Raw genomic sequence first — 72,089 nt, 5'->3', positions numbered from 1 at the left:
TATTAAATTGATAAATCATCTTCTGCTTACTCAGCACCCAGAAAGATGCGCAAGAAAAACCTTTCATAAAACAAAGGAACACAGAAGCAAACCTCACACAATAACATTTCATTGAAGAAGGTAGTGTACAACATAAACATCTATCGTTTTATGACACTCTCAGGCAGCTTAGGTGCATGTGCTAAATGCCAACCAGAAAGTTAAAATGCAAGTTGGGACATACTGTATAATCTAACCCACTATTTCACAACTTTAGCAACTTTAAGTGGGACTTCAATTCTCAGAATTCTCCAGCCAGCCATGAAGTCCACCTACTTAAAATTGCTAAGGTTAAGAAGCCCTGGCCTAAACCTATAAATAAGCAAGAGGGATTTTCTTCCATTATGTATAATGTCACACCCCTTTCAATGACATGCCTCAGACTGTCTATGGAGATTCTCAGCCATCCAGATCATAGTTATTCCAAAGGTGCTTTCTCATCCAAAAAGTTTCTGGGATAAGAAGCGAAACTTCTTCAAAGAAAAAAAAGAAAGTCCAGTTGCCTCTTGAAAAAGCACCTTTGGGACTGTATGCTACCAAATAATCAACGCCTTTGCTCTGGCTTTTGCCTGGCTTCGGGAATTGAGAAAAGAACAGAACAGAATTATAGAGTTGGAAGACCTTGGAGGTCTTCTCGTCCAACCCTATGCTCAAGCAGGAAACAATTTTAAGCACATTTATAAGCGAGCACGCTTCTGGGAATTAATTGTGTCTTCTTCCAGTTTGCAAGGTACGGGTGCAATAATTCTAGGGATTTTTTAAAAAAAATGCCGAATAAAATCCTTCAGATGACCCGGGACGTATTTCCTCACGTTGCATTTCTTTATTTAAAAAGCTCCACACACCTCGCCGCAGCGTGTGAGCCACTTTTTCCTGCTAAGAGGAGCGCGGGAGGATGGGCGCAAGTGAAGGAGGCGAAGGGAGCGGCCTCCTTCTGCGCCAGTGCAGCGAAACCAGGCCTCTTGGCTGCCATGGCGACTGGTTTGTGACTGCTTCGGCCTTAAGTAGGCCGGCCTCCACCTTAAGGCTCTCAATTCCCGGCTACGCTAGTTGGCAGCGTTCGTGACTTGATCCGTCCCTCGCCGCTGAAGGGATCGTGGCTATGGCCTCACGCAGCGCTGGGACACTCCTCACTCAAAACAACGCGGTCTATGTGCCGCCGGGGCTCATGCCTGGGTGGGTGACCGGCAAATGTCTTTAGTGAGGTGGGGACGGCGGGGGGATTTGAGGCGTCGGTCAGCGAGAGATTGAAGGCGGGTGAAGGCTGAGGCGCTGGGAACAAAAGATGAGGAACGATTTGTGACCGAACTGTCCTGTCAGCAAAAGACGGTGACATTCTATATACCTTCTCGGAACACCTACGTTAATGGATGAAATTTTATTTGTAAAAAGCTGCTTCCTTGCCTGGAAAAAAGGATGTTTCGTGTGTTAGAAAGCATTTAAACCAAAAGGCTTTTAGGTGGGTGGGAGGGGATAAACTGGTAGAACTGTTGGTATACAGTGAAGGCTATTGCTATGCACATTGATTTGTGCTTTAGATTGTAAGCCGCCCTGAGTCTTCGGAGAAGGGCGGGATATAAATGGGATTACAAAAAAAATATTCGATGCCTCACTTCTGACCCTCCCCCGTGCTTATTATTATGATAATGCCCAGTCTGATAACTATAGTCCCATCCTTTATTTATCTACACCTTTGTATATTACAAATGAATCTCCCAGTCCTTAATCCATTATTTTCAAATGTTTTTTTGTGTGACACTGTTAAAGTGTTCCTATTTTATTGCTGAGCAACTCATTCTTCTAAGGAGAGCTTCTTGATGTCTACCATGCAGGAAAATAGGAACTCAGAATAGTATTGATATGTCTTTAAAATGCAAATTGCATTGTGTATGATGCTAAGAAGTGTTTCTTTGAAAGAAAGAATATGATAAATTTCAGGTAATCAAGACTATTGTAGAAGAGATTATGGTTATTCCCCTTATACCTCTTCTACCTTCACTCAGCTACTATTTAAGTGATATAAATGCTGTCATTACTGTTATATTAATATAGCGATTGTTAGATGGTTCAAAAAGATGCTATAAATCACTAGTGGAGATCTTGCTTATATATAGCTTATAAAAAGAATGGTATAAATATGAGTCTTATATGTGTAATTAATTTCCTCTACTTTGAAAAATTGCTTAGAAAAAAATCATGCAATTAGCTTATTAAATGCACTGTTGAGATGGAGGTCACTTACTAGAAAGCATCAATATGAGAAAGATGCAAACTGGTCGTTAATAATGTGTTGCATAGCAACAGTCATTTAGGAATAATGTTAAATTAGATTGTTTTTCCTTGTTCACAGGCTTAGTGAGGGCTGTAAATTGGGCAGAATAGCATCCTTGCATCTTTTTAAATATGGAACTTATGAAGTAGTTGTTGAAAAACTCATTCAGACACTGAATATTGAGAGGGGTGGGAAGAAGAAAGTTAGAAAGACTGGAATTTTAAACTATAATTTCTGATTAGGAATATTTTTCTTAAGCAATTAGAACTTGATTTTTCAGTAGTGATTCAAGTAAAATATACAGGTTCCAATAGAAAGGTCTACATAGAGGAAAACTTACATGAGGCATAGAAATAATATATGGCACTAGTCTAAGCAAACCAAGAAACCATCAACTGCTTTAAAACTGCTTTTAACTTTTGTAAAAATAGATGTAATAATTTTGTTTTTATGCAAATTATAGTGTTTGCAAATGCTGCAAATAATGAGTGTTATCAAGGTGAATAAATTAATGAATGTATAATTTGATTTCCCCTTTTTCTCTAGGTACCGTGGCCATGTCCCTAATGTAGCCTTTTCCTTTGGTGACACCTATGGAAATACCACCATGAAATATTTTCAAGACTTCCGAAGTGCTGCAATGGAAACCAGCTATAGTCCCTATAGCAAAGGAGGCCAATTCCCAACCCTTTTCTCCCGTGACCCATCTCTTGTGATTGGGGAAAGGGCAAGAGGCTGGGATCGATGGCTACATACTCCTAATTACTCTCGTTTCAATTTGGATATGAACCGCTCAGAAGAACTGCAAGAGTTCTACAAGGTAAAGCTGCTTTTCAAGACATACCGTCTCCCTCATGGTCAATTACACATAATTTGAAATTGTGAATTCAAAATGTCATGTAGATGATCTACATTAAACTAATTAGGGATATTTCATTATTGTCTAAAAGTAAACACTTGGTTTAAGAGGGGGAAAGGAATGTTTGTAAAATGACATGGGATGTGTAATTCATGAATATGACATTTATGCATTTTATGTGTGCATAAAATGATAAATGGGATCTTACGCACTTGCATACATAGAAACACTGTTCAGATAATTTGCCAGTTACATTCAAAATCTGCAAAACCAAAGTTAGCTAAATGAAGGATTTGCTAAATCGGTTTAGACAATCAGCGGAACCAGGTACTAACTTTATTCTGGGTAGTATAATTTCTTTTTATTCGATGTAGGTACCCTCATGTATGTCTAGAGGCTAGTATATTATGCATATATGAATGCTTTCCATTTTTAAAAACAAAACACACACAAATAGTCTGGTGATACTTGTATTAATCCTAGATGTAACTTGAATGCTCTTTGTGTTCTAATAGTCTTATATTTCAGTTTATGCCTGTTCTTCAGCATTTTAAGATTTATGGAAAAAGATCTATTACGATACAAATAACTTTTAAGTTGCCTCTTAGGTCTGTTAGAATAAAGATTGGCTCCTTTATATTTTGAAAATAGAAAATCCAATTGTATATAATAAAAAATGGAATTGACCACTATTTACTTTGTCCAGTTCCAGCCCTCCCTTGACAGATCTTTTTAAGAGTACAGGTTTCAGTGACAGAACATCAACAAATGATATATTCTGCAGTTGGAGAGGGGATAAAGGGCATCCTTGCCTTGTGCTGTTTGAACCCATCACTGCTTGAAAATGGCAACAATGAATCGTTGGATTTTATTAATAAAAAACCTCTGGGATTTTGAGTGGAAAAGTAATAGAATGGGGAGAGGAAGTCCTTTCCCTGCAAGCTTTTCTCTCTTTTCTTACAAATCATTGCTTCCAAACTTGCTGCATTCCCTTGTGGGAACATTCACAGGGATGGCAAGTGGGAGGGGGCAAATGGTGAAGTAGCATTGCACCAACCTGATGCAAACATTTTCTATATATGTACTGTGATGTTGCACACACAGTTTATGGCAGATTGCTGCTTTCATCATTTTGGCAAAATGGTGGATCCTGTGAATGCTTTTGTTTATCCATATGAAAAATATATATTTGTAGAAAATAGAAGTGACCGAAAAAGTCATTCATTTTCAGTTATTTTTTAAGGTTAATAGAATTTTACAGGTATTTGTGTTCATTAATGCTAAGGCAGGATTTTTAACTGATTGTTTTGAACATATGCTGCACACATAGTGCAAAAGCATATAGAACTGTAGGGAGGTAATTAGTACATTAAATTAAAATCAAATTAAGTGCATAAAGACATGCATGTTGATGGAAAATTGGCATAAAATGTTACAAGAAAAATGTGTTAATGGAAAGGAGTACATTGGGAAAAGTGCACAAAGAAGAAGAACAGTTTGTACAGAAATAGACAACTCTGGCAAATGCACATAGATTTTTGTGTGGATTTGGAGACACTGAATGCACAGACACTGCAAATAGAAACCAATGCAAGTACATCTGGAAAAATGAGAAACTGAATTGAGTACAATTAGCAGCATCACCAATCCCTATTAAGTTTTAGCCTCACAACAATCATGTAAAGAGGATAATTCAGTTCCTTGCTCAAGTGATAGGCATCATGGTTGAATAGAGTTCTAAGTGCTAGATTCCCTTGTGTCGATTCAGCACACCAACCCTTACATAACAGTAATGTGGATGATTTGGAAATCAAGTAAACACATAAAGTAAATATTCTCAAAAGAACTCAGGTCTGTGTACTGATGCTCCTGACCCAATTTATTTTTAATTTGTAGCTTACTCAGATGCATCGTGAACATTACAGAGATAAGACAGGGACATTGCACATGGTACCATACTTTGTGCTGCCTATGAAGGAAAGAGACAAGTATCCTCATCCTCTTGATCTGTGAGTCTAGTGGGGAAAAAACAATGGTGTGGAAGGGAAGAAATCAGGTATTATATTGAGATTGTTTATGGAAGTGTTATAGAAACTCATCAATTTCCTTATTGTAGAAGATTTATGAAGAGATTGGACAAGCACGGCATGGTATGGAGTCTCCTACTTGAGCAGAGGGTTGGACTAGAAGACCTCCAAGGTCTCTTTCAACTCTGCTATTCTGTTATAGGCTCTCAGTACTCAACTTATGACCACAGTTGGAACCAACATTTCTTTTGCTAAGCAAGATGATTGTTAAGTGAGTCATGACCAATTTAATGACCTTGTTTTGCCACACTTGTTAAGTGAATCACTGTGATTGTTAAGTTGAATCACACAGTTGTTAAGCAAATCTGGCTTCCTCCATTGACGTCACTGGTTGGAAGTTGGCTAAGAAGGTTGCAAATGGTTATCTTATGACTCCTGCATGCTGCAGCCATCAGAAATGCGTGTCTGTTGCCAAGTAACCAGATTTTGTTCACATTACCATGGGATTGCTGCTGTAAATGTGAGGAATGATAGTAAATCACTTTTTTCAGTGCCGTTGTAACTTCAAATGATTGCTTCTAAGCCAAGGACTATCTGTAACAAGTCTGAGTCTAAAATAATCTGAGGTGACTTGGATCATGTCAGTAAATCCCTTCTAAGACCCTCACTGTCATCTAAAATCCATCTAAAGTCATGAGATTCATTAACAAAAGCAACAATTTCTTTGCGTTTAAGGAGTGTGTTTATGCATAAGATAGACAGCACTTTATATTTTTCCTGCTGTTTTTGTTCTGCCATTCATCATGGAAAGAAACACATCAAAGAGTCAGTAATGTATCTAAAGACATTAATTATCATTCCAACAGAATGTTTTTTAGTCTTTGTTCAAATGAAAAATACATTTCTTTTTTGTTTATTCCACTCTTCTTAGTTCTTTAAAAAGATAATCTCAAATGTGTTAATTCAACCCTGGAATTTTCTTTTTTCCAAGAAAAGATTCTCTTATCTCCTGTCCTGCTCTTCAGACTAGTCATTAAAGTCAGAAAATATTGTACAGCTTAATTGCAGTCTAAATCTTTGTAAAGGAGAAAAAACTTGTTATTGGCAATGATGAACAAAGTTATTGTGACAGAAAACACTGCAGTCCTATGTTCTCTTATATAGAATTGTACAGTGAGATTCTAACAGAAAGCAGATTTAGTTGAAATGTTCATTTATTGCTAGTCCATGTGTGATATGCCATACACTAAATAATAATAACAGAAAGCAGAAAGTACAATAGAGCTATCTTTAGCATTAGAAGGTGCCTTATACTAGTTATTGGTTCACCTCATTTCCCATAGTTAGCTATTGTGATTGGCAATAAGTTCTCCAAAACCTAAAGGAGACAAATATATTTTCCAGATTTGTTACTTAAGTTCTGATTGAATCTGGGACCTTCACTGTATAAAGCACATAGAGTAATATTGAACTATGATTTATGCCCTTAGTATTATGCATCACTTGTTACCGTAATTTTCTGCTTTTTATCATTTTGGTTCACTGACCTGTATTCTGTATTCCTAATCATTGAAGTAACATAACATTCTACCATAGTAATAAACTAGAGAACAGATGTTAGAAGGGGAAGGAAATCCAGCATTTTACCAGATTATTAAAAAGATATTAGTAGAAATCTACCCATCTGATTTGGAAAACATTACCCTCTTTTGCTTGGAAGAGAGCTTGTCAACTACTCCAAGTCAATACACCATTTAATCCTTACTTATTCCTATTATCATAAGTAGATCAATCATATTGTGGGAGGGGATTGAAGATAGAAATTACAACAATTTAAGGATGAAAAACATTTGCAAGGAAGAACAGAAGAATTCAGAAACCTGGCCATCTGCTATTTCTCCCTTGTAAATGTTACTCATATCAGTGTAAGAAAAGAAAAAACATCCAGCTGGTTTATTTCCTCATAATCTGTTTTGCCCTGAAATCTCAAGAAAGAGTTAGAGGGAGGGGAGGGAATTGGGTCTCCTATTTATTTACAGTATATTGTAGCATCTAATAAAAATAAAATATAAACTTAAAGCTTTTGTTTAACGACTATTCAAAGTTACAACAGCACTGGAAAAAATAATGACTGAACCTCACACTTATGACTGCTGTAGTATCCCATGTCGCATGAACCAAATTTGGTGCATGGCACTGGACATGTATTTACAACTGTTGCAGCATCCCAGGGTCATGCGATCACCATTTGCAAGCTTCCCAGCTAACGTCTGACAAGTAAAAACAATGGGAGAAGACAGATTTGCTTAATGACTATGTGATTCACTTAACAACACCAGGGATTTGCTTAACAGCCATGGCAAAAAAGATCGTAAAACTGGGCATGACTCAACACTTGCTTGGTAATGGAAATTCTGGTCCCAATTGTGATTGTAAGTCGAGGAATGTTGTATTTGCTTTGATCCTGTATATATTGGGAAGATACTTTCTTGAATGAATGCCCCACTATGGTCGCTTAAAGGCATTTTCTTGGATCTATTTCTTTTCTAGTATTTGCAAAATACCCACCCCCGCTCCCTTAAAAACAAGTTTCTCTTAAAATATGCAATAAGTATTGTTGTAAAATGCAATTATATATTGAACCATGTACATATATGCATATGTATTGCTTGTAAATTCTGTATTTTATTTTAATTCAATTATTTAAATTTACTATGAATGTATCTTCTCATTTGTTCTGTTTACCTCTCTGCAATCTGTTTTGGGGCGTTTGTTAGGGCTGCAACAACTAAGCTCAGATGAACTAAGATTTCTGGCCTATGATATGCAAAACATATTATTGGTATGTTTTATGGCATGAGTCCAAGGTACCTGAGGAATTGCCTTACATTGATGGGACTAACCTGCCCCACTCGTTTCAGGGGAAAGGGTCCTGTTGGCCAAAGAATTTTGGCTGGCATGATCCAGGAAAAGATCCTTTTCTGCTGTGGCCCCAGCTCTGTGGAATATTCTCTCATCAGAGGTGAGATCCATCCCCAAACTTTTGGCCTTCTGGAAGAGCCTAAAAACTTAGCTCTGCTGCTTGGCTTGGGGCCCAGATAGGGACCTGTTGGAGGTGGCCAACAACGTAGAGAAGAATCTCACTCCCAGGCTGCCCATCGTCTTGGTTCTTAACTTTTAATTTTTTAATACCAATTTTGTTTTTAGCGCTTTTTAACTTTTTATTATATTGTAACCCTCCCAGAGTTGGTGTATTAGTAAGATGGGCAGCATAAAAATTTAATAAATAAAAATGAATAAATGCGGGAGATGGGCATTTTTAAAATTTGATAAACATTTTGAATTTGAAACTTGTATTCTGATCATATAGTGTTCAAATGATGTTACAACTATTCTGGTTCAATGATGTTATAATTATAGGTAGTTCTCAAATAGTAACTACCTCATTTAGTAACCACTCACAGTGATAACCGTGATGAAAAAGTAATTTATGATGAATCCGCGCATTTAAAACCTCCACAGGTCAGTAAAGCAAAGGAAAGCTGAAGTATGATTATAAGCATAGTCATGATTTCATTTAGTGACCATTCTGCTTAGCAACCAAGGTACTGGTACCAACAGTGGTTGCTAAACCATTACCTGTATTCTGGAAGTGTTCCAAGCTCAGACCAAACCTTTCTCAGCTCAGAACAAAAGGGATTTTAAGTTTGAATATTTTTGCATGCCTCTAGTTATGTATACTTTGTTACAGATAGTCCTTGGTTTATGCCACATTTATTCAGCAACCACTCAAAATTATGGTGGCACTGAAAACAATGGACACGTGATTGGTTTCCAGAGTTCCCATTGCAGTACCCCTGTGGTCATGTGATTGCAATCAGGGCATAAGGATGTCTGGCTTGCAAATACAATGTTGTAGAGAGGCCTGATCACCATTTGCAATCTTCGCTGCTAGCTTCCCACAAGTAAAGTCAATAGGGAAGCTGGCAGAGAAGGTCACAAATCACTCTGGTAAGTTCTTTGGCCCACACTATCTGTGTGCAGCCTTTGCTGGGCTTCCATGCCCTCCCCATCCACCCTCAATTCATGCACGGTCTGCACTGGCTCTCCCAGGGCCTTCCCCAGCCTCTCCCACCTCTTATGGTACCCTGTACTCTTTGCCTGAGAACTGCTTCTCACTTAATGACCTGCACATTTTGGGATTAAAGTGTAACCTAGATTGTAGTCATGTGACATTATGCTTTATTATCACATTGCTTGGTGACTAGCAAACCCCCGGTCCAAATTGTCATTGTAACCCAGGGACTACCTATAATGAAATTCTCTGCTTTTATAATTGAACATACAGTACCTTTCTCTGTGTAACTGATCTTGATCCAAGTCTAAAAATATAAATATTCCTTGAATTAATGTCCATGGTTTCCCAGTCAGTATGGTATTAGGCCATACTGTGTTGTTTTGATGAAGGTCCTTAATTGCAACTGAGTTCTTATTTCCATTTGTCAGTATTGCTTTGTGACAAATGGGTTTATGATGGTGTTATGTTCTTAAAAATCATGTAAGTAAAGTTGTATGTAACCTGAGAACTGATTCATGTTATTTAAAAGAATTACAAAAATGTTTGTAAAATATCTTTGTTCTCTTTGTATTGCTTGTTTCTTCAAATTTCCTTGAATAAAATTTATCATGCTTTATCTGTTACATTTCAATTTCCAATATATAATTTCCTAGGAGAATTACCCAGGAATGTGGAATGCACAGTAATTATATATCACCTATGCAGTGTCCCATCTTCTGCATAATTGGTGAAACTTTCTAACTTCAGTGTTCATCACCAATGTTCCTTCCAGATAGTACTTACATTCGAAGATTGGGTGAACATATGTTAAATGGATAGTGTATTAACCTTTGCTTTCCAATTATATACAGTACAATATTACTTTATTTGACTTGCTTGATTTCACACCATTTATGCAATGTAAAGAATGAATTTAAAGAGCAAATTCTAGTGATGCATAATGCCATCTGAATATTACAAAGAAAGCCTTAAGTTTTTAAATGTAAACATTTGCTGTCAACTCAAGTCTGCAACTTTGTCATTCACTTTAATTGTCTTTGGGATTTTATAAGCTACACAGAGTTTAAGGGAATGGGGGCTATAACAAATAATTAATTGAATTAATAAAATCAATATCTGTTCCCACAATACACTTAATTGGTCAAAGAGCGGGCTAATGTACAGCAGAAACATGAAATGAATCAGTTGACCAGTTTCATATATCTAGTCTTCCAAAAAAAGTACTGGAAGGAATAAAAGATTTGTATTACAGAATTGTCAAAGCATGTCTCCCAAACACTGATTAGCTGCATGCCTACTGATGTCTGGCTGGCCAATAAGGGGTAATTGTAATTGCTAGGACTGTATTTGTGCAAGGGCTCTAGGTATACTTGACAGATCTTGGAGAAAGTTTGAATCATTATTAAGGTTTACCTAGATCAGGGGTGTCAAACTGCCGGCCCGCAGGCCAGACGCGTCATCCGGAAGCTGCACCCACCCCATTGTCAGCAATGGCAAAACCGTCCTGATACATTGCGTGACGTCACGTGACGTCGCAGGTTTGATACGTCTGGCCTAGATTATTGGTTAAGCATATTGTAGGTCACTTCTTATGTTCCAATTCCTTCATTTGTCTGTCAGGCATTTGGTTGTCTGTATTATAAAGTGCCTGATTTGCACTTCCTACATTATTGATTTTTTTATATGTTAGGTGAAAAAAAGAGTACTTGGTTGAGAGACTAATTATTTATATAGGCTACAGATGGCAGCTAAGAGAGAAAGAAAATATAAACTCTTTAATAGCAATAGCACCCAGGCTTATGTACCATTTCATAGTGCTTTACAGCACTCTCTAAGCAGTTTACAGAGTCAGCATATTGCCCCCAACAATTTGGGTTCTCATTTTACTGAGCTTGGAAGGATGGAAGGCTGAGTCAATCTTGAGCTGGTTGGAATCGAACTTCTGGCAGTAGGCGGTCAACCTGCATTCAAACCACTGCGTCACCTGGGCTCCTTTAATGCATTATAGTGATCATCCAGAATTTTGAAGGCCGGATCTCATAGCCCTAAGGCCTAAGCTGGGTATCTGCAGTTTTATAATGGTGAGAGTATCTTGAACTGATATAAGATAGTATACATAAATAGGAAATTCAGCAAACTTAATATTTCTGAGTTTTAATGTTTTACCATACTGCTATAAAAACCAGAAACCTGCTGAAAACATATTAGTGACTCTCCTCTAGATTTTCGCTGCTGCAAAATGACATCATGGTGTGTGTATAGGAAAAGTTCGTCCACTTCAGCAGACTGATTTCTGCTTTTAATACACCTCCCTAGTTTGTATCTTTCTAAATAATGACTCCAGCATTGCCTGTTGGCCTGTCATTCCAAAGCAATCTGTTTTGTTATTCCTCTCCAAGGCACACAAGCATTAATCACGATTGATCAATCCCCTGGAGCACTTTTCTAGGGCATGTTGATCTGCCACAGATTGTACTTACTTTTATGGCTTTGTGTGTTGGCAGGAAATAAGATGTATTTTTGTCCTCCATGCTTTTACAGAGGGTAGCATTTCTGTTCCTGCTGTAACTAATACTTGGTGGTGTCGTGGGACTGTAGTTCTATTGCTTTGGGATGACAGGATGGTGAAACAAGATTGCAGACCAGATGCTGGAAACCTTCAGAAGCCCTACACAACAGACGAGGATAATTCAGTTACTAAATTAAAGTAACTGGGTGGGTAGAAAAATAGAATTAAATTGCTTACCTTAAAATATTGGGTTGTTCAGTGCCATCTTTGAGTAATAGACAGAAAATTCATTATTTCACTCAGTTTTTAATTCATGTATTTGCTATTACAGAGTGTAATAACGTGGATAATTTAAAGAGGCAATAAAAATTATGGTGAGGAGAAGATTCTATTACAGTTCTTCACCCTGATAACTAGGCTAGTAGTTACCGATCTGTGGTCTGTGATGCCTGAGGGTATAGCAAGTGGCACAGGCTTTCAGCACAAAGTTTTCTTTTAAAAAATTGCCAAGTTCTGTGAAAGTTTTAATAGGCTTGTTGAAAACATCAGGAAATTTTGAGTTATCTTGCAAGTTTTATTTTTTATTTCTTTTTATTTACTTTTAGGATTTTATATGTGTCACCTGGGATAGTCACTTATGCCAGGAGTCCTCAGCCTTGGCAATTTTAAGACTTGTGGATTTTCTCCCAGAATTCCTCAGCCATCTTTGCTGGCTGAGGAATTCTGGGAGTTGAATTCCACAAGTCTTAAAGTTGCCAAGGTTGAGGACCCCTGACTTATGCTATGATACCAACAGGTTCCACATTGCTAATTCTGGCTTGCATGGTCCATCAACGTTTGCAGTTAAGATGTTACGAAAAGGTTGGGTCTTCTGTTCTAGGCACCATCAGGTTTCAGACTTTACATGCTACTGAACACCATTAAGTGAAGCATTGCCCATCATGCTTGGAAGTCCTTTGATTGGCCACTGGAAAAATAGATAGCTTGCTGATCTAGTAAAACTTTTCTTATGAACCTAGGGACAGGGAATGGGGTCACAGTTGGTAGGATGTTGAATTTTGCATATGATTTTAGAAAAAAAGATTTACCTTGACTTGGACAAATGGCAGTTATATACCTTATCTATTCATCTATGGCAATTCAATCATCCAGGTCATGGTTGTCCCAAAGATGCTTTTCCAAAAGCCAACTGGACTTTCTTGGTTTTTTTCATTGAAAATGTTTTGCTTCTCATCCAAGATGTTTCTCAGTTCTTTAGTTCTTTAGTTCAGCTCTTCAGAGAACTGAAGAAGCTGCTTGGATGAAAAGTAAAAAGTTTTCAAGGAAAAAAACCAAGAAGTCCAGTTGCCTTTTAGAAAAGCATCTTTGGGACCTTATTCTGATGGCTGACATCATGCCAGTTGAATAAGTAGAACATTTTGCTTTACCACTGAGATATCTGCCCCAAACCTTGTCTGAGTTGTTGGATGATGCTCAGCTATGCCCAGTTTAACTTTCCTTGACATTATTTGCAACTGGGAGTTTGCCCACAGTTATCAAAGTTGGGGCTCTCTTACAACAAATCGAAATTTCTTTTTTTCAATTATTTCTTCTAGAGTGCTTTTTGAATTCATTTGTAAAAATCTTCTACAGCTACTTGACTAGGCTTTTGCATAGAGGTATAACTTTGAGAATCATGTGGTTCTTCATTTTACATTTTTATAATGTATTTAATATACTCGAAGAAATAGAAAGAGAGCATAAATCAAACTCTTCACTTTCTCATACTTCATGAGTGCCCTCTGCTGGTACAATGTGGTAGTTCCTGTTATCCAGTTGAAAAATGAAAGCCAATTGAACAGTTTATGAGGTAAGTGAAAATAGACATCCGTGCACACTAACATGTCCCTAATGGACTCATATTCTGTGTTAATATGAATTGTACCCTAAGGATAAGAAGCTCTAAGTTAAATCTACAGATGAGACCATATAGAATAAGCAAAGGATAACCAACTGTATCTTTAAGATTCTTAACATTTAGGGACATAATTAAGTGTTAAGGCATGAGCTTTAAATGCAGTTTTCTTAGTTTTATTCAGAAATATCCAGTTAGTAGTATGATCCCTAAATGTGTGTCATAGTGGGTGTTACCAGAATATAAATAACATTTACCAGAAGATAATCTGGTAAGTACCATTTACTAGAAGGTAATGGCAAGGATATTCCCTGCCAATGCCTTATTTTCCAGGAATACTCTCCCTACAAATTTTAGCTTTTTTTTTTTGCTTAGGTATACATGGTCTAGGGCTAGGCCATAGCACATGTCAGTTTTATTTTCTAAGAATACTGATGGGACCCAGTACTATTCTAGGAAATAAAATATTATGCTGTAGGCTAGCATTTTATAGCAGGTTTATTACTTTTTTTAATGAAACAATTCCCCATAGTCTGACCTTGTGTGAGTTATACACAGATGGAGTCAGTTGGGGGAATGCAGCTAATTGAATCTGAAAAGAAAGAACAAAGAGCACCAAATTACACTTCTAATTACATTTAAATGAACTTACATTTAATGTGTTTTGACTACTACTAATGTCAAAAATCTGAGGGTTCGTATCACTTTCTTTATATAAAGTATTGTAGGAGCTTCTGTAAATTGTAAGATACGATAGAGACACTTGAAAATATATGTTCACTTGCACTGAAATATATCATTAAACATGCATGTGATAGGCAGAATAGAATCCAAACAAGTTCCCTAACTAATAAAAACATTTATCATGAATAATCAGTGAAGAAATGTGATCTTTATATTTCTTATTAAAAACAAGTACATTAATGTTAGTGTCTTTAGAGTTTCGCCTCTAATTTGGAGTTCCTATTTTCAAAAATATTACTGAGGAATGGAATACGTTATCTTGCTAACTCTGTTTTACACTCACCCATTCACTGGATGGAATGACACAATGGATGGAATACTTAGCTGATTTAAAGTATAACTCTCTGGTATATTTTAAAACAAACTGTCATACTATATAATCTTGCTATTTTGAGTATTTCATCCACTTAGAAAAGTGATTGTGTATCTTATTATTACATAACTGAAGTAAAATATTTTTCCTATTTTACATTCACAGTATCTAATTAAAAAACTTCAAAAATCTGTTTATATTTGTTGTCTTTTCTTTCACAGATGCCTGCATCTTTTTCTTCATTTTCACTTTTTTCTTTTTCTTAACCAGGAATTTTCATATATGAAACAGATCAGATATATTTGAAATTTTGAAATGGAAAATGAGGGATGTGTGTAGTATAATTCTATTTCCTTTCAAATTTTATCTCTGAATCAGCATTATTCATCTCTGAAGCAAGTTCATAAAAATGTATTTATTTATGTCTCTTGGACTGCAAGGCAATCAAACCGGTCAGTCCTAGAAGAGATCAACCATGACTGCTCTTTAGAAGGCCAGATCTTGAAATTGAAACTCAAATACTTTGGCCACCTAATGAGAAGGAAGGACTCACTGGAGTAGAGCCTAATGCTGGGAAAGGTTGAGGGCAATAGAAGAAGGGGACGACAGAGACTGAGGTGGCTGGATGGAGTCACTGAAGCAGTAGGCGTGAGCTTAAATGGACTCCAGAAGATGGTAGAGGGCAGGAAGTCCTGGAGGAACGTTGTCCATGGGGCCGCGATGGGTCGGACATGACTTTGCAGCTAACAACAACAATGTCTCATATAGTCAGCAGAATATACATATAGTGAGAGTTTAAAAGAATCTAAAAGAAGGAATAGAAGCATTAGATGGGTGCAGGGGAACATAAAAGGTGGAAATCCACATCAAATTACAAGGCAATCTGATATGGCAAGCTAGATGTTCTTTAAATCTAGTTTATAAAGTAGAATCACAAGGTCAGTTAATTAACCAATGAATTTTAAGCATTGCTGAAGAACCGGACAATAGTTGTAAGCAGGGTTGATATTTGAAAACAACAGGGGAGTCTAAAGTTGTCCTGCATGCCCTGGCCATTTATGTAGTAATGGTGAGATGGCGGTAGTACCACTTTCTTAATAGTGCAGGCATTGGAGAAGCACGTGCTCTGTTGTTGCTCCATGTCCGGAGTCACCAGACATTGTCTCTCCAAGTAAGGAATCTTCTGGTATTGGCCTTTGAGGATAGCTGAGGGGGGAGGGCATCACATTGTGGCAGAGTTTCTTTGTTTAGGTACTTTTGAGTATAATCCTGCATTGTGCTGCTTTACCAGCAGAGATGAAAGCATAAAGATAACAGGTTTTCATCAACTCTTTTGATCCATAAATAAATCCATAAAAATAATTAAATGTGTCAAATTGGACCAATTAAATAGATTAAATTGTTCCATCTTTTCTTCAGCCTAATAGACCAATTATAAATAACATGTTGACCATGTTCACATTAGGGGATTGTTGTGTAGTAGAAACACACATGCACACAAAACAGTTGACCAACCACAGAAGGTTAGTTCCAAACAGGCTCAGCCTTGCAAGGATTAAAGTAATTTATCCAAGCAGGCATGTTGTAGTAACATCTGTTAGGCATATGGTGTTAGCCTACAATGTTGGGTTGAAAATATATTAACCATAATGCTATGTCTTTAAGAAGTTAATTGGCCAATGGGTGTGTAAGTGTTCTCATGGCCATAAGAGGAAGCTAGGAACGTAGCTTCTCTCTCTCTCTGAATTCACTGATCTCTACTGTTACTGTTTTTGCTCTGCTGTTGGTTTACTACTGTTGTAACCTAAACTGTGTATTGACCTCTGGACCGGTAAGAAGACTTTGTAGTTTGGATTACTCTTTGGACTGTTGCTATTGTTTATGACCTGGACTGTTTATTTTTGACTGTGCATTTTTGTCTTTACACCACCTCAAAGTAAAATACTTTTTGCTTTTAGAACTCAGTGTATTTCTTGTGTGACTTTTTACTGCTCTCAGTACCCTTCCTTGTCTGTGCAACTCTTTGGTAGCACAAGGAGATCCTGCACAGCAAATTCCTTAACACTGGTTATGGGCCCAGGCCTGTACTGAGAGTAAGTACACACAGTATTCCTAGCTGAGTTTGTATTTGGTGTAAAATGGCACAGGAACTGTTGTCAGGCATCTCCTGGATAACCCGGTTGGATGGGACAAACTATGTTTCCTGGTCCACAAAATGCTGCTTGCTTTTGCGCAAGGAAGGACTATGGGCTGTTGTAAATAACCCACCAGATACTACTGCTTGGGATCCAGATGACGAAGAGGATGTAAAGAAGTTAGACAACTTTAAACGAAGCAACGAGAAAGCTCTTTGCATTATTGGACTAACACTGAATGACCAGCAGCTTGTCCATATTCGTGGTGAGGAGTCTGCTGCTAGGTGTTGGGGCGTTTTGCGAAGGCTTTATGTTCGTGACAGTGTGGGTGCACATATACACCTTACACGTAAGCTGTTTAGGGCTCGTCTGCAGAAGAATGGAGATATGCTGACCCATTTAAATTACATGAAGGCAACTTTTCAAGAGCTTCATGAAAAGGAGCTGATTTTTTCAGAGTTGCATCAGGTCTACATTATTCTGTCATCTTTGGATGAGAGTTATGATGGGTATGTTTCTTCTTTGGAAGTCCTGACCAGAGAGGAACTGACATTGACTAACATTACTGGGAGACTGCTGGAAGAGTCCAGAAGAAGGCGTGACAGAGACCAGCTGAGAGAGACACAGCTACAAGAGGAGCAGCTATTTACCACTGCTTACAACGTCAAGAAATGTTATTCTTGTGGGGCTAAAGGGCATATAGCCAAATTCTGTAGAAAGGGTAAAAAACAGAATGTAAATAGCAGTGGGAAGGCTAAGAAGGGCATTGGTTTGGCTGTTTCAGGTGAACCAACGTCCAGAAATAATGAATTGTGGGTTGTTGATAGTGGGGCTTCACAATGCATTACCAAAGAGAAAAAGAGGTTTATTAATATGAAAAACAGCAACCAATATGTTTCACTGGCAAACGGTTGGAGGATGAAGGCCTCTGGTGAAGGTAATTCCTATTGTCCATGCATTGATGAACAGTTACCTATGTTATATATACCTAAACTAAGATTCAACCTGTTATCTGTAAGGGAATTGGTTAAAGTTGGGTTTGTGGTAACATTCAGAGGGGAGCAATGCACTATTGAGAGGAATGGAACCTGTGTAACTGCAAATTTGAAAAATGGTTTATTCGTTCTCACAAGTAACCAGGTTAGTACAGTTAAAGCTAACTCAATATGTGAGAACAAGAAGCCACATGATGAATGTATACATTTATTGCATAGGCGGTTAGGGCATGTAAACTTTAACTCACTACGTAAAACAGTGGAATTAGTAGAGGGAGTTAAACTGAAGCCATGTAGTAAGTATTTGAATTGCAATGCCTGTAATCAGGAAAAGAGTAAGGCAAGTCCGGCAAACAGGGTAAACAGCTTCAAAACAACTGTACCTTTGGAAGTTGTGTTTGCTGAGTTAATTGGACCCATGAAACCAAGTTTAGGAGGGTCATGCTATATGTTAAGTATATTGGACCACTACTCTAGATATGGTTTTTGTTATCTGCTTAAGTCAAAGGCAGATACTTTCCAACAATTTGCAAACTGGCTGAAGTTCGTGGAGAGAAAAACAAAGAGAAAGGTTCAGTGCATAATTACTGATAATGGTACTGAATTTACAAATAAGCATTTTGTTGATATGCTACAATCAGCTGGCATTGAGCATAAACGTTCAGCCCCTTATAGGCCACAACATAATGCATTTGTTGAGAGACGTGTGCAAACGTTACAAGCCATGATGAGAACGATGTTAAGAGATTCAGGCTTAACAGATAGACTGTGGGGGGAGGCAGCAAAATGTGCAAACCATGTTCTGAATATAGTTGTTAATACTTCTACTGGTAAAATACCATATACTATATGGCATGGTAGAAGACCAAACCTTGATTACCTGCACACGTTTGGCACCCCAGCTTGGGTCCACATTCCTGCACAACTCAGGAGTAAAGGCCAACATAGGGCTAGGCAATTATACTTCGTAGGTTACGAAGCTAACCACAGATCCTATCGTTTCTGGGAACGAGGCACAACTAATGTATATAACAGTGCGAGTGCAAAATTCCTTGAGCACGTTGGTTGGGATAGGTTAGAGCAAGAAACTGTTAATACTGATCCTCTAGTGTTTGAGGACTCCCATGATAACGTAACTAGTAATGATAATACATCTCCTGTAAATATAAAAGATGAAGAAGAGATAGGGGAGATAATAAATGAATCAGAGGAAGGAAAGGAGTCAGAAATTCAAAGCCCTGTAATTCCTTGGCGTTCAACGCGTATCAGACATCCACCTGATCGCTATGAAGCTAGTATAGTATGTCAAGTTAATGTAGAGCCATCTAACTATGATGAGATCAGGATGTATCCTGAAAAGGAATAGGCATCATGGAAAGCTGCGATAAAGATGGCTAATAATGCTGCAGTAAGAACAAGATCTAAACATACTGATCTTCGTTATTTAAATGTCAGACAATGTGTCAAAGATAAATTAATACAGTTAGAGTATTGTCCATCTGATGTAAATATTGCAGACCATTTTACGAAGGTACAAAGTGCTGTGAAACACAATGCTAATTGTGAAAGAATGTGCATAAGATTGTAAGAGTTATATATTATTCTACCCAAAGGGGAGAATGTTAGGCATATGGTGTTAGCCTACAATGTTGGGTTGAAAATATATTAACCATAATGCTATGTCTTTAAGAAGTTAATTGGCCAATGGGTGTGTAAGTGTTCTCATGGCCATAAGAGGAAGCTAGGAACGTAGCTTCTCTCTCTCTCTGAATTCACTGATCTCTACTGTTACTGTTTTTGCTCTGCTGTTGGTTTACTACTGTTGTAACCTAAACTGTGTATTGACCTCTGGACCGGTAAGAAGACTTTGTAGTTTGGATTACTCTTTGGACTGTTGCTATTGTTTATGACCTGGACTGTTTATTTTTGACTGTGCATTTTTGTCTTTACACCACCTCAAAGTAAAATACTTTTTGCTTTTAGAACTCAGTGTATTTCTTGTGTGACTTTTTACTGCTCTCAGTACCCTTCCTTGTCTGTGCAACTCTTTGGTAGCACAAGGAGATCCTGCACAGCAAATTCCTTAACAACATCTAAACCAAAGCAATTGATTTTGCATACCTAGTTCTCTAAGAAAAACATCTGGAGAGAAAGGACAGCTGAAAACCTATGTTCTCCATTATCAAAGCCATTGCATATGGAACACATTTCCTGAGTAGTGATCGCCATGTGTATTTTATTGTTGGCTAGTGTGGAAGGAGACAGTTTTGATGATTGATTGATTGATAGATAGAAAATTACACACATATACATATACACATACATACATATATACGAAAAAATGGCAAAGTAGAAGGTGCAGAAAAGAAAGAAAAAAGGAACAGCTGTCTAGTGTACTTATGGGTGATCTCAAGACCTCTTCTGGAGAGGAACTGTAGAAGTGGTGCTCTACTCACTGGCTCTTCATTCTGCAATGGGTGTCAGTCTACTTTTTTGTGGAGCCATCTTCAGTCTGCCATTTCTTCCTCTAGAACAGTGATTCCCAACCTTTTCTATACCCCACACTCCTAGAATGCTTCTGATATATTCTTGCACCCATTACAAAAGTTCAAAATAATGGCAACAAATTGTGCATATACACTATAATTTTGAAAACCTAAGTTTTCGCACCCCTTGGAATATCATCTTGCACCCCAGGGGGTGTATATGCTCTAGAAGTCTGGAAGAATATGATTTCTTAAGGCCTTGCCAGTATACCTGTGGTGCAAGGTCTCATACTTCCTAGACTAAGTAATTGGGATATATATATATATATATATATATATATATATATATATATATATATATATATATATATATATATATATATATATATATATATATATAAAAGACTCAGGGCGGCTTACAATTTAAAGCACAAATCAATGTGCTTAGCAATAGCCTTCATTCTATGTATATGCCTGCTTTTTAGGGCTTTCAGCCCCCCCAAGCGGCATTATTACAAAGTCAGCTTATTGCCCCCAACAATCTGGGTCCTCATTTTACCTACCTCGGAAGGATGGAAGGCTGAGTCAGCCTGGTGGGATGCGAACCTGCACTAATTGCAGGCAGCTGGTGTTACTTAAGGAGGCATTAGCCCACTGCTCCACCAAGGCTCCTTGTATATATTCACATATACAAGCAAAGTTTAACCAATTCAGATTATTATGTGCTGCTGGAATGTCTAGTGAGATTTGGGTTAAGAGTGCTCTCAGAATAAATAATATTTTCAGTTCAGGTGAACTCCAGCCAGGATCCCTTTTCAGACTGGGAGCTTCATTTCCTCCAGGATCCCCCCAAAATTCATCATCTGTGATTCTATTACGTTCGTGTTGTGCTTCCTGGGGTCAGTCACCAGTGATATAACCATGTCTCCATTGTGTGCTTGTTCTTCTCACCCCCTTTCCTTTAGCCCACCACTGAGTGCCAAAACAATGTGGCACCTCCATCGCATCTCGCCAGAGAATCTACGGACATATCAGACTTTCCCCTCAGGAAAAAGAGTGACTTCACAGGAGAGAGAAGTCCGAGACAGCTTTTTTGAGTTCAGAGCCTGAATGAAGAATGCTGCCATTCCTGTCCAGCCCTTGAGAGGAAAGTCAGAGCTTGGGAGTAAAAATGTTTGAAGAATGGGAAATCATAAAGTTGATTTTCTTTTACTCCTTCACCATGTCTTGTTGCCGAGAAATACTTGTGTTATACAATATTCCATAAAAACTGAAGTACTGGAGGTGATCAGCTATTTACCCATATCATGTGTCATTCATCCATGCTGGCTTCAATTTCACACTTAATTTTTCTGTATAAACAAGGTAAAACTAGCTTATACCTTCTTCCCTGACCAAAGAAATGAATTGTTTAGTTTTAGTTTAGTTTTATTCAATTTATATACCGCCCTTTTCCCAAAGGACTCAGGGCGGTGTACAGGGCAAATTAAAAAATACAATATACAGATTAAAATACAATTAAATTAATAGCCCCAACACATTAAAATTGCATTTAAAACCTTAAAAACCCCTCAGTCCAGGCCGGCCAGCTCGAATAGCCAGGTTTTTAGGTCCCGGCGAAACAAATGAAGGTTGGGGACGATCCGGAGTTCCACCGGCAGCTGATTCCATAGGGCAGGCACGCCCACTGAGAATGCTCTCCCCCTGGGAATCACCCACCGGCACTCCTTGACCGGCGGGACCCTGAGGAGGCCTTCCCTGTGGGAGCGCACGGGACGATGGGAAGTTGACGCTGGCAGCAGGTGCTCCCTAAGATAATCCGGACCCATGCCATTTAGGGCTTTATAGGTTGGTATTTGAAAATTGTGAATTAGTCAAAGTTAATATCTAACATGAATCAATTTGGTGTAGATGCCAACTGAAAACTGGGAAACCTTGAGTTCTAATCTCGTCTTGGCCACAAATTAGCTGGGTGATCTCAGGCCAGTCACTTTTTCTCAGCCCTAGGAAGGAGGCAATGGCAAACCACTTTGCTAATCCTACCAAGAAAACTATAGAGATGTTTCCAAGTAGTTGCCAGGAATCAAGATTGACTTGAAGGCATGCAGGTACAAATGCACAAAATCTCAAAACGTATCTCTGAACATGGACTTTTCATTTTGTTATTCTGCATATATTCCATATACTGTAACATATCTAGCAGTGCTACTGGCATTTTAGTACCAAGCCTAAAATAAACACATTCATTAACAAACATAAAACTCATCATTCTGTATCTCAATTCTTTATAAGCAAATCCAATACACAATGTTTCCAGTGAGATATCAGCAAATCAGAAAGAATCCTAAAATAAAAACAAATCCCATTTAATTCTGATCAAATAATCCTTTATATTCCATCTTTTTACATAAAACAATCTTGTCTTTAATTCATTGGAATGATCATTGCTCCTTGTCTTGAATTTCTTCAAACTTCAACAAGCTTCTTTCATAAGTCCATCAGGTAGAAATTATTCCAATTACTCTTTTGAATTGGCATTTTTATTTCCTTCTTAATTTCTACAGCCTCGCCCAATTTTTTGGTATGTCCAGTGATTAATTCTTGTTCATGTTGTTCATACTCATGTCAGATCATTTTTTCCCAAATCTTTTTTTTTATAATAGCATCTTCTGGTATCACAGCTTCTTCTGGGAACAGGGTATTCAGAAAAACACGCAACATAAACAGCAATGTTGATTCAAAGTCCTATTATCATTTCTCAACAACATTTCTGAACACTATTATTGGTTGCTTATCTCATTATGTAAGAAATAACTTTTTTCCCATGAAAACGCATTTATTCTTTAAAATCCATTAATTTCAGGCTTAATATTCAAAATCAAATATTCCAACTTTTCCTGAGCCCTTAAACAGTTTAAAACTTTCTATAGTCAAAATGTTGACTTGCCTTTTGCTGTTTACTTTGAATTTATAAAGCTTATAAAGAGAAATACTCATTTTCTTACGCTCAGGATTTCCAGCCTTGTTATTTGAAAAGGGTCTAACTTCTTTAAAGCAGTTCATAGACAATATCTGAAGGTGTTTCGCAAAGAATGTGTAAACTAACATCCTTTGAAGGCTCTGGCTGTGACTGGAGCAAGAATTTCAAGTTTTCTTATCTCCTGATTGTCTCATAATTTGGAGACTGCTACCGTATAGTCCTCTCACAAGAAGCAACTGTATGGAGAGTTGAGCAGTCTTGTACCGCTGTCTTTCTTCAGAGATGGTCAAAGGAACCAAACTACTTATCAGTTTCTTGTTCTTGGTCACAATCATCAGCTTCACAAAATGTGGAACTATCTTAAGTCTACCTTTTCTTCCCCAGAAACGGAAGACTTCTTGAAGAGAAAGAGTGACCTTCCTGAGGTTTTGGACCCTTATTAAGTTTTGAACAATTCTTTTCAATGTCAAGTTTCTGAATACAAGTAGTCCTTGACTTAGGACTCGTTGCTAGCAATTGTTTGAAGTTATAATGGAACTCCCTGCGGTACTTATGACCTATTTCTGAAGTTCTGACAGTCAGGATCCTATCCCATGGTGACATGACATTTGTGCCAAGTGTGTAGCAACCAGCCCGCATTTATGGACATTTGCAATATCATGCAATCATGTGACTGCCTTTTATGACATTTTTGCCCAAAGATGGCATTTACTTCTGGTTTTCAGCAAAACTGACTCATAATGAACCATTGGTTTTCTTAGTGACTGTGGCATTTGCTTAATGGTGGCAGCATTTGCTTAACAACCACTGGAAGAAGGTTGTAAAATCTCGTTGGTCATGCAGGTGACCTGTTTTATGACATCACAACTTACAATTGTAATGTTGTAATAGGCTCCATTATAGTCATAAGCCATGGACTACCTCTAATTTCTCTGTTGTCTTTGTTATTTCATCTCTGCTTACTTTATTGTGCCTTCAGGTTTAGAGGGTACTGCTTCTTTTAACTGATATGGTGTTCACACTGAGAGCTTTTGTGGTTAAGAATTGGTTAGAAAACCTCTAAATAAAGCAGTAATGAATAAAACTATTTTAATGAATACAACTATAGAGGAATTTATTATAAAGAAAGTTAAGTGCATTGTACAGCCAAATCCTCCTTCTCTCCCTGTACAAAAATTGCTTATAATTGCTATGGAAATGTCATTCTCTATAATTGCACTGGATGGAAGAAAAGACAAACTTAGATACATGACTTTTTCCCCTCATTCTCAGAATCATTGTTTATTTGCATATTCTTTGCAAAAATACATGGACTGATTTGCTATCTGATCTTTCATGACAGTCGTTAGAGCTACGTTTGTTATCTTGTGCCTGTCCAGTTGCAAGATCCTGAATCTCCCATAGTGTCACATTCTTGTTTCTCAGAAGTAGATCTTGAAGGATCTAGAAAGAACATTAATTAGTTTTCTGGACTAGGTCTCACTTGTCTTTAAATTATTTCTATCTTCCTTAGTTTGTTCTTGGACAGCTTACTAAACTCATGTATAATCCAACTTACCTTGTATAGCAATGCTGCTACCTGTCCCCACAATTCTGTTTTCTTCAGGAAATGCCTAAATTTTGTGTTGACAATGTGGACTTCATCAAAGCTTAAGGTCTAACTAAAGATATTACCAAGTATATGGGTCAATTCGACACATTACTGCACAATACATTTAAGAGTATACTTTGAACAGTTATCTTATGAATCCTGCCATTAAGGTATTCTCAATGGGATGCCACTTAGCTGACATTTTATCCAGTAAATCGTTAAGAAATTGAAACAGTCACCTTTATTTGCTTCAGAATCAGATTAGAGATAAATAGCTCATGTTCTCTAAACATACTAGCAATAACAATAACACTTAGTCTTGTGTACCACTCTCTGGTTTACAAATGCCAGCATATTGTCCCCAATAATCTGGCTCCGCATTTTACTGACCTCAGAAGGATGGAATACTTGGTCAGGATCAAATTCCAGACTCTGGGTAGAGTTAGCTGCAATACTGCACTCTAATTACTCTGCCACCACAACTCCTACATTCAGTGCCAAGCAAACCATAAGCTAGTAAAACAAGCTGGGAGAACCAAAGAAGGGACAGATTCTGAAGCACCTTGTGAGTTTTCAGTAATGTAGTGCAGCCAAGAGAAGTCCAATTACGGTAAGTCTCCAGCAAATAAAGAGGTAATAAAGAATATGGTGTCAAGGAAGTAGTTAATCGCAGTCTCATGCTCCATTTCTGAAGAAGCCCAAGTATAAAAAACATCTTTGGTTGGAAATGTAATGTCAAGTCATTTATCCTAAGGTCACAATTTGAACTTTTTTGCCAATCTGAATTCCAAGGATTCATCACTTAAAAATACCTTAGTTCTTGCTCTAGTAGAGCTATGATTTAATGATATATATGTATAAATGCGCGGTGGCTCAGTGGGTTAGGACGCTGAGCTTGTCGATCAGAAGGTCGGCAGTTTGGCGGGTCGAATCCCGAGTGCCGTGTAACAGAGTGAGCGCCTGTTACTCGTCCCAGCTTCTGCCAACCTAGCAGTTTGAAAGCATGTAAAAAATGCAAGTAGAAAAATAGGGACCACTACGGTGGGAAGGTAACAGCGTTCCGTGCGCCTTTGGCGTCTAGTCATGCCGGCCACATGACCACGGAGACGTCCTCAGACAAGCGCTGGCTCTTCGGCTTTGAAACGGAGATGAGCACCGGCCCCTAGAGTCGGAAACGACTAGCACACATGTGCGGGGGAACCTTTACCTTACCTATGTATAAATGCATTAATATGCTGATGTGAAGCTGATAGGCATTCAGAAGGTAAACTTCTGATTGCTTTTAATCATTTTGCATAGTTAGGTGAAGCCTGGATAAAGGTTCTTCTAATTGTAATAATAATTGTTTTGAGAAGGGGTAGAAAATTTTCTGAGCTAAAAAAATGCTGAGTTTGAATATTCAGAACAATGTAAGTGGGACATTTAGTAGTCCCACATTTGTTGAAGATTCCAACATGGACAACATTTGAAACAAAATGCCTCCATTTTTTATCTTAGGTACAAAAAAATGGGTGGTAGTCCATCCTGAATGCTATGTACCATCCAATTTACAGAAGAAAAAGCCAATGGAATTACTTTTTAAAAAATAAATTTATTGTAGTGAACATTGGAAACAATAGCTAAACAATAGCTTTTTCCATCTTGTTGCCTGACATTTAGTGTAGTCTCCAGTTTTAATTTTTCTTATATTCCCTTCCCTATGTTAGAAATTTGTCAAAGCTGCCTTGGCCAGGCTTTCTGTAGCATTATGTCTGATATAGCTTAGTACAAAATTGTCATATTTTTTTTTTTTGCTGTAGGAGAAATTACATAAAACATTATAGAATGAGACATTTCAGAGCTGGATTTGAAGCATGTGGGAACAAAGAAGCTCAACTACATTGTGGATGGGATAGGGAATTGTTCTTACTGTAGGAAGTCTGGAGACTTTATCATAGCATGTTCAAATTCTGCTAAAGAGAGCATTCTGTCATTATCCAAGTCAGCTTCCTCCAAAATCTGTTTCAAACACAAAGTATGTATTATATAGAAATAATATTTCTGTTGTTTCATATTAGTCAACATAAGAGTTTTATGTTTGTGCTCCAAAATGGATTTCTTTTTCCAATCTCATTCTCAAAATATGCTTGGACTACAACTTGCAGGTGTCTCAGGGAAGGAACCATTGTCTTCCCAACACAGCTGGAAGGTACTAGGTTGGAGACAGCCATTAGAAGACAGAAGCGCTCTGTCTGTCATGCCCAGGTTCTACTGAAAAGATATTTAAACTATCTAAAACAATTTTATGCTAAGGCCTCAGTCATTGAAATCTCAAGGTTTGCTGTAAAAGAAAGGAATTACCTACATGGTTCGCCAGAGACACAATTTCTTCCTCACTGAGGTTATTCTTATTGATTAATCTGCGGATGACATTTTGGAGATCTTCCTCATCAATAAAACCATCGTTGTTGAAATCTGGGAAATTAAAATATTGTGAAAAGTAGAAATGGGGTGGAACTTGGAAGATTTATAGACTATTATGCAGTCCAGTGCCAAATATTTAAGAATTACACAAAAAATAATACTATTATCTTTACTCGTAAAAAACTGCCACAGAATCTCAGTCCATTCAGTCCAGCAATGTTTAATGACTAAATCTATACGTTTTCTGTCTCCATCTGCTTGATATTTTGCAGCAGAATATGCCAAGAACTGGCCTTGGGACACTATAAGCAGGCACTTGACAATTGAGTTGTACTTCCTCTTTTCCAGATCTGTTCCCAATCCTGACAATCTCATTGTCAGAATCCATTTATATCACATTTCATAAATGTATAGGTAGAATATTGTGCTTATTCTGGGGATTCTGCCATCTCTCGGGGGGGTGGGGTGGTGGGGTGTGGGTGGGGGGGGAGAGGATGGTTACTTAGATTGAAATAGGCTATTTTCAAACACCAGGGAAGCGTTTGATCTGGGGAAGAGAGGGGGAGAGAGAGATCTGGATCACATCTTCATTTACAACTGAAAAGGAAGAAGCAATAACAATAAACACAAGGAGAGTTCCCTTTCCCACGGAAGGGCCTGACACCTAAGTAAATGATGGGAGCCTGACCAAATGGATGAGGGGAGGGGGTTGAAATGGGAATGCTTTATATAGGATTAAAATGTACTCTGTTAGATCCCGTCTTGTATTGCCACAATCGATTCCATCCTAGTAAACATTTCCTTTTTGGACTAACTTGCATCCAAGAGTTCTTATTTCCTAAGATGTGGATTGAGGTGGGTCCTGACACTCATTCCTTTTCTTTTTTTTTCCATTGACTTCCACACTGAACCTGAACATGGCCTGAAGTTGCTTGTGCATGCATGTACACAACATATATACAAGGAAGAGTGTATGATGGGGAGGCAGTGTCATTACAGGAATTATATGTGCACAATTTAATTATGATTGGATGAGCAAGCCATTCACTAGAATTAATCCACCAAAAGAGTGATAAGACTATTTATTTTATTTATTCATCAGATTTCCAAGCCACCCAATTCCAAAATAATTCCTGGTGTCTTGACAAGTTTAAAAGACTACATTTGAACAAACAGTATTATTTAACAGGTATACATTACAACAGGCATATGAGGGAATAACATGCAACGTGATCACCCCCAAATGAAAGAAGCCACCCAAAACATCCTGTGTTTTGGGTGATGTGTTTTTTGTGATGTGTTTCTCTGGTGGGAATCTATTCTACAAAGTAGATGCAGTGACAAAATTATTCAATGCTGGGAATACCAAATTACTCAGGATTTAAATCTTGGATTATAGATACATGCTTTCTGTTTATAAATTGATAGTGCAATGGAATATCATTGCAGTAGGAAAACTAACAATTTCATGTCATTTCAAGTTTTAATGAGTTAGTTGAAAATTCAGCTGAATATATTTTTTGTATGTAGTATGATTTTTTTATTTTTTTAATCCTTCCCCCCCTTTTTTCCCCATTTTTAAAGTAAAACCCAAAGTAGCCATATTATGGCTTAGTATATTATATGAACCAAACAATTGTTTCTTCTTGGGCCATGTCTGCAGACTTGTCTATCTCCTCTTTGAAAAATAAAATGGTTCCAATCTCACCTGACTGCTCTTTAGAAGGCCAGATCCTAAAGCTAAAACTCAAATACTTTGGCCACCTAATGAGAAGGAAGGACTCACTGGAGAAGAGCCTATGCTGGGAAAGATTGAGGGCAAGAGAAGAACGGGACGACAGAGAATGAGGTGGCTGGATGGAGTCACTGAAGCAGTAGGTGTGAGCTTAAATGGACTCCAGAAGATGGTAGAGGACAGGAAGGCCTGGAGGAACATTGTCCATAGGGTCGCGATGGGTCGGACACGACTTCGCAGCTAACAACAACAACAACAATCTCACCTAGGCTTCCAATTCCTGATCTCATCCTCAAAGTGCCTCCAGACTTGGGGATTTTTTCTTTTTCTTACTCTGAAACTGATATGGGGATATTACAATGGGGAATGACATACCATAAATCCGAAAAGCGTATTCAATCTTAATTGTGGGACAAGCTAGGTAACTGAAGACAGATGCCATCCCAAGGATGTCCTCAAATGTAAAGTAGCCATCTGTGGAGAAGACTTTGCAGATCCTGTCCCTGAATGGATTCATCTAGGTGAAAACAGAAGAACTATTCTTAGTGGAACCTTTAGCCTACATATGAGCAACTATTAAAATTGAATAAAAATAATAATTGTACACAATTCTATGTAAAACCATAAACAGACTGAACTGAAATATTTTTATCCTGTGAATATCCTCATACACAAGAAGAATATTCCTTTGGTTAAATTGTTAAAAAGATGCTTTGCCCCCGCCCCCCGCCCCCCCACATTTCCTACCCTCCTGTTTCAAGCTATCTGTAGTTTTTCTTGTTCACCACTAGGTGACAGTAGATCATTAGTTATAAGAAAATACTTTTCCATTCTATCTGCACCTACCTCTTTGCTCTAAGTAGCAGAATAGAGAAAAATAGCAAGGAGCAGATTGAATGGATGTTTTGTAAACTGTGAAGAGTTTTTTTTTCTTCTACTGGGAGACAGTGATGGGATCAAACTAGAATTCCTTGAAGATGGGAAAGAGACATTCTTGCTCTTTTAAAAGAAAGCTAATATAATACTGGTAATAAATCACCAACATTTAGAGCAAAGAGTAAAATATCTGTACAGTCCCACTATCTCTAACAAAGCTTTGGAAGATGCAACCATATACAATGACTGGCTTATATCTAGATGTAAAATGCTAACTCTAGGTTACTAAAACTGTATTCATGTTATGCTCTGCCAATCATATTAGAACTTAACCCTGGCTCATACTACTTGCTAAAACAATATAACTTAATCCCATTTTTGCCTAATCTAGTACATTCTATGATCCCCATCCAATACATAATATCCTCTACCATTCTCTCCTCTACCATTAGATGATAGCCTTGCAAATCATCCAGCAAACATATAATGGTGATATAGTTTTAACTATTCCAGTGTCAGCTGAGAACTTTGCAGCAAGTGAGAGATCCAATAGGTTCTTGACATACTTTGTAGACAACTCCATTGTGGGAAGTCACCCCCCCCCCGAGAAAGAAATATTTTTGGGAATATTAAAAGGCAGAATATTATATTTCCTCAAAAGATGTTTAAGGCAGAACACACCCCCCCGAAGTCTCTCTGCCCCAAACAGAAACCTAGTCTGCAGAAATGCAGATGTGATAATCTTGTCAGAAAGATTGGAGTCAGGAAGCTGATATTAGAAAGAAAGAAAGATCCCTAGAATCAACAATCTCTCACACCAAAAAATCCACAGCCACAGCCCCAGGGAAGCAGGATATGACCTTTGGGACATAATAGGATTAACCCACCACCATCAGAATACCAGAAAGGCATACTCAGACTCAGGTCAAAATTCATGCCACAGGAACAACTCCAAACAAAAGCCCAAGAAGGTATAAAAATCCACTCCCTACTACATGTGGTCAGTTGTTTTTTCCAGAGCCGTCTTTCTGTTCACATACTTGAATCCTACCACTGGAGCCTGCCCATTCCACTCGTAACTCGAAAACTCGTAGAGTGAATCTCGTTTGAGGTATGAGATTACTCCCTTGCTCGTTAAAATGCACGTGGCTTGTTAAACAAATATGAGGTATCTCAGGGTGGGGAAGGCCATGGAGGGCCTAGTGCTGGAACATGCCCCCAAGGCCTCCCTGACCCACTAAGATACTGCATGCTTCCCCCTCCCTTCCTGCCGCACCGGACTCACCAGGAAAAGATCTGTCTCCTTTCTGCTGTGGTTCCTGCTGCAGCCTGGATTTGAGGCCAGGGAACACTTCTGCAAACCCCACCCCCCGGCAGCCCAATCCGGGTTTCTGGAGGCCTTTTTCAGGCCACTGCCACCTGAATTTGAGGCTGGAGAATACTTCCTTCGGTCACTCCTGACCCAGCCCTGTTTGTGCCTGAGCCACTTTGGGGAAGACCCGCGTTAAGAAAGGCCAGCCATAGAACCCGAATGAATTGCGTTCCCCTTTCCCCTCCCCCCTGTGGCTCCTTCTGTCTTGGAAAAGGAATTGGGCTTTTCCAGAAAGGTCTAGGGCGCTTCTGGAGCTGCTAGCTGCTAACATTCACCTAACCAGGGTGAATGTTGCAGAGCCACTGCGGTTGCTCATAAGGGCAAACGACTGCCGTGGTGCTGCAATATTCATAACTTGAGGATTACCTGTATAAGGGAAAATGTAGGAATGATTCCATGGTGAGAAAACCTGAAGGAAAAAAAAGTTCAAAAGAATTGAGAAATTCTGAAAAATTAGATAATTAAGACCCCAAGACAAAATATTAAATGGAAATAAAAAATGGGAAATAGATGATGAAACTGGTATGGCTGCAAAGAGAATTCTCTGACAAACTAAGAAACAAAAAGTAGTTCTCAATGTGGTACTACATCCACATGGAGAGACGTAAACAGTATTAGTACCTCTTTATAAAACCCTAGTGAAACCACCCCTGGAATACTGCAGCCGATTTTGGTCACCATATCACAAAAAAGATGTTGAGAGTTTGGGGGAAAAAATCAGAGAAGAGCAACTAAGATGATCCAAGGCCTGGAGACTAAAACATATGAAGAACAGCTGCAGGGCTTGGGTTTGGCTAGTCTAAAGAAAAGAAGAAATAGGGGTGACATGATAGCATATTCCAGTATCTGAGGGGCTGCCACAAAGAAGAGGGGGTCAAACTATTCTCCAAAGCACCAGAGGGCAGGACAAGAAACAATGGTTAGAAACTGATCAAAGAGAGAAGAAACCTAGAATTAAGGAGAAACTTCCTGACAGTGAAGACAATTAACTAGTGGAACAATTTGCCTTCAGAAACCATGGGCGCTCCATCACTGGAGGTTTTTAAGAAGAGACTGGACAGTCACTTGTCTGAGATGGTATAAGTTCTCCTGCTTGAATGGGGGGCTGGACTACAAGACCTCCAAGGTCCTTTGCAGCTCTATTCTATTCTAAAATTAAGTTTAAAAAAAATGAAAAGTGGGCCACATAACAAAAATAGAAGATCTCAGAACCATTAATTGTAATCTTAGTGAACACTTTTATGTACATGGGAAGTGCCAAAAAGATTGATGATATGCTAACATTATTCCATTTTTTTTTAAAAAAAGTCAAGGAATGTAGATTGTGCACTTAGATAGCTCACCTGCAGTATTTATTTTATTTATTTATTTATTTATTTTTAATTCCATTTATATCCCGCCCTTCTCCGAAGACTCAGGGCGGCTTACAAGCTTAGCAGTAGCCTTCATTCTATGTATATGCCTGCTTATTAGGGCTTCCACACACACCCCAAGCGGCATTATTACAAAGTCAGCTTATTGCCCCCAGCAATCTGGGTCCTCATTTTACCTACCTCGGAAGGATGGAAGGCTGAGTCAACCTTGAGCCTGGTGGGACTCGAACCTGCACTAATTGCAGGCAGCTGGTGTTACTTAAGGAGGCATTAGCCCACTGCTCCACCAAGGCTCTTTGTCAAAAGGATCTGAATATCCATGTAAACCATTGATTAAGCATGTATTAGTAACATTCTGTAGCTACCAGGAGAGAAGTAATGCAGTCCTGATCTAGTGTACATCAGCAAAGGTATAATTTTTCTGCTCAGCACTGTACTGGTAAGACTGCTTTTAGAATACTTTATCCATATATATTGCCATAATACAAGAAGGATGACGAGGAATTGGAAAGAATACAAAGAAGAGTAACAAAATGTTGATGAGCTTTGGACTCTAAATTTATGAAAGATGACTAAAAGAATTTAGTATATTTCACCTAAATAAGAGAAGACTAAGGGAAAACAAAATAGTACTTTTCTAATACTTGAGGGACCGTCACAGAGAAGACAGTGTGGATTTATTTTCCGTAGTTCATGAGGATAGGAAAAGAGCAATGGGTTTAAAATTTACAAAGAGATCCAAACTCAAAACAAACAAAAAAAAATACTTTCCTGTTCATGAAAGCTATTAAGTAGTGGAATAATCTACCTCTTAGAATTGTGGATGTTTCATCATTGGAGATTTTCAAACAAAGATTGGACAGCCATTTTTCTGGGAGACATGAGGATTTTTGCCCAGGCAGAAGTTTGGACTGGAAGACCTCTGGGGACTCTTTCAATCCTTTGCCAAAGGTAGTAGTTGAAATTTGTACTTCACACTAATCTCTAAAGCAGTGTATTTGTTTTTATCTTAGCTCTTTGTGTGACCCTAGCCAGTTATGGTCTATTCAACTAATAATGAGTAAACCATGGGATAGTGCAATAACTCACTTGTCTGAAAACAAAATGTTCAAATATGTAACTGATTATTGACTATAGTGGATTTAAAATGGAGGATTTTATACAAAGCCATGAAGTAGAGAGACTATTTTATGGGTGCATAAAATTTCCAGTTTCAGGGGTGCTGTAGAGATTCAGGGGTGCTAGGAAGGGAGGCGGTGGCTCAGTGGGTTAGGACACTGAGCTTGTCGATCAGAAGGTCGGCAGTTTGGCGGGTCGAATCCCGAGTGCCGCGTAACAGAGTGAGCGCCTGTTACTCGTCCCAGCTTCTGCCAACCTAGCAGTTCGAAAGCACGTAAAAATGCAAGTAGAAAAATAGGGACCACTCCGGTGGGAAGGTAACAGCGTTCCGTGCGCCTTTGGCGTCTAGTCATGCCGGCCACATGACCACGGAGATGTCCTCGGACAAGCGCTGGCTCTTCGGCTTTGAAACGGAGATGAGCACCGGCCCCTAGAGTTGTAAACGACTAGCACGCATGTGCGGGGGAACCTTTACCTTTACCTTTAGGAAACTATAGTAGAAGAGGTCAGAAACATCTAGCTGGTTATTTTGGACTTTGAAATAATTTATTATTTTTATTTTATTTTATTAGATTTATATACCACCCCTCTCCAAGGACTCGGGGCGGTGTACAGGGCAATTAAAACGCTAACAACACACAAGGTATAAAAATTAAAATAAGATTAAATCAATAGCCCTAAGTAATAAATACATTCTAAAATTTAAATTTTTTAAAATTTAAACTCTAAAATCCAATCCCTTAGTCCAGGCCGGCCTGTTCAAACAACCAAGTCTTCAGGTCGCGGCGAAACGAGCGAAGGTCAGGAGCCATCCGGAGCTCAACTGGAAGCTGATTCCAGAGGGCAGGCGCGCCCACAGAGAATGCTCTCCCCCTGGGAGCCGCCAGTCGACATTACCTGACCGACGGCACCCTGAGGAGGCCCTCTCTGTGGGACTGCACAGGACGATGGGAAGTTAACGCCGTAAATAACCCGGACCCATGCCATTTAGGGCTTTATAGGTCATCACCAGCACCTTGAATCTCATAATCTAGCAGAGATCTTCTTATGTCCATCCATATGTTAATGTGCATATGCCCACCAATATGTACACACCTTTCTTTTTATAGTACTAAATTTTGTGGTTTAGTTTCTCTACTAAATTTAAAAGAATCCTTTCAATCCTTACATTGTTTTACTCATATGTCTAATTATGCTGCCCAGCAAAAGAAGTTCTTGAGTTCCTTCTGTTTTAAGATTAAGATTCAGAGACAACCCTGGTTGAAGGGTTTGCAATGGGAGGCGGATATTTCTAGCCTTCTCTCTAAAATAGATTCTGTCTCACTCTTGGCCAGGAACACTAATGAAAAACAAATCAGAAAAGAGAGAGAAAGAAAGGAAATCTTCATTCTCTATTGTTCCTCCTGAAAGGAAAATAAGTGCTTTCTGAAATAGTCTTGAAAATGCGTACCATGTATACTGCTTTCTCTGAAAACTATTATTGTGCCCCAAATAAGGGAGATTTTTGTCCTCTAGAGTTTTTTTTATTAAAAAGAGAGTCTTAAACTTCAAAGGGAATCAGAGGTCATCTAGATCCTATTACAGCCTGCATCTGATGCTGTGGGTCTCATAGACTCCTCCCCACAACTGTCTTTTTGTCCCACATCTAGACAAAACTGGGCTTCAAGCATACTGTTATGTTGCATTTCAAAACAGGGATTTGCCCCATCAGAAAGCTATGGGTGGTAAGGCTTTCACGATTGTCTAACACCCATTTCTGAATTATTTTTGAAGGAAAACTTTATTCTCTTTCGAGGGATATTTTGCAAGAAGCTTATAGTTTTGTGACTATAAAACTATATATAGACTATAAGCTTATAGTTTTGTGGCTTAGCTACCCGAGGTATGGTTTATGGTGCTCATAGTCTGATCACATTTGAAATTGTATAGTTCTCCTTGCATGTATGATTTGGAACTTCTTAGTTTGCTGTGATTTTCCTTTTGTGAGAGGAAAATAGAATGGGATGAATACATGACAACTCAAGAACAAAATTTCAAAAGTACTAAAACATTATGTCAGGTTACTGAAGAAAAAAGATGGTTCAAACTTTGTCATTTGGGTTGTTTGGAACAGCCCAGATTTAATAGGCATGCACACATACATACATGCACGTAAACACACGCACACACACACAAATGGGGGGAAGAGAGGGAGAGACAGACAGACAGACAGATTAGATTGATTAAAGGCCTTAGTCTATCCATCAACTAAATATCCTCAACACCACAGAATTTGTTGCAAATATAAAAATGAGGGTTATTCTTAAGTTAAAGAAAGTAGGAATATAAATACTGTACAATGAATGAAATTATATCTATCTATCCATCATCCATCCATTCCCCCCCCATCCATCTCTCTAGCCAGCTTGCTCACATCTCTGTCTATACTCTGTTTCTCTTTGTGTATCTGTATATATGTGCATGCAGGTATATATGCATTTATAACCATTATTACAATCTATTATGGACTATTTAATTGGATAGATAAGATTTAGATATTCCATAATTAAAAACTGTGGCATGCAGACAAAGAGGTGCAATGCATTAGCTTCCCTGAAGATGGCGCATGTCCATCACCGAAGAGTTTTTCCTCTGCCCCAGCCTGTATATAAAATCTTTAGAAAACAGAATTCAAAGTAGTTGAAGAATTTAGATATGGCCCAGATCAAGGCCCAGTCTCCCCCTCATGATTTTCCATTTACTGAACACTTTTTTCCCCTCCCACAGCTGTTATTTAAAATGAAGGGAGGGAGGAAGAAAGCAAACACAGAGTACATTATGTCTCTGTCTGCATAAATGGAAAAAAGTTTGTCTTTTGAGTAGTTTGTAAGCTGATATTGGATGCTGGCTAACATCCAGAAAACATCAAGAGTTAGAGCCACATAGATGGCATGGTAGTCCTGGTAGTCCGTTGTTCTCTTTCCCAATATCCCCCTCCCTAAGAAGCACTCTTCAGAGACTGGGGTAATAGAGTTCAGGGGGGGGGGGAAAGGTCCATTGCATTTTAAAACCTAAATTTAATGACGCTTACTGGATCAAGGCCAGGAACCTTCATATATCCAAACAACAGGGAACAGCAACCCAGTATCTAGCCAAGCCAATTGGCACCTGGCCCTGTCCACAAGCAATAAAACTCTTTTATTTTAGTAGCTATTCCTCCCATTTAAGTGCACATACAAGTATCGTCCAAGACTTCTTTTTTTTTGTCTCAACTATAGTGAGCAGGAAAACAAATTGCTTTGGAGTTTGCCTTGCATTATTTTGTTTAAGTTAGGAAAACAGCCCACTTGGCCTCTGTTTCATGCTAAGAGGGTGAAATCAATGCCTAGCATTTGTTGGAAAGTACTGCTGTTAAGCAAATATGAGGTATCTCAGGGTGGGGAAGGCCATGGAGGGCCTAGTGCTGGAACACTCCCCCAAGAGCCTTGGTGGAGCAGTGGGCTAATGCCTCCTTAGGTAACACCAGCTGCCTGCAATTAGTGCAGGTTCGCATCCCACCAGGCTCAAGGTTGACTCAGCCTTCCATCCTTCTGAGGTAGGTAAAATGAGGACCCAGATTGTTGGGGGCAATAAGCTGACTTTGTAATAATGCCGCTGGGGGGGGGGGCGAAAGCCCTAATAAGCAGGCATATACATAGAATGAAGGCTATTGCTAAGCACATTGATTTGTGCTTTAAATTGTAAGCCGCCCTGAGTCTTCGGAGAAGGGCGGGATATAAATGGGATTAAAAAAAACAAAACGCATATGAGGCTTCAGGCCCTGATTCTTCAGAGGGATCCCATGGATCAGAAGATGGTTGGTTTTAATATGCCATTGTTATATGTCACCAGAGAAATTGTCCAGAAGGTATAAAGGCACTTCAAATTTATGTTGCAAATGTGAACAACGAGAAGGGACATTTTATCATGTTTGGTGATCATTTAAAAAGGCTAGAACATTTTCGATTCAAATACACACATTGATTCAGGAGATTTCAAAGATTAATATGCAATTGAAACCAGATGCTTTTCTTTTGGGATTGATGGATAAACCGTTGAGAAAAAGTCATGGAACTTTGTTTTTTTTATATTGCATCTGCAGTGAGATTATTGTATGCACAAAGATGGAAAGACTCAGCATTACCCACAATGGAAAGATGTTGGTGAAGATCATGGAACTTGCTGAGATAGCTAAACTGATTTGTTTGATCAGAGAAAAGACAACAACTTTGTTTACTGTTGACTGGAAACCCCTTACAGAAGTTTTGCATGAAACAGAAAACAATGAACTTCTGATTTATAGTTCTAATGATTAGACAGGATACGTAGATAATAAAAAGAAGAGAGTTATGCTGTGACAGAGTAAGAGGTAAATTTATAATTGTAGTTGTAATTGCTGTAAAGAAGTTCTTTTTATCTTCTTTCTTTTCTATTTTTTTTACTTTTCTCTCTTTCTTGCACATTTAGCTTTAGCTTTCACTTTTCTTTTTTCTTAATTTATATTGTTGTATTAGTTTTAACCTTCCTTTTTATTTCTTTTTCGATTTTTTTTATTTAAAAAGTTTTACAATACATTTTGACATTAATCCCCCCCTCCCCCACCCCCACCCAACCCTCCCTATCCCTTCCCCCCATTCCCTCCTCCCCCCCATGTATCACACCAAATGTCTCGCAGTTCCAAGTCATCCTTGAGTTCAAATAAAAAGAGTAAAAAAAAAAAAGGTTTAAGCAGTCTGTAAGACAACTTGTTGTTAATTAGGAGCTTGCATACCCATTCTTAGTTCAACACATACTTTTAGACCATAAACCTAATATACTTTTCTAACAAGCAAATAACATCCATCTTAAATTGTGTTAAATATTAAAAAAAAACTTTCTTTCTCCTCTATGATAAATTTAATCCATTAAGATTCTAATTTAAAAATTTAATCAGCAATCTTAACGCCCCAAAACTTTTGGAGCACGTCTGTCATGACCCCCAAAACTTCTTTGGACCACGCCCCTCCCACATCTTCACTGTAAGTACACTTTGGAGATTCCATAACTATCTACTGGTCTTGCTCTTGCTCTCGTCTCGCTCTTCTTAGGGCGGCACGCGTCTTCCTCTGGCCTCCTGCAACATCCGATGAAACTGTATCTTGATCCCCTCCAACACCATTGTCCTCTATCTGTCTGTCTGCAACATCTTGAAGCTTTCCCTCGCCGTATCCCTTTACAGCTTCCAAAAATGATAGGGGGGTTGCTTTTAACACATTGCTATAAAAATCACGTGCCTGGGCCACAGTAACCAGACGATGTCTTTTACCTTCATGCGTCACCACCAGTCCAACTGGAATCTCCCATCTAAACTTAATATCACATTTCTTAAGTTCCTGTACTAAAAATGCAAAATCTTTCCTTCTCCTTAAAATCTTCGGAGGAATCTCTTTTAAAACCAAGACTTCTTGCTCAGCCACTACCAGTTTAGTATCATAAGCAGCTTGAATGACTTCATCTCTAATTACTCTCTTTGTAAAATAGACCACCACATCTCTGGGTAACTTCCTTTGTCTTGCAATCCATGAATTTACACGAAAAATTTTGTCCATATTTCCCTCAATTTCAGATGCTGGCTGGCCCAATACCCCTTCCAGAGCCTCAGAAATCAGCTGCTTTAAATCTTCTTTACAGTTCTCCTTTAAACCCCTGATTCTAATAGCATACTGCATCTGATGATACTGAGCAAGGCTCAATTCTCCGTCCATTTTATCCCTTATATTTTCATTTTCTAATACCTTTGCTTCTAATATAGAGTTCTTTTGACTGAGATCCTTCACTTTTACATCCAGCTGTTGCACACATTCAGCTACAGATTCAATCATAGACAACATGTCCACCCTCATTGCTCTAAACTTCTCTTCCATCTTCTTCTCCAATTTCTCCATTTTCTCCTCCATTTTCTCCTCCAACTTTTTCAGCTTTTCATCCATCATGTCAGACATCAATTGTGAATGCTTTCCAAGAGCATCTTGTAAATCCTTAAGCGTCAATGCCGGAGGAGGTGCAGGAGGAAGCAAAGCTTGCAATGAGGTCTGTTGCACCAGGGAAGACCCCGCACTCCGAAGAGCTTTAGAAGTTTTAGCCGCCATCTTCCCCCACTTTCACTTATTGCGCACTTTCACTTTAAAGCTATAAAATCCATTGAGCTAGAGAGTAAAGATAAGAGTCCACATCACCTTGACCTCCTGTACCGCTCTGCCTGCATCTTGATAATCAAAAGTATTTCCTTTTGGCAGGGGTGGTTGCTAACGCCTGGCTCTGCTCCATAAATCCCGGAGCAGGGGCGCTGCGCAGCTCGGAGCAACCCAGGCTTCGGGGGGGCTCAATCCTTCAGCCGCCCAAACTCTCAGCTCAGGCGGCCCCGGAGAGCTCAACCCCTACCTGGGGCCTCACCCCCTCCTCTTCTCCCGAGGAAGGGGCTTCAAATCCATCTAAACAGCTGATTGGCGCTGTTTACGATGGAAAAACACAGCTGCGGAGCGGGTAGCCCGAAAACGGCTGTCTTCGGCGTCGCGTCGCCACCGGAAGTCCGTTTTAACCTTCCTTTTTGAAAAATTAAAGAATTGTATCATGTTTTTGGAAGGGGACACTTGAGATATTGATTTGAATCCTCTTTTTTATAAATGATTCCATATTAAAGCATTCAGAATTGATGCCTATCGTCCACTTGAAGCATCCACAACTGATGTTTATCTTCCACTTGAACCTATCCAGTGAAAAAGAGTCCAACACTTCTCTGAGTAATTATGGCTTCACTGTCATATTGCTAATACTATACTCTTAGGATTTTTTTCTCTAACATTCACCTGTAATTTCCTTTCCTTACTTACATCTAACTTACATCTATCATTCCATGTCCATGAATGACAGCTCTTCATCTTCCTCTATATGATATTATTTCAGGCGTTTGGAGAGTACTATCACTGACTAATATTAAGGGTACACATAAACACACAAATGCAATACATTGTGAAAATCCTTTACTTGTTTTGAATTAAATTAAGCAATACGTGCATCCCATGAAAAAGAATAGCTTCCCTATCCTGATAGCCAAAAATGCAAAGGATCTGCAACCTCTTGTAATAAAAATTAAGAAGAACTATGAAAAAATGGAACAAAATTAAATATAAAGACCAAACTAATGACAATGGGTAGAATAATTAGCCTTAGAACTGATACTGAAGTGGTGGATAGCATTTGCCTTTTAGAATCAACCATCAACAGCAAAGAGATAATAATACACCACAGACTAGCACTTGGTAGAGCAACTATGAAGGAAGGCATTGTAAAAGATATTCAAGTGTTGTTAATGTGTTTATAGCTACAAAGACCAGAATCATGGTATTCCCTGAGACATTTCAGAGTTGGACCCTGAAGAAGTAGGATGGGAACAGTAATGCTTTTGAACTTTGGTGTTGGAGAGGACTCCTGAGAATATTGTGGACAGCCAAGAAAACAAACCAATAGATCTTCTAGAATATCAGCCCAGTTTTCCCTTGAGCACAATGACCAGACTCAAATGGTCCTACTTCAGACACATTATGTGAACACCTAAATCTTTTAGGAATGGGCTAATCCTGGTAAAAGTGGAAGGAAAAAGAAGAAGACAGCTGGCAGCAAGGTAAATAGACTCAATTACAATGGCAAGGCATCCTTTCTGTTTATCCATTGATTATCAAGGGTCAAATCCATCTGGAATGTGCTCAAATACTGCAGGATGGTCAACCTCAAAAGTCCCTAGTACCTGCTTTGCCTTGGATACTATATATGTTGACCTGGTAGCATAGCATCACAGGATCCTGGGCCTACTTTATTCCACAATCAGTTATTCATCAAATCTGATTTGCTGTCATCCCTTTAAACAATATTCAGCATGAAATACCAGCAAGAGTTTGGGAGGAGCATCCTTTAATTCTTTGGCTCTGAACGTGCTTTGCTAAGTGAGTTTTGATTAACATAAAGTTCTTAACAATCCTTACAGTGAGATACAAACAGAATTTTTTAACCAATTTGATCATTTAAATTCTATTGGAAAATTACAGGAAATTCTTCATTTTAATTCAAAGTCAATAGATCTTAGCAATTTGTCAACTTCAGTGCAAGGGAGTCTAGGTGAGAGAAAGTGAGTACAGCAGGATCTTCTACTGTTTGTAGTGTGCTAGAAAAAAAGGGGGGGTTTTGGAAAGAAAGAAAATTGTTCCCATTCAAACCTATCTGTTCTTAGGGCAGTTTTAAGAATTACATTTCTAAAAGGGTAAATACTTCCTATTGTTAATTCAATTGTCCCCAAGTTAAGCTTGAGACCTCTGAGTTTTGATATTCAGAAGTTGCCCTGAGACCAATCTCAGCAAGAATTGCCATACTTGTCTCAAGGGTATGAAAGTTCACCAGATCACTGTGTAAATACAGGATTCAGGGAGATCATGGTAACAAGACAGAAGATTCCAAGCCAGAGGACTGCCTGAGTTATCATTCTTTCACAAAATTAACAGAACTCTGCTTATTTTGTTTTGGTTTTGCCTCAGTTTGCACTGTCCTGGATAATTTGCTTTGCTAGGATTGGGTGAATTGAAAAGCCAGGAATAAATCCGTAATCCATTTTATTTCTGTTGCATAGTAAGTTGACCAGTGTGCTTTGAATGGATGGATACTATCTGGCATAGAAAGCAGGACCCATTCTCAGTAACAAAATCCTCAGTGCTTTGGATAGCTCTTTGAGGAAACAGATGTTGCTTTAACACCAGCCATAATCCAAATAGTTACAGTATAATCAAATATATTTAACCTGCTTGCTGTATTAAACTCTTTTCACTCCATATGTTTAATTAAAAACAAATGAAATGAGTTTAGTTTGCACATGGTAAACTAACAAAAATAAAGTAACATAAAATTAGAAGATTACAGAATTGTAACCACTACATCATTCATTGCTTGGTTAAGCATATTATATCTCTAATTAGAGGCCCTCACAGAATTTTCTGGTTATTTAAATGAGTAGAGGCCTGGGTTAGAGTTTTGCTTTGTTTATTAGTGGGTAGCCTGTTTCCTCAGCTAATCACATAGTGAAGGTGTTTGGGGAGCTCATTGTTTCTCATTGTTTGACTGAATAACCACATGAACCACAACTGAGTGTTATTCACTTGTCAGGATGGTTTATATAAAGTGTGCCCTCAAGTGAACCTTGCACAGGTGTGGGGAATATATGTTAGCTTCCTACTGATCCACATCTTATTACTGTAATTTCCCTTAACCTGAGACTCATTTCTTAAAGATCTGAAAACTGGATCATATGTCAGCTTTACATATGGCCTTTAGTCTATTCTGAAATCATCAGAAAACAAAACAAAATGATTCAGTCCCAATTTTATTTCAGAACCCCGGAGAGGTGTTTGAAATACTATTTTTGGCTACTTCCTTTAATTCTGGGCTAGTATTTTAAGCCAAAAGCCACTCATCTGTTTGTGTGTTGACGTGGCTCATGAATGTCAAAAGGCAATTTGGAAGATAGCCCTGTTCTGCAAGACAGGGTAATTAGAGAAGAAGCTGTACAAAAGCAAAGGAGATGTTTTGTAATCTATTCTTCAAGAAAATTGTGGTCTTTGTATATTTTAATAAAGTTATTCATTTGTTTATTTGTTTTGCAACTTGTTTTGCAAGTTTTACTAATGGGGCAAACAGTGATTACAGAACACATTTGCTACAGGGTAGGGTAAATTTCAAAATTTAAGTTCTCAACTCCCTCTCTTTCTACACACACACACACACACACACACACACACACACACAGAGAGAGAGAGAGAGAGAGAGAGAGAGACCCCTCTCTGTGTCTCTGTATAGCCATTTTTGATATTTCTATTTCTCAAATATAAGGATCCATATTATTTACTGTAATAAGGCAGCAAAAGCAAAATAAGGCAGGTGGTGCAAGTTTAATACTAACTTAAGTGCCCCCTGTCATCTGTCTCATTTGACACTTTCAACAAAAGAAACTCCTGGCTCTTTAGATTGACCGAGAGTGTACCTTTATTGAGAAATCCATCTAGGCATGGCAAAAGCAGTTCTGGGATTCTCCCTTGAAAAACCACATAGGTAACTACCCTCTTCCCTTCTGGGCCACCCACAGTTCATAGTTCGCCATTTGAGTTCAGTTCCTTTGCTTTGGGAAAACCTTTCTGCTCCGGTCAGACCTTCTTGGTAGATAACATTTCTCCAGCAACAGAAGGTTCACTTGCATTCCATAGCCTCTCCCCTGCCCCACCCTTAGGAATTCACCACCCTCCCCCCATCACTGTTGGACAAAGCTATGAGCAAAAACAGGTGCAGGCAACTATGGAGTTGAGTCAAGTTTGACACCATCACCCTCTTTGCAGACTGTCCAACTACATAAAGGATGTACAGTTCAAGAACTGCTAAATTGCATTCTTTCATATATTTTTATATGTTTTTCAGCTAATTCACACAGCCAAGCATTTAAGCCAATTCGGTTCTAGTGTGTACTATATCAGAGATTTGGGGGGGGGGGGGAAAGTACACTTTTTATTTTCTTCTAACAAATTGCAAGCTTCTTTCTTCTTTACACATATTACTGCACATTTTCTCCAGTCGATCCATATGAATTTTGGGTCTATATGAATTTGAGATATTTACAAATATCAAAGCCCCCAAATTGCTGCTGATTGAAATAATACTTTGGGAGGAAGGCAAGAAAACATAATAGTTCAGTTTTCACAAGGAAATAAATGCTGCTTTAATTTTCCCCAAACAATTAATTGAATGACTCCTCTTTTGTCACTAAAAGAAGATTCCTTTAGACCTCCTACTTCCAAGCCCTGCATTTGCTGATATGTTTTTTTAAATGAGGTCTGCAATGGTTTGGTTATTGTTAAGAAACAGTTCTGTCAGTGAAAAAATTATGTTGCACCAGGATACAGAAGATGATTAATTTCATTCTACAAAAGCTGCCTTGTAAAGAGCTCTGAGCAAGATCTCAGGGGGGATAGTCAATATTACTCCATTTGGTAATGTACTACCTTGTCAAGAAACCTATGTTGTGTTATCAGAAATGGTAGTGTGTTTGATTAGATGTACAGGTCTCGTGAGGGTTATTTAGCAACTGTTAAATATTATCCCTCTCATTATCGCCTTCATCTCCTTAATGTTTATAACAATTTTCAACAGCATGTAGAGAAAACTAATTTGTTAGAGAAGCTAATATTTTAATTTCCTAATTTTGTGGCACAGCTCCTATTGCCAAAAGTTTCATCCAATGTTGCAAACTATTGCAGGGCCCAGTCCTGATTGCTGCTTTGGATGGATGGATGGATGGATGGATTGATTGATTCTTGGACAACATCACCCTTATGTGTTCTCTCTTTGTGAATTCCTCTTGGGTTACACATTGTATAATTGAGGAACTGTACAGATAGTTCTCACTTACCAACTGCTTTGTTCAGACTGTTTGAAATTATGATACTGAAAAAATGACACTATGATCAATGTCTACATTTATAAACTTTGATATATCCTCAGTCATATGGTTGCCAATTCTAATCAGTATATATTATCCTGTGCCTGACCTGTTGTTTTGCTATTCTTTCTTTTTGTGTCCACTTGCAGAATGGAGAGATTGGAGAGGAAGGGATTATAAGAAAGTAATCAAGCACACAACAGGGAATACACCTTGCAAGGAATGTGGTTGCACTGACAGTCTTGCATGTGCTAAACAAACAGCGTGGTGTATTTGCCAACATGTACCTGATTACTCTCTTGTAATCTCTTCTTCTCCAATGAATGTTAATATAAACAATAATCCCCTTATTGCTAATTATTTAAGTACTTAGGTAAGGATTCCAAATATGGAGGAAGGGGAAAAGTAAAACACAGTCATGGCCATGTGATTTACCCATTAGTAACCAATGTCTATGGAGATTCTCAGTCATCCAAGTCATGGTTGTCCCAAAGGTGGTTTTTTTCAAAAGACAACTAGACTTTCTTTGTTTTGCTTGAAGATGTTTTACTTCTCATCCAGGAAGCTTCTTCAGTTCTGACTGAATGGTGGAGAATGGAAGGATTTATATTTCTTTCAGTCATCTAGACTTTAGCACTCTTTCTGAGAGTCAATGAGGACACTTCAAGGTTTATCTGTGCCCTCTGGGTTGCTTGAATAGTGCAAATGAATGTGGAACTTTCTTGGAACTGCTGAAAGGACTGTGTTATAAGCAGGACATAGATGGTGTCATGTCCCTCCCCTTCTGTTGAGAAAGGGCTATTCACTCTTAATGTAGATGGCCTCTTTAACCCCTCTTTCAAACTTTTTATGAGATGGGTGGCAATATAAATGTGATTAATAAATGAACAAACTAGCAATGTTTATATCATTAGTGCCTATAGGACCCGCGGAACAATGAATCTTACACACTTCTTAAAGACTTGACAGTTGGTGGCATTCCTGAATCTAAATTGCAGGATGCTCCAAAAGTGAGGGCCACCACTGAGAATGTGTGTCATCAGGACTCATCCATTTATTCTTCACTTCTTGCAGGGCAGGAAGTCACAGCGCAAATTTTCTCAGTGATCACATAGGGTAAAAAGATTGCTCTACAGATATCTAGGTGCTGAACTATCTGTTGAATCTGACTAGGAAGGAAACTGGGTGCAACACAGGAATAAGAGATCCACTTTCTTGGAAGAAAGGAGGCCATAAATGTAATAAATAAAAATAAACCCAGGAACGAAAGAATTGTAAGGATGTCAACCTATCCACTTTTTCTTCCAGTAAACTTGGATTTTGTGATTGGCAATGTAGAGTAATAGTTATTTTGTGGGAGGCAGTGCCTCTTCCCCTTTGAGTGCCTATTTCATGTGCCCAAAATGTTATATGTACAACTAAGGAAGCTCTTGTATAGGCAATGTTGAGGTGGACAGACCAAAAGTTTGATTTCATAGGAGTCAGCAATTTCAGTGACTTCATTTAATTACCAAGCCAGGTTTAATGCTCTTCTTATGATGTACAAAGCCCTGAACAACTTGGAACCAGGGTTTTTTTTGTAATTATACATCATATTGCTTGCTGAGATTATCAGAGGTCCTGCTGTACGTGCCAAGAACGGCAGTGTGCCATCTTGCAGTTGTTCACTTTCTCAGTGGTGGTGTGAGTGCTCTGTTAATTGCAAGACAATTTCAGCTTAACTTGTGAGAATTACCTAGATAGGAGACCTGAAGTGCAGAGAATATAATCATGCAACTGTCTCCAAAAGATGGGACAAAGAACAACAAGAAAAAGAAATCCAAGATTTCTCTTCATAGTGGGCAATATTGTTAAAGGATGCAAAGGCTCTGAGATGTGACTGGATATATATCTCTTCCACCTTTTCAGAGACTTTTAATGATATGATATGCCTGTTGTATCCTACATACAGTAAACAAATATTTCCTCCCTAAGTCTCTGGAGGGATTTTGACTGGTGGTACCTACACTCCGGAATGCTCACTCCTGAAATCCATGGGTCAACTACCATTCTAGGCACCTGTCAAACCATTCTAGGCACCTGTCAAACCTTCACATATTTTTTCTCCACTAATATGGGTGATTTTATTTTGTTTCTGCTTTTCTTCTTTCCTATCTTTTTCCTTTTTACTGAATTTGTCTTTAATATGGGAGAAGGTATGCATATTTGATGTTTGTAAGATGCTTTGAAATGTTTTTTGTGTGTGTAGGAAGTGGCATAAACTTTTATTTGACCATAAAAAAGTAAGCATACCCTTAAGATGAGTTCAAGTTTTCTTGGCAGTAATTTTGAAGTGGTTTGCCATTGCCTTCTTCTGGGAGGTTTATTTCAATTTCCCAGTTTAGCCAACAGGCCTGGACTTCCCAGATAATGCCTCAAGGTGAAGAACACTATGCAATGAATTATTTATATTGCTACTATTATTAATTTTACACACACACACACACACACACACACACACACACACACACACACACACACACAGAGAGAGAGAGAGAGAGAGAGAGAGAGAGAGAGAGAGAGAGAGAGAGAGAGAGAGAGAAGCTTTTTAAGTTGTATTTCATACAATTTCCAGTGTTCTGTTTTCCTCCTGCAATGAGTTGATCACATAAATGCCAAATGTTGGCCTATACATTCATCTATGCAAATAGCTTCCATTAAATGTGTAAAAAATGTAAACATACTCACTGTAATCTAAACTGACAGTATGGCTAACTATATTTATTCTTGGATTTTAATTAAACCCTGCAGTGGTTGAATCTTTAAATGTGATTTGCACATGCTCATTCTAGTTCTCACAGAAACAGCATCTCCATCACTTCTGGGCAATTAACACTCTCTGCTTTGCTTGCATGCTATACGACCAATTCTTCCACTGCAACAAGCAATGTGGCTTTAAATGAGACAGTGTCTGATCTAAATCTTTCAGACTATATGAGTGGCCTTGAATGTAGAAATGGGCATCACCTTGAATTCTTATTTAGGAATTAGGGGGCTTCTTTGTCAATCATAACTTTCCAGATATTAAACTGGAAATCCTAAATTATGTACAAAATGAAGTGTTTGGACTAGATAAAAAGGCAGCCCCCATAAAAAGTGCAGTATTTCAACCTGGAACCTACAACTATATACAGGTGAAACTTGAAAAAATAGAATATTATGCAAAAGTTCGTTTATTTCAGTAATGCAACTTAAAAGGGGAAACTAATATATGAGATAGACTCATTACATGCAAAGCAAGATCAAGCCGTGATTTGTCATAATTATGATGATTATGGTGTACAGTATCAGTATCCCTTCATGGATTACTGCCTTGTCGTGGCGAAGGGGCTTGCGTAATTCAATGAAGCTATGAGCTATGCCGTGCAGGGCCACCCAAGACGGACAGGTCATAGCTGAGAGTTCTGACAAAACGTGATCCACTGGAGAAGGAAATGGCAAACCACTCCAGTATCTTTGCCATGAAAACCCTATGGACAGTACCAAAAGGCAAAACGATATGACGCTGGAAGATGAGCCCCTCAGGTCGGAAGGCGTCCAATATGCTACTGGGGAAGAGCAGAGGGCTAGTACTAGTAGCGCCAGAAAGAATGAAGCGACTGGGCCAAAGCCGAAAGGACGCTCAGCTGTGGATATGTCTGGTGGTGAAAGGAAAGTCCGATGCTGTAAAGATTTTTTCTCCATAGGAACCTGGAATGTAAGATCCATGAATCAAGGAAAGCTGGACGTGGTCAAACAAGAGATGACAAGACTGAACATCGACATCTTAGGTATCAGCGAACTAAAATGGACAGGAATGGGTGAATTTAATTCAGATGACCATCAGGTATACTACTGCGGGCAAGAATCCCTCAGAAGAAATGGAGTAGCCTTCATAGTCAATAAAAGAGTAGGAAAATCAATACTGGGATACAATCCTCAAAATGACAGAATGATCTCAGTTCGAATCCAAGGCAAACCATTCAATATCACAGTAGTCCAAGTCTATGCCCCAACCACCAGTGCTGAAGAGGATGAAATTGACCGGTTCTATGAAGCCCTACAGCACCTTATAGAAGTAACACCAAAAAATGATGTCCTTATCATCATGGGGGATTGGAATGCTAAAGTAGGAAGCCAAAAGATAACCGGAATAACAGGCAAGTTTGGCCTTGGAGTACAAAATGAAGCAGGGCACAGGCTGATAGAATTTTGTCAAGAGAATACGATGGTCATAGCAAACACTCTTTTCCAACAACCCAAGAGACGGCTCTACACATGGACATCACCAGACGGTCAACACAGAAATCAGATTGACTATATGCTCTGCAGCCAAAGATGGAGAAGCTCTATACAGTCGGTAAAAACAAGACCAGGAGCTGACTGTGGCTCAGACCATGAGCTTCTCCTTGCAAAGTTTAGGCTTAAACTGAAGAAAGTAGGGAAAAGCACTAGGCCAGTCAGGTATGAATTAAATCATATCCCTGTTGAATATACAGTAGAGGTGACAAATAGATTTAAGGAATTAGATCTGATAGACAGAGTGCCTGAAGAACTATGGACAGAGGTTCGCGACATTGTACAACAGGTAGCAACCAAAACTATCCCAAAGAAAAAGAAATGCAAGAAAGCAAAATGGCTGTCTGAGGAAGCTTTGCAAATAGCTGAGGAAAGGAGGGAAGCGAAAGGCAAGGGAGAAAAACATAGATATGCCCAATTGAATGCAGAATTCCAGAGAATAGCTAGAAGAGATAAGAATGCCTTCTTAAATGAACAGTGCAAAGAAATAGAAGAAAACAATAGAATAGGGAGGACCAGAGATCTTTTCAAGAAAATTGGAGAGATGAAGGGAACGTTTAATGCAAAAATGGGCATGATAAAGGACCAAAATGGCAGGGACCTAACAGAGGCAGAAGAGATTAAGAAGAGGTGGCAAAATTACACAGAAGAACTATACAAGAATGAGCTTAACGTCCCAGATAATCACAATGATGTGGTCACTGACCTCGAGCCAGACATCCTAGAATGTGAGGTGAAATGGGCCTTAGAAAAGCTGAGCAACAACAAAGCTAGTGGAGGTGACAGTATTCCAGCTGAGCTATTCAAAATCTTAAAAGACAGTGCAGTAAAAGTGCTACACTCAATTTGCCAGCAAATTTGGAAAACTCAACAGTGGCCACAGGATTGGAAAAGATCAGTTTACATTCCAATTCCAAAGAAAGGCAGTGCCAAAGAATGTTCAAACTATCGCACCATTGCACTCATTTCTCATGCTAGTAAAGTCATGCTTAAAATCCTACAAGCTAGACTTCAGCAGTATGTGGATCGAGAACTACCAGAAGTACAGGCAGGATTTCGAACAGGCAGAGGAACTAGAGATCAAATTGCCAACATACGCTGGATCATGGAGAAAGCTAGGGAGTTCCAGAAAAACATCTACTTCTGCTTCATTGACTATGCTAAAGCCTTTGATTGTGTGGATCATAACAAACTGTGGCAAGTTCTTAAAGAGATGGGAGTACCAGACCATCTTATTTGTCTCTTGAGAAACCTATATGCGGGTCAAGAAGCAACGGTGAGAACTGGACACGGAACCACTGATTGGTTCAAAATTGGGAAAGGAGTCCGGCAAGGCTGTATACTGTCGCCCTGCCTATTTAACTTATATGCAGAGCACATCATGAGAAAGGCAGGGCTAGATGAATCAAAAGTTGGAATTAAGATTGCCGGAAGAAATATCAACAACCTAAGATACGCAGATGATACCACTCTAATGGCAGAAAGTGAAGAAGAACTAAAGAGCCTCTTGTTGCGGGTGAAGAAGGAGAGTGCAAAACTTGGGTTGAAACTTAACATTAAGAAAACCAAGATCATGGCAACTGGCCCTCTCAATTCCTGGCAAATAGATGGGGAAGAAATGGAGGTAGTGACAGATTTTGTTTTCCTGGGCTCCAAGATCACTGCAGATGGGGACTGTAGCCAAGAAATTAAAAGACGCTTGCTCCTGGGGAGGAAAGCCATGGCAAATCTAGACAGCACACTAAAAAGCAGAGACATCACCCTGTCAACAAAAGTGCGTATAGTCAAGGCTATGGTCTTCCCAGTTGCAATGTATGGCAGTGAAAGTTGGACCATAAGAAAGGCTGAACGCCAAAGAATTGAGGCCTTTGAACTATGGTGCTGGAGAAGACTCCTGCGAGTCCCTTGGACTGCAAGGCGATCAAACCGGTCAGTCCTAGAGGAGATCAATCCTGACTGCTCTTTAGAAGGCCAGATCCTGAAGCTAAAACTCAAATACTTTGGCCACCTAATGAGAAGGAAGGACTCACTGGAGAAGAGCCTAATGCTGGGAAAGATCGAGGGCAATAGAAGAAGGGGACGACAGAGAATGAGGTGGCTGGATGGAGTCACTGAAGCAGTAGGCGTGAGCTTAAATGGACTCCAGAAGATGGTAGAAGACAGGAAGGCCTGGAGGAATGTTGTCCATAGGGTCGCGATGGGTCGGACACGACTTCGCAGCTAACAACAACATGGTGTACAGCTCATGAAAACCCCAAATCCACAATTTCAGAAAATTAGAATATTACATGCAATCAATAAAACAAGGAGTGTACATAGTACAATATCGGACCTCTGAAAAGTATAAGCATGCATATGTACTCAGTACTTGGTTTGGGCCCCTTTTGCAGCAATTATTGCCTCAATGCGGCGTGGCATGGAAGCTATCAGCCTGTGGCACTGCTGAGGTGTTATGGAAGACCAGGATGCTTCAATAGCGGCCTTCAGCTCTTCTGCATTGTTCGGTCTCATGTCTCTCATCTTTCTCTTGGCAATGCCCCATAGATTCTCTATGGGGTTCAGGTCAGGCGAGTTTGCTGGCCAATCAAGCACAGTAATCCCACGGTCATTGAACCAGGTTTTGGTGCTTTTGGCAGTGTGGGCAGGTGCCAAGTCCTGCGGGAAAATGAAGTCAGCATCCCCATAAAGCTTGTCTGCGGAAGGAAGCATGAAGTGCTCCAAAATCTCCTGGTAGACGGCTGCGTTGACCCTGGACTTAATGAAGCACAGTGGACATGGCTCCCCAAATCAACACAGACTGTGGAAACTTCACGCTGGACTTCAAGCATCTTGCAGTGTGTGCCTCTCCATTCTTCCTCCAGACTCTGGTCCTTGGTTTCCAAATGAGATGCAAAAGTTGCCCTCATCAGAAAAGAGGACTTTGGACCACTGAGCAACAGACCAGGTCTGTTTTTCTTTAGCCCAGGTAAGACGCTTCTGACATTGTTTGTTGTTCAGGAGCGGCCTGACAAGAGGAATACGACATTGGAAGCCCATGTCCAGGATCCATCTGTGTGTGGTGGCTCTTGATGCACTGACTCCAGCCTCAGTCCACTCCTTGTGAAAGTCCCCAACACTTTTGAAAGGCCTTTTCCTGACAATCCTCTCCAGGCTGCGGTCATCCCTGCTGCTTGTGCACCTTTTTCTTCCACACTTTTCCCTTCCACATAACTTTATATTAATGTGCTTTGATACAGCACTTGGGGAACATCCAACTTCTTTTGCAATTACCTTTTGAGGCTTTCTCTCCTTATGGAGGGTGTCAATGATGGTTTTCTGCACAACTGTCAGGTCAGCAGTCTTCCCCATGATCGTGATTCCTACTGAACCAGACTGAGAGACCATTTAAAGGCTCAGGAACCCTTTGCAGGTGTTATGGCTTAATTAGCTGATTAGAGTGGGACACTTTGAGCCTAGAATATTGCACCTTTTCACAATATTCTAATTTACTGAGATTGTGGATTTGGGGTTTTCATGAGCTGTAAGCCATAATCATCACAATTATGACAAATCACGGCTTGAACTATCTCGCTTTGCATGTAATGAGTCTATCTCATATATTAGTTTCCCCTTTTAAGTTGCATTACTGAAATAAATGAACTTTTGCACGATATTCTAATTTTTCTATTTTCACCTATACTGTATACTATAATTGGTACCTGCTTAAGCAACTCTCATGTATTCTCTTCACATTCAAAACTATGTTCAGCTTGTGTAACCCTTCTAATAAATGCATCATACTAATTAAAAACAACCATTCTTGGTTCATGAGTTCTTTGGTAGGTCTTTGGTAAAATCTTTTCAGGGCACCATGTCCCCATGCCCATTGTCCCTTTTGCTACTACTGCCAATGCTTTTCTTCCTTTAGGCTGGCCTGAATCACTTCTGCAGGAGAAGACAAGCTATGTGGAAATCATCACCTGTTCTCCACACTTTACTCATTTATGGCTACCCCTTTGGGGAATGTTAAGAAGAAGAAAAATGGAATATTGCTGTAGCAGCAGGTTCAAAAAGACAATGGACTAATAGTGAGTCTTGATGGAACTAGATTATTAATATATTTAGATTAGATTGGATTGGATTAGATTAGATTACGATTGATTTTAGGCTTTTATTCAATGCTATAGCTGGGTAAGACAAGAATAAGGTCAAGCACATATAAAAAGGATATATAATGCATTGATAGAAATTGATTCAGAAACGGAACTTGTTAAAGATTGTATGATAAAGTGGGCCCAGAATTTTCAAAAAGTTATAACAATGGATACTTGGGAAAAGATCTGGGTTAGAAATGTAAAATTTACACAGGCCCAAAACTTAAGAATTTTTATAAAATGTTTTATAGGTGGCACTTAGACCCTAAAAAATTAGCAAGAATGTATCCGAACTGCCAGCCCAAATGTTGGAGGTGTGGTTGTGAGGATGCAACATATTTTCATATATGGTGGACTTGTAAAAAGGTTAAAGCCTTTTGGATTAAAATTTGGTGGAATATGCAAAAGATATTTAAGGAAAGGATAAAGTTTTCTCCGCAATTGTTTTTATTGGGTATTATTACAGATACTACTGTTATAGACACTAAGTTGATGTTGCATCTAATTACGGCGGCAAGACTTTTAGTTGCGCAATATTGGAAGAAGGAGGAATTGCCGACTATAGAAGAGTGGACTTTGAAAGTTTCCAACTTGGCGGAAATGGCAAAGATTTCAGCATATTTGAAAGACCAATCGCAACAGAGATATATTGTGGAATGGAGAAGATGGATTGAATATATTCAGAATAAATATGGGACTAAAAAGTTTCATTTAGCATTTGAATAAGTAGTGGATTTTTATGATGTATGATTAGTTATTTGTTACTTTATTAATATTATGACTATGGAGAGTTAAAGTCCGATAGAACTTAATGTTTTATTTTTGTTGTTAGCATATTTTAGTTTATGTTTGTATCATTATACCCTGTATTCAGCTCTGGGAAGTCAGGGAGGGGGGAGGGGAGGGTTGGGGAGAGGGGAGGGGGAGGAGGGAGTTCATTGTATTTAAAATTGTAAAACTTTTCAATAAAAAAAAGAATAATCCAATGTGTTATTTGTTGCAAAAACCCAACCATTGATTTAGCATGTTTATGAACCAGACTATCACACCATGATCTAAAAGGATCTATTACCATTTGAAGAAATTTTGCTGCTAGGGGCTATACACAAGAGACCTCTTTTCCACCAGGCTTGTGGGCAATTTTCTGCAAATGAATTCTTCAGGGAAAGGAAAATGTCCAATGTTTTATCAAAGGCAGAATTTTACCATAGCAGGGATAGTAGCACCATACTATAAATGCTCCTTGGGATGAATTTGCTTGGAAATAAACTGAAGTGCTAGAAGCCAAGGAGATTAAAAGTCACTATAGATAGGATTGTGAAATGAAAGATTGACATTCCTTATGATCTAATAAATACATAAGCACTATCCTTCACAATTTCTCCAAAAGCAATGGCTGCTAAAATAGAGGAACTGTGGCTTCCAATTTAAGTACAGTAAGCATTGTTGTTGTTGTTAGTTGTGAAGTCGTGTCTGACCCATCGCAACCCCATGGACAACGTTCCTCCAGGCTTTCCTGTCCTCTACCATCTTCTGGAGTCCATTTAGGCTCACGCTTACTGCTTCAATGACTCCATCCAGCCACATCATTCTCTGTCGTCCCTTTCTTCTCTTGCCCTCAATTTTTCCCAGCATTAGGCTCTTCTCCAATGAGTAATTCCTTCTCATAAGGTGGCCAAAGTATTTGAGTTTAAACTTCAGGATCTGGCCTTCTAAAGAGCAGTCAGGGTTGATCTCCTCTAGGAACTGACTGGTTTGATCGCCTTGCAGTCCAAGGGACTCGCAGGAGTCTTCTCCAGCACCATAGTTCAAAGGCCTCAATTCTTTGGCACACAGCCTTTCTTATGGTCCAACTTTCACAGCCATACATTGCAACTGGGAAGACCATAGCCTTGACTATACGCACTTTTGTTGGCAGGGTGATGTCTCTGCTTTTTAGTGTGCTGTCTAGATTTGCCATGGCTTTCCTTCCCAGGAGCAAGCGTCTTTTAATTTCTTGGCTGCAGTCCCTGTCTGCGGTGATCTTGGAGCCCAGGAAAATAAAATCTGTCACTACCTCCATTTCTTCCCCATCTATTTGCCAGGAATTGAGAGGGCCAGATGCCATGATCTTGGTAAGCATTAGGATAAACTAAAACTTTACTTAGATTTCAATCTGAAGCTATTTATGAATGAATCTTTGAACCTGCTTGTACAAATCTCTGCCCTGGGCTCCGTCTACAGTAAATTACCGTATTTTCCGGCGTATAAGACGACTGGGCGTATAACACGACCCCCTACATTTCCTGTTAAATTATAGGGTTTGGGCTATACTCGCCGTATAAGACTACCCCTCTTCCAACGCACATCAAATAAAAATTAAAAAACATCAGATTTGATTTTAATATGGTAATTTTAATTCATATGCTTATGACATGCAGGTACTTAGTAGGAAAACTGTCACTTATAAACATAAGGCTGTTTGTCATCAAACATGTAAACATAAAACAGTGCAAGTGGATTAAACGTAATAATAATAATAATAATAATAATAATAATAATAATAATAATAATAATAATAATAATTTTAAGATGTGTGGATTTCAACTCCCAGAAATCCCCAGCCAGCATGAATTCTATACCTCTTAAAGTTAACAGAATAAGAGAGTTGGAAGGGACCTTGGAGGTCATCTAGTCCAACCCCTTGCTAAGGCAGGAAACCCTATACCATTTCAGACAAATGGCTGTCCAGTCTCTTCTTAAAAACTTCCAGTGTTGGAGCATTCACCACTTCTGGAGGCAGGTTGTTCCACTGGTTAATTGTTCTAACTGTCAGGAAGTTTCTCCTTAGTTCTAGGTTGCTTCTCTCCTTGACTAGTTTCCATCCATTGCTTCTTGTCCTGCTTTCAGGTGCTTTGGAGAATAGCTTGGCTCCCTCTTCTTTGTGGCAGCCCCTGATATATTGGATCACTGCTATCATGTCACCCCTCACCCTTCTCTTCATTAAACTACACATACCCAATTCCAGCAACCATTTCCTATTTTCCTAATTCACTTTTTCACTTTTCCTAATTCACTCTAAAGCTTTCCCTGCGCAGAGCCTTAAGTAATACCAGCTGCCTGCAATTACTGCAGGTTCTCATCCCACCAGGCTCAAGGTTGAGTCAGCCTTCCATCCTTCCGAGGTAGGTAAAATGAGGACTCAGATTGTTGGGAGCAATAAGCTGACTTTGTAATAGTGCTGCTTGTGGGGGGGGGGTGAAAGCTCTAATAAGCAGGCATATACATAGAATGAAGGCTATTGCTAAGCACATTGATTTGTGCTTTAAATTGTAAGCCGCCCTGAGTCTTCGGAGAAGGGCGGGATATAAATGGGATTTTAAAAAAAAGACCAAATGGGAGATCCGCTCCAGGTTTTCCAGCCAGCCCGCCCAGTTCCTGAGTCAAATGTGTCCTTAGAGCTAAGCAGCTGCTCTGGCTATGGCATTCCCCACCTGCCTTTCAAGTTGCTCTTGCATTCCCCACCTGCCTACAGTTGCTCTTCAACTTTAGAAGGAAAGACGCCCAGACCCCAGCCTGTAAAGAATCACAGACTGCAGCTTCTACTCCAATTGGTCCTGCTTTCCCTGCGCAGACTAAATGGAAGATCCGCTCTAGGTTTTCCAGCCAGCCCTGTCCCTAAAGTTTCAGCACCCGGCGTATAAGACGACCCCTGACTTTTGAGAAGATTTTCATGGGTTAAAAAGTCGTCTTATATGCCAGAAACTACGGTATCTGGACTTTGAATCTTTCCCTGCCAGAAACTAGATCTCTGTTTGCTGTGCTTCCTGAGCCCTTGTCTGGATCCTGCTGGGAACTTCCATCTGACAGAGATCACTAGGGCAAAACCTCTTCCATTTGGCTGTCTTAGGAATTGTATAACCAGAAAACCAGGATATATATTAAATAAATAGCAATAGCACTTAGACTTATATACCATTTCACAGTGCTTTAGAACTCTCTAAAAATTTAAAGTCAGCATATTGCCCCCCAACAATATGGGTCCTCATTTTACCAACCTCGGAAGGATGGAAGGCTGAGTTTCAGTGAGGATCAAACTCTTGGCAGTGAGTTAGCCTGCAATACTGCATTCTAACCACTCTGCCAACATGGCTCTTAATAAATAAAACCCAGTGACCTCTTGTAGACTGCAACAGTGATCTCAACATGAGATGCAAATTCATATTAGCTCATTAGGATTTGGAAAATAATTTCTGGGCTTCCCATTTGTGTTGCAGCGAGAAGGAATGCAGGAAGGCAGGGCTCTACCTTCCGCACCTGATTTTGCCCTGCTGGGGACCATAAAAAGAGCCTAAAATCATCGCGAAGAGGTGCTGAAGAGGAGGGGTACCTTGTTGATCATGGAGAAATGACCGTCTTTCCATTCAATCCAACTAAAGCCCTCCAATACGGCAGAAAAAAGACCGACTACATTCCTGTGGCTGGTCATTAGCTGCTGACAACCAAAGGAGGAAAAAAAGCACTACTTACTACTTTGTAAACAGCATGTTTGGAACTGGGTGAGAATATTGATCCTTTCTTTACTATTTTACAAATGAATTTCCTGGGAAAGGCTCCCAAGAAGCTAAAAACCTCCAAATGTAAATGGAAGCAGTGTTTTAATTTTATGGGGGACAGAAACATACAATATTGAAGTGGAAGTAACATAAAGCTACAGTTTTGATAAATCTGAGAACTGAGATAACTGTCAAGACTTTCTCTTTGGAAAAAAAAACCACTGAGGCGAAATATAAGAAATCATTCCTTTGTTTTAAGAGTAGAAAATGGAATTTGAGTGACATCTAGTGGTGGATTTGTGTATAGCATTATAATTTGCATCCTGGCTGCTTGATGATTCCTAGCTTGGGAGAACAGCTGGCAATAAAAGAAAATATTTTGACATACTTATCACCCTGACCTTGGATTATAAATACTTATTGAGCTTGGACTTTTAACTTCAAGAGCTAGTGGAAGAGAAAGAAAAAATTGACCTTAGACTATGCCTGACTGGGAGAGACTTTTGAGCTGTTTTCAGAAAGGTTGAATATTTTGAACACTTTGAACATCGTGGATTACAACCTTGCCTGATTGACAATTTTTGGATACTTGAGACAAAGGATTACTATAAAATATTGCTTTCAGAATTGAACCTATATTTTGAATCTATTTGATTATAAAGGATACATATAAAGACCAGAAAACTAGAGGAAACTTTGATCCACTCTTACTGGTGATACTAGAGGATCTCCAGGAATGATGCCTCAAGAAAAAACAAACACCTTTCAGAAAGAAATATATTCTATGTTACAACTAATTCACCAAACCATTGTTGAATGCAAAGAGGACATAAAAAGAAATCATAATGAGACTAAAAACAATTTAGACAATATAAATGAGCAAATCTCCAAATTAAATCTACACCTAGAAGGTTCCCAGATAACAACTACAAAGTATGAACAAATAATCTAGAAATCAGAAGACAAAACAGAGGAAATGGAGTTAGAGATGGAAGAGATAAAAGAAGGGAAATATAAATGACTATATACAAACAAAATACTGCCAGACTTAGCTATAACAATGAAAATGCAAAAGACCTTTTACCCCTTAGGTCTGCAAAATATGTTTGATGGCAAGGAAGAAGATTTTTAAAAAGGGAATATAGAGCTGTTAAGGGAAATGTTAAAACTTGGGAGACGGAATGAAAAGAGAAATGGAGGGAGAAAGGAACTGGGAGTTGTTTAAGGAATATAAATGGGCAGAATTTCCCCCCCCCCAAAAAAAAAATACCCTACCTAAATTGTCTTCCTCATGCCAAGCAATTTTTACAAAAATAGAAAGAAAATTCCTGGGCGATCTAATTGCCCTGGCTTGGAAAGCAACCTGGCAAAGAAAGAAAGCGAGAATCAGATTTAAAAAACAGAAGATTTGACCTTTTAGGAGGGGTATTATATGTTTAAATACTTGTTTGAATAAGATTAAAAGAATGGATGACCCTTAGATATAATTATACTTTTATAATGAAAGATATGACTTAGAATTAAGATAGCATTTTCTCTCTTTTTTTGATATGGGAAATATTAAGATAAGAGGAGGATTGATTTGAATAAAACTTTTAGCTATATAAATGTGATTAATATTGAGAAAATCATAACTGATAAAGATATTTGAAATACTGATGGGAACTCAAACCCTAACAAGTGCACGAAAAATAGGATATTGATTAACGAATTGACATTATATATCTGTGAATAGATATTATTGTTATTTGTATGATATTAGTAAAATAGGATGAAGAAGCTTATATCTAACTTTGTATACGTTAACAGTATCAAAAATTGTAATGATGTAATGAGGGGAAAATGGAAAAAATATGAAGAAGAAAGGAGGATCAGGGAAAAAACACTGGATTGTGTAGTATTGAACACAATTGAAGAAGTTAAAATGAAATATTTGAACCCAGACAACATGTTGTTTACTAAGCACTAAAGACCGTATTTTTAAAAAAAAAATAATAAAACTTTTATAGGAAAAAAAGGGATTTGGAATAGAAATTTTTATGCAGTCTAATTTGGATCCCAACTTATAGAGAAATTGGAACACTCATAAACAACAATTTCTCTCCCCACCATCCAAACTGTCCTCTGGCAGGGTTCCATATTTGAAGAAGGTAATTAAATAAACATTAAACTGCAGTATTTTTTAAACTTATTTTTGTGTTTGCTTCTAGATGGAAGGTTGCTTTGAGTTAATTGAAAGTGCTGAGTTTTCAGTAGAGGATGGCATGAATGAAATTTGAATAGGAGACAATAAAAGAAAAAAAGAAGTTTGAAGAAATATTATATTTTCACAGGGGGATTTTTCATTAGGTTAAAAACACAGATTTATTCTTTCCTGTTTTCATTTTTAGAGTTTCCAACATGAATTAACCGAAATCCACATTTTGAAATATTTGCCAAGATTTGAGCAGATGTTAGGATTTTATTGTTGCACAATCTTAGTTTTCCTTTAGATTTAGACAAATATAACATCCACTCACTATTTTCTGTGTGTCAGAAGACCTGTAGCAAATAAAAGGGTAATGCACTATAATAGAGTTTATGTGGTTGCCTACACTGCCCTCTTCAACCTTCCCTAATACATTAGACAACAAGGGCTTTGCCAATTGATGATGTTAAGAAATTATAACAACTCTTTGGGACAGCTGGGTCTATGGTCTATGATTAGCCTTCTGTTGCCTCTGATTTAGCATTGTGCCCAGATTTTGCAGCCAAATATGGTACTTGAATGATACTCAGAATGGGTAGGTTTTTCATTCATTCATTCATTCATTCATTCATTCATTCATTCATTCATTCATTCATCTTATGCCTGGAGGCAACTCTAAATGGCTTGCAATCATTAAAAGCCAATAAAAACATTACAATATGAAAACAATGCATAATCATTAAATTAGTTTAAAATTAAGAAAGATGGGGACGAAGAGAGCCTGATGCACACATTCACACATAGGGTCACACATAACTCTGAGCTATAAATTCTAGTTAACTAACCACAATGATTGAATTCCCACATCAGAGTAGTCAAACACATAATATTACTACTTAATTTAACTGCTAAATTGTTCCATCAGTCAATTCAGTGGTTTCACTTGAAGCACAAATTACCAAGCTCAAATTATCTTATTTAGAACACATTGTGAGAAGATCTAACTCTTTGGAGAATATTCTAATGCTGGGAAAAGTAGAAGGAAAGAGAAAAAGAGGCCGTGGGTGGAGTGGGTGGAGTGAGTTAGAATGGCTCTGAGTGCAAGACCTGAAAGATCAGATTAAAAACAGATCAGCATGGAGAAAATCTATGTGATTAATAAGAATCAACAAGAATTATGTGGCACACAACTAATCAGTCAATCAATCAATGTTCCATTATAGCCTTTCTCTTTCTTTCTTTCTTTCTTTCTTTCTTTCTTTCTTTCTTTCTTTCTTTCTTTCTTTCTTTCTTTCTTTCTTTCTTTCATCTTTCTTTCTTTCTCTCTCTCTTTTTTTCTTTCTTTCTTTCTCTCTCTCTCTCTCTCTCTTTCTTTCTTTCTCTTTCTTTCTTTCTTTCTTTCTTTCTTTCTTTCTTTCTTTCTTTCTTTCTTTCTTTCTTTCTTTCTTTCTTTCTTTCTTTCTTTCTTTCTTTCTTTTTTGAAGCTGTTTCCAAGGCCAGGAGAGTTTATGGGCTGTTAAAGGTACAAGTATCTAAGGACAGTGCCATCTTTCTCTGACACTTTACCGATGAAAGTAGGACAAGTTTATAGTCTCATATTCTGCCTATCTCCAAGATATACATCTCCATTTGCACTGGAGGCAAGGTTTTTATCAGGGATTAGACAGCCATTTGTTAAGATTATCAAGCTTTAGATTTCCTGCATTAAATAGGAGGTATGAACTGAATCTGTATTTCAGTTCTGTTACCTGCTGCTGTATTCCTTTGCTATACAAGCTTTCTCTCTGTGCTTTAAAAAGCCAACAAAATTAATGCTCTTTAGTGGAAAATATGCTGCAAAAATATAAATGTTCTACAATGTGTTATCAAGTTCAAAATATCCCTCAGCATCCGTGATGTGTGAAATGGCAAGGTGTGAACAGTGCATAGGACCTTTTAGTGTTCATGTGGACTCATTAAGCTGTATGTGTGCACTGGTGACACAATGCATTCACAAAGTAATCAGAAATATAATTCCAAAAGCACCCCAAATAACTTCTCATTTTAAAAAAATCAAGGACTGTCCTTGATAAAATTGGATTGTAAGCTGCAAATGTTGAGATTGCAATATTATCAGGAGAACACTGATACATGGCGTCAGATGACAAAACAACCTAGGTTTGGTCTTTAGTTAAACTAACAATGGTGGGGGAAGTGTTGTTTTAATGGGCCTTTTATCTGCAATGTGGATGAAGATATTCTTCTTGTACATGGATCAATGTGAAAGGAATATAAGTAGTTTTGAGCCTGGGGAAACACCATTTTAATTGCGTTGAAGGAAGAAGACATAATATTTTGATGGAAACAAACTAGAGCTGAATGTAAATGGAATTAATATGCACATGCTTTGCCATGGGGAATTAAGTTTAGTATTGATCCACTATGTCCAGTTCATTCCTAAAGCTGTGTTTCAGATGACGTTATCATGTAAGGAGTTCATAAAATAACAAAAAGAAGAGGGAAAGAAGAATCTATTCCCCAACTGTGAATACAGATAGTTCTTGACTTAACAACAGTTAGCAACTGCTGAACAAAGGGACTTGCGACCCATGCCAGAAGTTCTGACCTTGCAATATTCCTGCAGTCACATGATCAAAATTTGGGTGCTTGGGTGAGCACCTACCCTAATAACTGTGGGAGCGGTTGCAACTTCTCCCCCTCCCTAACATGGTCTTTTCTCTCCCCTCCCTCTCCACATTTCCAAGAGGCCTGAGCTTTCTCCCTGCCCCACCACATCTAGGTCCACTTACCCTTCTCTTTCCCTGCAGCTGCTGACAGGCACACCCAACCCATGCGAAGCATAGTTAGAAAGTTATCACTTACAGTCTTTCTCAAGACTAGCCAGGAACTGGAAGTCTGCTAGCTGATTTCCTTGTTTCTGAATAGCCTTGAGAAAGATTGCTTCTCTAGACTTGAGGAAGATTGCCTTCGCTAGCTTTCTGGCCAGGAAACTAGCAAAGGCAATCACTTAATGATCAAAACTTACAGCCAAAATTCTGGTATGAGTTGTGGCCATTAAGTTGAAGATTACCTGTAGCATAAACTGAATTGCTGAATAGAGTGTCTGCAGCTTTATTCTTCTTGTACTACTGTATAAATGTGATAGGTTAATTCTGATAGGTTAATTTTGGACTGTAAGTCCTATCATCTGTCATCACACAGCCCATGCTTATTTGAGCTAATAGGAGATCATATGGATTATTGTGTGACATATAGTATATGCCTCCATAATGCCAAACTGAGCTTCTTTTCAGTTTGCTGTGAAAAGGTATCCAAGAATAGTATGTACAGTAACAAACACTAGCATCTAGGAAGGCTAAGTGCTTCTTTAATGGCTATGAAAGAATATACAACAATGTTCCTCATTCATAAGTTGATTCCACGAACTGTACAGTTCAGTAAATAGCAATAGCGCTTAGACTTACATAATGCTTCTTAGTGCTTTACAGTATACCTTGAGGGGTTTACAGTGTCGGTGTATTGCCCCCAACAACCTGAGTCCTCATTTTACTGACTTTGGAAGATAGAAGTCTGAGTCAGCCTTGAGCTGGTCAGGATCAAACTCCTGGCTGTGGGCAGAATTTGCCTGCAGTGCTGCATTCTAATCACTGCACCCCCACAGCTCAGTGGTGAAAAGAAATGCTTCTGTTAGAAAAAGGGGGTTGACTGGTAGATATTTTCTAGGCAACAGAAGGAAAAGAACAATTTATCAAGCATCTGGTTTGTATGGGCAGCAGGGAAAGTTACCCATCATCTCTCTCCTTCACCTTATGCTGAGAAACAATTTAACTTCTCATTCAGAGAATACTGTCCATAGAGTCTTCTTTTTTACTGGCAAATGTCCAGGCTTACCTTCAGCTGTGGCCAGCTACACACTTGCTCTGCTGTGAGTTTTTCTTTCCTGTAATCTTTTCCTTGGGGGCATGAACTACAAAACGTTTCATGGATGCTGCAAATGGAAGAAAACAGTTGGTGGGCTGATGCAGTCCTTAGCTGTCAAGGTTGCCATAAACTGTATTTTGCATGTTGATTTTATAATTTTTAAATTCTGAACTCCTTTCACAAGGCTTTGTAAAGCCTCCCGCCCCCACTCAGGCTACTTATAAAAACATCAAACTAAAACAGCAATTACATGAATATTTAACATATTAAAATCCACCACATTACCTAACAATTTGAAACCATCAAAGCTCCAAATAAAACAACAGGACTAAATCACAGACATTCATTCATGCCCTTTGCGTAATTGTTTTGACAATAAGCAGTTACACAGAGGATGAAAAAAGAAGAAACAGTGAACCAAAGGTATGACTTAAGAAAATATTTTTAAAAACTAGCTTTGCCTGCTAATTGTGTTTGTGTCTGCTTGCCATGTAATACATTGCCTCGTCATGTTTATCTTCTGTTCTTCATCTGATCTTTCTCACAGGCTAGTTTGGTCTCACTGGTATTCAATAAGGCTTCCTGGTGTACTGCCTTTAACGCATCTTCTTCACTGTTCTTCAGATATTCTTCCAATGTCCCTTCTTCTTCTTTAACTGATTGGGGTACTTGCAACATTCCACACCCATTATGCTCCTTGGTAAAGAGAAACTGTCAACATCACTGGCTGGATGAAGGGTGTGATTCATTATCATTAATTTTCTGCCAAAACTATCCAGGGTTTCCAGACCACTATTATACTATTATCCTCTAATGAGACCTGTCCGGTATGACTGAACCTTGGCATAGCTCTCTCATCCTTGAGCACACAAGTCCTCAGCCACATCAAGGTAGTGCCTCACCGGGAATCTATTACTGTTTTAATTATGGTTGTACAGTCAGCCAGATGTTTATATTAGATTTGACCATTTTATCCAGTTACAGAGTCTTTTCTAAGGACCTGGGATAGGGAAATGCTATTGTTTGAATCCCCCCCCCAGTTCCTTCTCTTCTATTCTGTTGTCTCCACATACTGTCATGTCCACTATACAGACATTTTTGTCTTTCTTATTGACAATTGTTAAGTCTGAGATATTATGTGGCAAACGCTTGTCCCAGAACACTTCTTCATTTTTTTATTAATCTGTCTATTTTGTTTTCCCACCAATTCTTCTTTTCAGGCAAGTGGTATTTCTTGTAGGTATTCCAATGCACTATTGTTATTGCTTTGTCATGCTGTTGTTTATAACCAGTCTGTGCGATCTTCTTACAGCAGCTAACTAGGTTTCTTCAGCTTCTTTGTGGAGATGACATTTGCTATCTGCTGCTGTCTTCTAAATTCTAGTTTTGTATGCATTTGTTCTTAAGGTTTGGTCTTGTGCAGCCATAATTAACCCCTCTGTCTCTTTCTTCAACTTTCCTTCTATTAACCATTGCTAGATCTTTATATTCTTGCCTGCTATTTGTGTGTGTGTGTGTATCTGTTTGTGTGTAGGGGCCATGTAATACTTTGCCTCATGATGCTTGACCAAAGTACTTATTGGATTCATGGGGCCATTTTTATATACACATGTTTAATGCTCCTTTTGAATGAGCTCTACTTTTTTAAAAAAAAAGATTTAACACTTTTTTGAAAGTTTTCTCCCTTTCTGTTACCCCACCTCATAACACACTGATTCTGGATGGCACAGATTGTTGATATAAACAAGGAAAAAGAAATAAATTCTGCTAGCTCTGTGTTGCTGGTTCTGTCACTAATGAATAACACTTTTTATGCTGCTTCTGCTAATAAGAACATTGACATACTGCTTTTATTAATAGTGTAGGGATTAAATTTTATCTACTGCTGCACCATTTTTCCTACTCCATTACTTCCAGATCAAGAGAAGTATGTTCCCTTCCTGGGCACATATTGAAGATGTAATAAAAAAGCTCCAAAGATTATTTAAGCCCTTTGACAAATATCTACTGATCCACCTGGGATCAAATAATATAGATAGTTACAGATTCAAAGATGCTGAAAGATATTAGAACAGGCCAGGAGACTGAAGGAGCTGGGGGAATAATTAGAGTTTTATTCACTCCTTCCTAGTGAAGGATCTAGCCTGGGAAAAGAGAAGAATATCAAAAGCAAGCAACTGATTGCAAAGATAGTTCTTATAAGTACCTTTTGGATTCTGTAATAACTTTAACTCTTCCAAAGAATTTAACAAAGTCTCTCTTAAGAGCCTTGTAAAGAGGATCACAAAACATGACCTTAATTATACTACTGCTATATGGATGCAGAATTGGTTTAACAAACCATACCCATTGAGTGTTTATCAATGGCTCCACATCAAGGTAGAAGGAAGGGGTAATGTTGAACATATTTATAAGCCACTTAGATAAATAGTTACAAAAACTGATTGTAAGCCGCCCTGAGTCTTCGGAGAAGGGCGGGATATAAATGGAATTAAAATAAAATAAAAATAAAATTATTAATTTATCAAATCTCTTAAAGAACAATACCAAGATTCAGGAATATATTAGAACACTTAAAAGAACAGGCAAAGGCCAACAACAGGGATTTCAGAAGGACAAATACAAGTACCATATTTGGGTAGGACTAATTAAAAACATGAGTGTAAAATGCAGGAGACCAATGACGGATAACAATGCATTTGCAAAGGATCTGGGTGTCTTGGTGAAACATGAAGAAGTAAAACCAATACCTGAAGCAAGATATGAAAGCTACCAAATCCGCTGAACTCAAATAAGTTTCTTATTTCGGAGTTTGCTCAGGCATTTACTGATGCTAGCTCATGAATATTTCAAAACAGATTTTTTTTCTCTTTTGTAGTTTTAGAAGGGGAAATAGGAAGTAACTAACCAGAAAAGCTGGTTTTTTCAAACCTCCACTTTATTAACTGAATAATTTCATTGTAACCATAAAATCCAATACATGCTATCAAATTAAGTTACTTTGGACCATTTGTGTTCTCTCAATTTTAGGAAAAAGACAATGGCAAATATTTTGTAAGTAGTACAAACATTACTTGGAAAACCTCCTGGTACATATTGTCATCAGGAAAAAAATTCTAAGGTAAAAAATATTAGCTTCCCAATTAAACAAGAACCTCTGATTTCAAATTACTTAGAAACAGTCTTCTAACAACACTGTTTTTGCTCTGGAATAAGACTATCCTGACTTCATTTGCTGGAATTCCATCAAATGCTTTTGTTTGTTTGTTTTGAATAAGCTGTTACTTATCTCGGAACTAAGAAAATTTTGCCAAGGTCCTAATTTACTGGATCAGTCTACTTGTTAGAAAGCCCTCTGTTGACACCATGACCCTCAATTATATCACAGATTAGTTCAAGCTGGGCAAATCCTCTGCCTGAGAACTAAACCTGTGTGCTAACTAGTATATGGCTTCAAATTGAGCTACTTGCTTTCATCAACACTTTGAGAGTGTAAATAACCCTTGGATGGTTAATGGACTGGATCTTCATAGGTAACTATGAAAGGCAATTATAGCTCCTAAAATTCAAGCAACTTAACACCATGCAAGAATTATGTATGATAGATGTATTTGCCTACCTCCCCACTCCCTCGGGATGTAGCCAAAATATCAATATTATGTTTTCAGCACCTGAAGGTCAAAATTAATGACTAGTTTTGCAATAGTTTAAGGGATTGATTTCACACTTTGAAAGCCCTCCTCAAAACAAACAACAAAAGACCAAACATTTCACACCAATAATCCTCTAGTAACTTCATGGCTAATTGGCTGCAATTTTTGCAACCCCCTGGCAAACCAGAAAAGCAAAGCATGATTCCAAGTTCTATCTACTGTGAGATCAAGAGTTTCTTATTTCTCATTAAACAGGGGCCATATAACCCTACACTTGATGACTCAAATCACTAACCCAGGGCAAAACTGCTTTTATTTTAAAGATATCCTTAGCATCTATGACTTCGCCACTTTTTTTTAAACCCTAGAACAAAAACTGGGCATCCAGTTTAAATTAGAATACTAATGTCAGCTTCTTGCACCCACTGTTGTTATGATCTGGATTGGTCTTCTTTACTTATAGCAAGACTCAGACTATATGAAATAAATTAAAGATCAACTTACCGAAGTATTTCTCCTTTGGTGAGAAATGTCAACACCTGCAGGAAATGACAAAGATGTCATACTACAAAATGAGCCATCCTTATTTTCATTGCCAGTGTGATGGGACAGACAATAGAGGGACAGAGAGAACCTACCTGCTTCTTTTAAACACACACACAAATGAATGCAAACACAACCATACATTTGTCCTATCAGCCAATGTTGGCAGAAATCACGTGGTTTTGCATATAGGAATACATAAGATAAATTTGAAAAGCTTTCCTTGGCCATTATTTCTGATATCCTAGGAAAGTTAAAATAATGTTTTCATAAAATGTGTGGAATTTATCAGAGAGGTAAGAGAATAGTTGTGTGGCTTTAGGAGAGTCTCTTCAATGTGCCAAGAGAAACAAAACAAGCATTCTGCTATAAAGATGGAGGACTGAACACAATCTCCCTGTTCCGGATAGATCTCAGAAGATTTAAACTGCATTAATAAAAAGCCTACCTATTGCAGCATCCTGTTTAATTATCTGGGAATGTCTGCGAAGCCCAGGAGCATAGCATTATAGCAATATTCTTGTTACCCTGTTGTTCCTCAGTTACTCATATTCAGAGTCATGTGACCTCCTGAAAGGGAGGAATAGGATCCTGTTCAGTAGGCTGCATGAAAGATTTGAGTATCCCTAACTGTAGGATGGGCAACTTGCAGACAATGGACTGCATATGTTCCTTTATTTCCCCAGACTTTCCAGAAACCAGGCTACTGAAAAACAAAGAGATACTTTCCTTGTAGTTGAAAACAAAGCATTACATAAGCCTCAAAACGTGATATTCTGTGACCTATCTATCTTGATGATCCTACTCAATCAATGGCATTGTGGCCTTCAGCTTCCCAAAAACTTGAAGCAGGGAGAAAATGGGAACAAGTTCTGGGTCAACCAGTTGCCCATGTCTGCCTTAATTTATCTGGGCCTCATTTTCGTTTATTCTGGAGAAATCATAATTCCATCAGCCTACCGATACTATAGTTGAACATACAAGTGAGGCAGACATTTCAATCACATCATAGCTAGTTATGGCTTCTTACTGGTTGGATATGGAATAGGTTCTGGGTTTTTGTCAAGATGACATGACACCACTTAGCTGAATATGATTTTGTGTTCTATATCAGGGGTCCCCAACTGCTGGGCTGCAAACTGGTACCAGTCCATGGCCTGTCATGAACTGGGTGGCACAAATGAATGAAGCTTCATCTGCACATGTGTGGGATCTAGGTAATGTGCGAAACCATGCCCTCCTGCTCCATGGAAATTTTCCCCCCACAGAATCGCTCCCTTGTACCTGAAAGATTGGAGGTCACTGTTCTACATGTCTGCCTTTGACAAGGCATGAATAATGATGAGAACTAATGGTTGGAGTTGAAGAATGAATGTCTCTTACCTGATATTCTTCTAGCTCTCCTTTCTTCATGGAGTGACTTGTGCACTGGCCCATTCTCCTGCTTGGAATTTTAGTAGCCAGAAGCCTCTTGTAACCCTTGGCAACCAGATATACATCATTAATAAACACAGCACCATCTATTTCAAGTTTATGGGGGCACAACAACTTGTGACATGAGAGCACTGATGATGTTACCAAGTTGGATAATCAAAAGTCTGCAAGAAAGCAACCAAGCTCAGAGAGCACCAAGGATCCCTCATTTGAACCCTGAGCCACAAATATTTTCTTCAATAAAGTTTTTGTAGGCCAGGGACACACACCTGGACTTGGCTTTTGGCAGGTCAAACAGTGAATATGTTAAAAAGGGGTAAGACTTCAGTTGTGTGTTGTGGCTTCCATTTTGATTATTTTGATCCCACTGCAGACACCCCGAGGGGGGAATGCAGTACAATGTGCTCCAAGAAGTGGAAATGCTAAGCCAAAACAGTGGTGGAATATGAACAAAGATTACCTGTGATTTAAAAACAAACCTAATTACAATTTAAATGGATTAAGTACTGCAAAAATGTCTCATTTTCTGGTTGTTTTGCATTAAAAATACAATTTGAATTTAGTCTCTTGAGCTTCCTTCAAGGGTTTGGTGCGACCCACATGGGTCTAGGTCTGCAGGTTATGTTTCATCATTCTTTTTGCCTATAAGTGGAATGAATACACTCCATATTTTGGAGATCAGCTTTGTTTTTTTCAAAGTCCAGAAAGCAAAAAGTAGTACATTCAAGTTCGACTTTACTCTTAGATAAATCTGACTCTGGTTAGCTTTCCAAGGTCAACTAAGATCAGCTAAGTGCTGCCATTAGAGGGATTATGTTGTGCTTTAATAAATTAAGAATAATGTATCTCATGGAATTGAAATTACTTCTCAGTTTCAGCTCAGAATGATAGTTAACTTAATTTGTGTTGAATATAATTTGCTTACTGAATGAATTCATTTTCTGGATTCATTTTCATGCACTCAATTATGAACTAACCAAACCAACCACACTATTTTCTTTCATGTTTTTCTTCATTTCAGTAACCCAAGTTAAGAAAAGAAAAAAAAAAGATGCAGAAATTTTGGATATCAGCAGTCTATAACTATTACCTCAGTTTTTTGTTTATATTGTGTCACTTTAACCAAGTTATTTTTCTTACTTCATTGAAAAAGGGCTAAATCTGAAAGAGGTTCATAAGGATAAATAAATGTTAAATGCGTATAACTTTGCTTTATAAAGGAAAATTCAGGAGGAAAACTCAGAAGAGCTTTATAGAAATGCATTTTCTAATAAAATGTGTAAAATCTAATAGTATATGTAATTTTATTTTAAAAAGAAAATTCAATCTCCATTTTTTTTCACATGAGACTGCACATTAACTGGTTTCCCTTGTATGAATGAAGGGCAAAAGTGAGTTTTTCAAAAATGTATTTGGCATATGGCATATCATACATAGACTAGCAATATATATATTTACATTTCAGCTAGATTAGTTAAAAAGATCTGTGTTCAGATATCAATGTCTAGCCATTTTGAAAAATAAACCTAACAGGCAGCTTTCTGAAATGAAGGATTGTCCTTTATTAAAAAGGAACCTATGGTCACTGTAAGTAAATTAATCTTATTGGGTGTAAGAAACATATATGCCCCAGAATAAATATTGCTACAATGTCCTGCCACCCAAGCTGGCAAGTCCATGACAGTTGAACCAGGCTGGGTACTGAAGTTCAGTTAGATCTAGCAGGTCATATTTCTTGCTTTTGATATGCTGTACCTTCTATAATTATTTCTCCAATCTAAAATCTTGTCATCACTCTTGGACAGATGTTTGTCATTGATTTGTAGCCAAGCCCACGACTCTCTGAGATTGTGTAGGTGGCCTAATCATCTGTGATTTTCATAAGAGAAGAAGAAAGGGAAGCCTCCACAGAATCAGCATTCAGTTTTATTCTGTTTGTTTTATTACTTCGCTGTCTTTACGGATTTATGATTGTTTTATTGTTTGGTTTTATTGTTTGGTGAGCTGCTCAGAATTACTTAAAATGGACAGCCATGTAAAT

At 38.5% G+C, this 72,089-nt stretch overlaps 2 protein-coding genes across 2 annotated transcripts; one reads left to right on the top strand and one right to left on the bottom strand.

The window, feature by feature from the left end:
- Positions 1–1,141: 1,141 nt before the first annotated feature.
- CIMIP2C (ciliary microtubule inner protein 2C) lies at positions 1,142–21,461 on the top strand (the record flags this gene model as incomplete). The annotated part of the gene is made up of 4 exons (XM_081315437.1): positions 1,142–1,215; positions 2,858–3,131; positions 5,067–5,179; positions 21,317–21,461. 4 exons carry the CDS (start codon positions 1,142–1,144, stop codon positions 21,459–21,461), a joined length of 606 nt encoding a protein of 201 aa, XP_081171563.1.
- A 5,265-nt stretch (positions 21,462–26,726) lies between these two features.
- On the bottom strand, positions 26,727–70,051 carry CIB4 (calcium and integrin binding family member 4; the record flags this gene model as incomplete). The annotated part of the gene is made up of 6 exons (XM_081322841.1): positions 26,727–26,920; positions 27,267–27,376; positions 29,436–29,577; positions 64,389–64,485; positions 68,576–68,610; positions 69,998–70,051. The coding sequence occupies 6 exons, from the start codon at positions 70,049–70,051 to the stop codon at positions 26,828–26,830; spliced, it is 531 nt and encodes a 176-aa protein (XP_081178967.1). The 3' UTR covers positions 26,727–26,827.
- Between the last annotated feature and the right edge of the window lie 2,038 nt (positions 70,052–72,089).

Source organism: Vipera berus (genome assembly GCF_964194415.1).
Source record: "Vipera berus genome assembly, chromosome: 1".
Lineage (NCBI taxonomy): Eukaryota > Metazoa > Chordata > Lepidosauria > Squamata > Viperidae > Vipera > Vipera berus.
This window is presented reverse-complemented; position numbering and strand designations above follow the sequence as displayed.